We start from the raw sequence: 72,089 nt of genomic DNA on the forward strand, positions 1-72,089 counted from the left end.
AAAGGCAGGGCTCTAACCAGAGCAAAGGGCAGCCTTTGTCCACATTCAATGGTTCCATACATTTTTGGGTATAGAAGAGACAGCAGAGGAGGGTGAATCATCAGGACAAAGGGATTTTGCAGATTTCTGCAGAGCATCTCAAAGACATTTACACAATTTAAATGTAGTAGTGAGGAAACCAAGATTGTAAAAAAGGCTGTAGGTGGAACCAGGACAACAAACTGGATAATTCACAGATAGCCTTCCTCCTGCCAAAAATTCTTAGTTACTTTCTTAAAGTGTTGGGAGCATCTTCGGTTTACTGAAATGATACGTTGTGTGACAGATGCCAAGTCACTTGTTCCCTGTCCTATCCTATCCCCAGATGTATCATGTCCATTATTTTTGTTATCTTGCAAGACATAATTGTTTTTTTTTAAATCTGAAATTCCTTTGCATACAACCTCAGTTTTATTTTTTTAAAAATATTTTTTGATTGATACAGAATTGTGCATCTGTAGGAGGTATAATGTGAAGATCTGATCATGCAGTTGTTGTGTAGTGGTCACATCCGGGTAGTTATATTGGGTGAATAAGCTATTTTGAGATATAGAATGCACCAATGTTAACTGTGTCACCATATTATGCCATGGAACACCAGAACTCACTGTTCCTGTCCAACTATGTCCTGCTGCCCAGTCTCACCTGACTCCTCTCCCTCCCACTTTCCTCCAGTTTCTATTAACCACCATTCTATTAACAATGAGGAGACCAACTTTTTTAATCCCCGTGTATGAGTGAGATCATGCAGCATTTGTCTTTCAGTATCTGGCTTATTTCACTTAGCAAAAAATCCTCCAGATCCATCTATGTTGATAAAAATGACAGAATCTCATTTAAAAAAAAAACAGCTGAATAATATCCCATTGTGTACACATACCATATACCATATTTTCTTTACCCATTCAGTCACTGATGGACATCCAAGCTGCTTCCACATCTTGGTTACTGATATTCCCATCTTAAAAAGCGATTTACTTAGTTATTTGAAAGGCAGAGGGACAGAGAGCTAGATGCACATACACATGCACACGCAGAGCAAGCTTCCGTGTGCTGCTTGCCTCCCCAGATGCCCACAGCAGCCTTGGTTGGGTCTTTCTTTGTGTCCTGTCCCCAGTGGAACATTCCCTGACTGAAATAGATACGCTCAGTGTGGCAGCCACCAGGAACCATGTCATTGTTTATAGTGGGGCTTCTCACGTGAGGGCTTCAGGGAAAGCAGTGTTAGTGTCACTTGAGGAATGTGTTAGAAATACACAATTTCGAGCTTCTACACAGAGCTCAGGAATCACACACTGTGGTGGCAGGGCTCAGCGATCTGTGCTTAGTCCACCCTCCAGACAACCCTGAGGCACCCTAACATTGGAGGACCGCTAGTCTAGGGGTGCTTCATAGGCACAGCCCATCCGTCGCCGGTGTGCCGAGGTCTGGGAGGGTCTGCTGATGCACTCCTGGGAAGGAGGATGGCAGGAAGTGGGTACTGTGGCTGGGAGAGCATCGCTTCCCTCTTGGAGCCTTTGCTTCTTCACCTTTGAGATCAAGCAGCTGCATGGTCAGTAGTTCCAGTTCAGAGACCCCCAGGGTAGTATGAGAGGGAAAGGTTTGTGAGCTATTTTTAATATTTCAAAAATATTCATAAAGATTATCAATTTCCCTTAAATACAAACAGACTGACCAACATATCTTGTTTGCTATTTGGGGACCAAAGACAAGCTGCTAGACTATGAGCTGCTTGTTCCCAGGGCTTGTCACAGGGTCTGACTCAGTAGAAGGCGTTCAAGACCTGAACTAGGTTCTCTAAAACCAGCATGCAAATACAGTGTGGGATCTTGCTGATATTTTCAAGCGAGTAGCCATTTGCTGTAGTCTCCAGGCCACACAGTATGAAAGGATATTCAGGATAGAGAGCAGGTGGCTCAACTCTGACCTTGGCTTGTTAGTGCCCCCATGCACCATTGTCCAATTTACTTATTCATAAATCTGTGTGGGTTCAATTATTTCTGATTTTCTGCTAAAACTGGATGCAGTTCCTTGGTTCCTGTGCGATCCATCTGGGTCCATGACAAGACCCTGCTGTGTGCATGCGTGCAGTATGTTTACTGGCAGAATGAGCTTGGGCAGTGCAGCGGGGCAGTCACAATTCAACAGACGGCTTAGGCCTGGGACACAGGTGGAGGTGTCCTGCAGGCCACAAGGGAGAGCTTGGGATGGCGCCAGGAAGCTCTCTTCCAGTGAATAATCAGTCCAAGCCTTGGCGTCTCCTGCAGTCCTGTATGTGTTCAAGGGGAACAGGTGGAAGCCTTTCCCTACTGTGTCGGCCTCTCAGAGGGAGAGGGAGAAGAGATGTGGCCTGCTGTTCTAGAAGGGAAGTCGATCAGCAGGGCTCTGGCTTCCTTCCAGCTCCAGCCCTTGTCTCTTTGCTGGGGAGATTGTCTAACCCAGGGGCCACCCTTTTAGAATCTGAACTCCAGGGCAGACACGTGAAGGGGCAAGAGAACAGACCAAAGCTTGATTAGTTCACAGAACTCCAATTCTTTATTAATCACAGCTTGCTCACAATGACATACAGGAAAATAGCACTAATGAAGAGTAAATATGCAGGCAGCAACCTTCAGGAGTTGGGAGTTGGGGGAGAAACGACTTCAAAACTGCGATAGGTACTTAAGGTGGGTATCTGGTGATTCTCTTAGTTGGCACAAATGCCCTGCCTAGCCCCCCTTAACTGCGTCAACTTCACAGATGGAGTAATTTCTTTTAAAAGGCAGGATTGCCTCACACTGGGGAAGAAAGACCAGCTTGGGTGAAAGTCCGCAGTGTTTTATGATTTTGTGTGTGTGTGTGTGTTTCAATGCAACAACCAGCTCACAGTTTCCAAGTGGAAAAATATTCAGTAGCATCATGTACTTGTACTATAGGAAAGAGCTTAAAATGAACATCATCAATCATGGCATCCACAAATAAGCCACCTGACACATTAATTAATTCATTCCATCAAAAGAACTTAAACTAGAGAATTAAGCCCACTTTATGAAGAGCGATTTCATGGCTGCTTGAACCAGTTGGACTTGGATTTGTGTTCAGTGCTTTCAAAGGTTCAGCCTTTTGCTTCCACCCAGACTGATCTCAGATCTGTCTTCTCATCCATCCCTCTCTAAAGCCAAAGCACATTTGTGGCACATAATCTGGTAGAAGCAGAAGTAAATGCTATGACTGGTGGTTTTCCTTAGCCTGGTTTTGTAGTTTCTAGGCAGTAAGTAGATTATGAGCGAACAAATGTGGAGGTTCATGTGGAATCCTAATACCTGTGATGTAGGTATGGTCTTAGTCAAGCTCAGAGATTACAAAGCCATCTAGGTCATTAGGCAATGGTGGGTTTCTAGCACCATAGACTGTCTACTGACCTCATTTTTCTGTTGGAATGAAAAGGGCAGGGGATGGAGTGAGACATGGGGAGCTTCAAAAAGAACAGACCTAGCAAATTCATTTGAGTGGAAAGACACAACATCAAAAGCCTGTTACAGGACATGTAAGATTATGAAATAACTTGCATAATGCAATACTTGTATTTTTTAACAAAAATGTAAGTATTTACAAAATAAGATCCAAGGTATTTTTTAAACATCAAGCAAAACATTCTGCAAAGAGACCGCATTGATTTTTTTATTTTTGATTCTGTTTTTTGTTTTTTATAATGAGTTCTTTTTAAACCATGTCATACATTTCCCATACTGATATCGCATGATCCATTATAATATAGGCAGGGGGATTGACTATTGGTGGGGCGTGCCATACCCTCCATAGCTTCAGCCAGACAGTTCCACCTGCAGCTCCTTGTTCCTGCGCACCTCCGCGGCGTGCCTCTCCTAAAAGACACCAAAGGGAGAGGAAAGGTCACAAAGCCCTGTTGTGCACAGAGGAGTGGGTGGCCAGTCTAGTCCTCTGCATACCATGATCTTGGCTGGAAGTATCCCAGTTTGGGGGTCTAGCTGGAGGCATTTTTCTCATTTCACAGGAAAGGAAAACATGGGCTCCAAGAAATGTCACATTAGAGAAGATCTTACAAGACTTACAGAATTTAAAAAAAAAAAATTTAATCCTGTTTGGGTTAAAATTATGGCCAGTAGGTCATATGATTAAGAAAATGTTGAGCATTATGACTACTGCACTGATCTGGAGAACAGCAACAAAAGTTCACATGTTGGCTTCCCTGTCATTTTTGATGGTATCTTTCCTATTGCCTTATATTTTAGGGACTTGGTTGTTGCTGATGGGCGCTTTGGAAGAACTGGATCCAAGAAGATTTTTTGTTTTGCTTCCTAAAGTTTTGACCTGTTTATCAAGCCCCTTCACAACTTGGGTCCAAATGACTTTCCTAGTCTTAGCCTCTACCCTCCTCCTACACATACTTGATACTTCAGGTCTTTTCATAACTTAATCTTCCACCTGCATTGGTCAGGACTCAAAGCTTATTCTTTAAGCCCTGTGGCAGTGGTCCCTTTCTCCACATAGATGTTCATGAGACAGCAGCTGAAGGTCATCTCCTTTCCATCTGGACAGCTGCATACATCTTTCCTTGATGTGGCAGTCATTTTATTCCAAATTGTATTGTGCACATTTCTGTTCTGGTCTCACCTGCTATACTTGCCGCTAAGCTCACTGGGGGTCTGGACCATTTTCTCACTTTTGTTGTGCTTGCAGGCCCAGTACTGCTTGGCACACAGCAAGAGATTGATGGACATTTATTTAGATGGAGAATGGAGGCCCTAGCCTTGGGGTGGGAAGTGAATTTCCCAAGCAGGGAACTGATGGAGGAAAGGTGGATGTAGTAGTTTTTGGCACATACTTCTAGACTATAGACATATTGTCTTATATGTCATAGATGCTAAATAAATGTTTGTTAAACCTAACCTTTAAATTCATATAAATATTATTTGTTTTTTAATTAAAATATTTCTTACATTGCTGCCCCCCTCCAAAGCTACAGAAATATCTTGATGCTCTACAGTTTCCTTTAATTTGAGGGTCAATGTCTTTGACCAGCTATAAAGTGAATCTTAGCATTAAACTCTATTAATCACTAGGAGTCTAAGCTTACAAGGTATTTCATAGAATCATATTTTGCATTTTAAGGCAATTAATATATAGTAGGTCTATATCCAGATGTTACTTGAATTAATTCCTGGAACCCTCACAACACTCCAATGGTGGAAGTTCTGTTATACTCAATTTGCAGATAAAGATACTAAGACACAGAAGGGCTGAGTAACTTTCCCACATTTACATAATCAACTCGTGGTATCTTGGAGTTCAAATCCAGAGAGCCTGGCTCAACAGCCCACTCTCTTAGCCATGGTTGTCCAATCTCAGTGTTAGTGTGAGGAAGACATCTTACAATCTGCAGAAGAATGTGTCTTTTCAAGTGCAGGTTCTGGGAGAAACAGGCGTAGACCACCCTACATTTCTTTCAAAGACACAGAATTGGAGTAAGCAGGAAGCTGACTCCAGAGAAAAAGTCTAAAGGCAATTTTATTTAATTGGTTTAAATGAGCTTTTTGTATATGTTCAAAATCCATGAAGAGGAGAGAAAAAAGGCATGTAAAGAGAAATCAAATCCTGCCTGGGAACTATCACAGGGGAAAATGATCATGGATGCAGCTGATTCTTTATTTTGTTCTGCTTTTATTAGGAAAAAGATGCAGCAAAATCTTTTTTTCTCAGGCAGAAAGAAACTAATTAGTGAGAGCTGAGCTCTGATGAAAATTGAGGAAAAGTCCAGACCATCACACGCTAGGAAAAAAACCAAAGCTTTGAGTTTAGATATTCATATAAACTCTGCTTTATAATGGGAAACATTATAATTAGTATTATTAGGCTGCTTCAATGAACATTTCTTATTAAGATCAAAATGAGTTTTAAAGGAATGGATTTTGCCATAGGAAAGAACAAGTGTAATATGAGTTTTAGTTATAATAAAAAAAGGAAGTTTAAATAAATCTTGTGAGTTTCCAGGAAAAATACTGTTTATTTTCATGTATTTTAGGGAGCCTATTACTTGGACACTTTATATCCAAATTATATATACTCATGAAATGTTAATGTGACTTTATATCAAAATGTGGGACAATGAAGGCAGACATGCAGAAAGCGGTGGTTCTCAACATAATTTGTCTTTCCTATCAGTGAACTGGTTGCACATTATCAAAGCCCTTGAGTACAAAAGTCCCTAAAGCAGTGGTGGCATTCAGAAAGCTCATCAAGAAGATTATTTCCAAAGTCACATTCCTTTCATTATTGAGCCCCTAATATTTGCTGGGAACTCTCAGAGGCCCTGGGCTAGACAGACCTAAGAAAATCTAAACTCTGTATTTTCCACAGTAACTAAAAGGGAAAGGTCACAAATTATGTTTCAGCAGTTTATGTAACTACCACTTTGATACGAATAAAAATGTATAAGAGGTGGTTTCAGGAAAAACTTTGGGCCTCTAAAATAGTGTGATTTAGTAGGAGATTTCACTACTGGAAGATTGAAATATGAATTCCTTTCTTCCTATTTCTCACTGGCCCCTTAACTTCATGCAGCATCACATATAAAGTGGTATTGACCAGTTTACCTGGGATGTCAATTCCACCTATGAAATTCTGTTGTGAGTTGGTTAAAATGAAGATGAGATCAGTTTCATCAGGAATCCTTCTTTTTACTTATGACTATATGCACTTGCAATTCAAAAGAGGGTTCTGGAGTGAGGTAAGAGCTGAAAGCATGTTTTCATTCATCAGGATGACTTAGCCATGCAGTCACGGGTAGCCATGGAGTATAAAGTTCCAGTGCTGTTGCCAAGCTTGCTTACTGTGCAGTGGTCAATGACTTACACATAGTAGCAGCTTTAGCTTAGGGTAGAAGTTTGCAGTCGGAGAGATTTTCATTCAAATCTAGACTCTGTGGTTCTTTTATCCCTGTGATCTTGGCCAAGTGGCTTAACCTCTGTAAGGACCAGCCTCCTTAGACATGAAATTGGGATAGTAATAGTATTTCTTTTAGCTTTTTTTTTTTTTTTTTTTTTTTTTTTTTTAGTTTAAATGTGATAACACATGCAGAAAACCTGACCTATAGGGAGCAATCAATAAGGGTTAGTTTTCATATTTTTTCCTTTCATTATTCATTTATCAAACATTTTCAGTAGTAAATGGCTGCCCAAATGGCATTTGTGAATCAGAATGACAAGAATACTAAAGTTAGATGAGAAGAATGCAAAGTTTTGATAGCGAGGAATTGATAACAGTTCAGCTATAGAGTTGTGTATTACCCCAATCGCCACATAGGTGAAGAATCACAGAATCTAATTACCTTAAGAAAAAATATTGGTATCCTTTTACAGATGTTGTATTATGTGATGTTATTATCACTAAAATAATGGTTATGATATTTTCACGACATTTTCTAGGTTATTAGAAGTGAAAATTGAAAGATTGAATAATTTCTTCTATTTCCTAAGTGCTATTTCCTATTCATGGCTGGATAGGGTGAACTAGTCGTCAAGATCAGCCCAGTTACTTGCTTCTCTCACTCCTGAACACCACTGAAGCTCTTGTGGTGTTTGTGACCATACTGTGAGGTGGACAGCCTTGGCGATGACTAGTGGGTGATGTAGTATAATTACAAATGCAAGGGGGTATGATATGACCAGGTTAACTGGAGAATTCAACAAGATTGGTAGAAATCTTCTCAACAACACATCAGGTTAATGCTCTCTATGCATCTCCTGTCTGGCATCTCCTAAAGGCTAAGTTGCTTGGCGCTGGCAGGTTCTTTTCTACCATTTCTACATACCTCTCATTGGTTGCATTACACGCTTGATTATGGTCAGTGTTATCTCCATACCTGTTTAGCTATTTACATTTGAAAACTTAAATGCATAATTTAATTAAATATTACATTAATGTGGCCGGCGCCGCGGCTCACTAGGCTAATCCTCTGCCTTGCGGCGCCGGCACACCAGGTTCTAGCCCCGGTCGGGGCGCTGGATTCTGTCCCGGTTGCCCCTCTTCCAGGCCAGCTCTCTGCTGTGGCCAGGGAGTGCAGTGGAGGATGGCTCAAGTGCTTGGGCCCTGCACCCCATGGGAGACCAGGATAGGCACCTGGCTCCTGCCATTGGATCAGCGCAGCGCGCCAGCCACGGTGGCCATTGGAGGGTGAACCAACGGCAAAGGAAGACCTTTCTCTCTGTCTCTCTCTCTCACTGTCCACTCTGCCTGTCCAAAAATAAAAAAAAATTAAATATTACATTAATGAAAAATTGTGAGGGTAGAGAGAGAGAGAGCTTTGGCAATATTTGAGAGTGAAAGCCAGAGGGAAGTTGTAAGAATGATATATACAGGTTATTTTGCAAGTGTCTTTAGTCTTCACTCAACTCTTTGAAACTGTGAAGAATACCTAATGTGACAGTATGCATAATACAGGAAAAAAACATAAAGAGCTCCATTCACTGATCCATCTCTCAAAAAGGTTTTGGTCTAACATCAAAAGATGGGCAAATCAATGTACATTAAGATTATATGCTTAATTAATATATGTATTATTGTTAAAATAAATATACATGTCTTTACTGAGTTTTCAAAATTAACTATATTAACTATAGTTAATATATATATAACTATATTAATATATATTAATATATATGATATATAATATATTAACTATAGTTCTTTATTGAGTCTGGTGATGGAGTTGCTACTACTTTGAGTTCCTAGTAGGGTCAAGTGGTAAATTTTTTGCTGGGTGTCTGCAGTATGTTAGAGGAAGAAGAGAAGGAAGAAAATGTATCTTTGATCATTCTTGCATGGCAAGAACAGGTATCCCACCCATATTGCTTCTCTTCTTCTCTCCCTGTCTCCTTCCACCATCTTATATCACTCCATGAATACGAACATTCTTTACCAGTGTGTCGGTCATAATGCACAGACAACAATTTTGAGTCCTGGGTATGATTATTTACAATCTCATTCAAGTTGAGTAATCTCAAGTTGAGAGCAGCCTAATGCAGGTCTTTGTGGCATAGGTGTTCTTTCTCTGTATTAGTCTCTTTCCTATAATTAGGCTGGAGTTTTAAGGTGGGAAACTACGGAAATAGGAAATTAAAATGAGAAATGAGTATAACATTCTTCTTTGGAGGAATAAACGCACCTATGAGACAAAAGTAGATAACATTTAAATATAATTTATGATGACATAACAAACCATATTAAAGAAGTCTTTGATTAAGAACGAGCGCTCCCATCTGCTGGTTCACTCCTAAAATACCCATAATGGCTAGGACTGGGCCAGGATAGAGACAGGAGCTGGGAACTCAATTCAAGTCTCCCATATGAGAGATAGGAGCCCAGTTCTTGAGCCATCATCATTGCCTCTCAGGGACTACAAACAAGAAACTGGAGTCAGCTGGGACTGAAGTCAATCTGAGCACTCTGATGTGGGATGTGGGTGTATTAACCACTATGATAAACACCCACTCAGAGATGGCTTTATTTTTACAGGTATTCTTCAGTGTCTTTGTATTTACTGTCTATACTGATGCGTACTACACATTTTCTTATTCTCTAATTGCTGGTGCTGTGTTATTTATTGTTGGATTTCATATCATCCACATTGAGAAGGAGATGGTTCATAAATACTTTTTGATATTACCTCCTTTTCAAGGTTCCTAAGTATATATGAGGGACTAAGTATTTATTGGTTGATTAACTTATTAATAGGTGTCATTTCAGTAATAATCATCTTTAGTTTCCAGAACAGTTCATGCTAAAATTGGCAGTTTCATGAAATTTCAGTATTAGTATTAATTCTCTTTTAAATTTCAAATCTCACAGGAGTAATTTCATTCAAACAAAAGGCTAGAAATTGATTGTAACAAAAGCTTATTTTTCCAATATTGGGAAAATGAAAAGTAGTTTTAGCATATACAAACACAGATTATACACACACACACACACATACATATATGTTATGTATGTACTCACACACACACACTTAAATCCTAACAGGCTGTAATCCACATGTACTCAAAGCTGGCTGTACCCTGGAATTATGTGCAGAGTTTTCCAACAAACTATGGATGCTGGGTTGCACCACTGTAACTTCTGGAGCCGTATGGCAGGAATTGTAAACCCCCTGCAGGTGTATTATATCCAGGAGAAGTTGCGTGCATGCCTGTCTGTACCTGCGCATAGGGGAGGGCACTAAGTTTGGGTGGAGTGGGAGACAGTGCACACGGGAGTGGGCAGGAGCTGGGTTAAGATGAAATACACACAGAAAAGAGCCAGCACTTCTGGAAATACTATTTAAATATGTCAATTTGGCAAACTATTTTATAACTGAAATCAAGAGGTATATGCTGTGGGTTTGTGTATGCATAACTGTAAAAACATTAATGCTCCTGGGTTGCAAGTATAAATCTTGCACTGGGCACTAAAGTCCTAAAAAATACTGGAAAAGTGCCATTCTTAGAAAGTCCACTGATGTTTTTTTTTTTTTAGAGCCTATGATGTGAAGTTGAAGTCATAATTATCCCCCATCAAATACAATGGCTCTCTGCTGTCCATGGTACTAGCCCTGGTCAAGCAAGAATCCCTTCAATTCTCTAGAAAAGTGGAATGAAGGAAGAGTGACTGGTTCAAGGTCAGGGGTGTAAATACTAGCAAATGGGACTTTGCTCTCCTGCATCTCAGTAGAGTGCCAGCTATGGTACTACCACAGGTAGCCAGCAGAAAGCTGACTTCTGTTGTCTCCTCCAAATCCTTACCTGACTCATTAGTCTGAAACATAAGGCCACAGATGCCAGAGTTCTGAGACAGTGGTTTATTAATAAAGATTTGATCCCAGCATTCAGGTTTTAGCAAAGGCATCCAGTGGCTATTCTGGCAAGGGCTTGTCCACAACCCCCTAGGGCATCAATGTCTTACTTGTGCGTCACACCTTACCCCCGCCTACACACTCTTCCCCTGCAACGCTTTCAAAAATTCCTCAAGGGCACAGATGCCCATGAAAATCTCCATGAAATCACACTTCGTAAAGGTTTTATGCCTGATTTTCTCTGGCTCTAGCCTGATATTTATAGTCACAGAGTGAGAGTGGAAACAAAGAATCTCCAGAAGCTCAGGATACAGCAGTCGGCGCCTCCATGAGATGGGCCAACTTTGACAGAGTCAGGAAGCTTCCTAACAAGTATGCAGAAACCAGGGGCTGGTGTGGGGAAGCTCTGAGTGCCCAGTGACAGGCAGTCCTGCTGCTTTCTGTACCTCCAGTGCCTAACACCTAACAGCATTCAGTCCTGGTGGGGGAGTCAGGGATGGACTTAGGAAAGGATTGAGCGTTTTACTCAAAGTTCCTTTTTCTCAAGCTTCATTCAACATATGGAATTGGACAAGGCTACACAACTCATAGCTACACTGCATTTTCCAAGGGAAGTTTTCTGGAAGGGAGCAGGGAGGAGGAGAGCTAGTGTGGAGCCTAAAAAGAGGAGAAAGTGCTTTTCAGAGGAACTGCAGGGCCATTCATCTTAATTGATGGGAACGAGTGTATGTTCAGATTGGTGAGGGAGAAAGCACTAGGCTGTCAGAAGTTGATGACACAAACATCCCGTAGCAGCTCCTCTTTGCTATGTCCCAAGCAATGTTATCAGATGCTACTTTTCCATGTAGATTGTCCTACTTGGAGAAAATAGGCTTATCAGTGTTCTTAAATATCCTGGCCTTTCCTGACAGATCTACTTTTCTAATTTAATATTTATATTAAATACTATGTATGAATATTAATTGAATAAGTTACTATTTAGTAGGCAGTATTATGCTATTTAAAATGTCTCATATTTCCAATTTAGTATTTTTTTTCCAAAGAAGAGTTCTTAAGGTTTGTACAAAAAAACTTGCACATTTAAAAAAGCATTAGTCAGCCTCCCTAACCCCATTCACCACTGGAAAACTTGACAAAAATCTAGCTTGAACATTGGATTCCCATTCCTCTCCCATGCTGCAGCCCCCTCTGGTCTTGTACCTGCAGCCAGTTGTGACCAAGTCTCTGATAGGCGGCCCTATGTGAGTGCACCCAGAGGAGCCGGATGTGAATGAATCCTTCTACTTCGAACCCTGCTGTGATTACCTTTTCCTGCAGACGTTCAATAATAGCAGCTAGATTAGCCTCACGGTTTTCCTTAATTTGCTCCATTTTCAGGATCAGCTTTTCCTCCGCCATCTTGCTGAAGTTGTTGTTCTCTTCCAGAGCCTTCTGGAGGACTTCTCGCTCGTGTTCCCTCTTCTCTGCCAGTTGTTTCAGCACCTGGGCCTCCTGAGACTGGGGAAGAAAAGCAAATCCATCTTATAGTGACCCAAATGCAAACCCAGCAGAGCAATGATCCACCGAACGGAACGGGAGAGGGTGTGTTCTTTTCAAAGGAATTGCTCTCCCAGCCTTGAGTACTGTTGTCAGTGTGTGTTCACCTCCAGGGCTTAGACTTTTCTGTACGATGGCATTAGCTGGGAAAGATGGTTGGTGGCATTTACAGCTGTGACTGTTTGGACAGACTGTCATAGAAGAAGAAGCACTTACGCCTCATTGAGGAATTTAAAAAAATGCTGCCAAGCACTTATGCAACAGGAAATGCTGTAATTCATCACTGAATGGTGACATTCAATTGAGGCCTGAGAAAAATGAGTGAGGACCAGGGCAGGTTCTGACAAATTCTCAAATTCACTTTCTCCTCTTACGCCACATCTGTCCCTTTGGATTCCATTTGCCAAATTCTCTTTGGAGACCTCAGAGCAGCAAAAGTTTGATGCCCGCTTGGCCACGGACAGCCCTCTTAAACAAGCTGAGGGCACCTGTGGCATCCCTGAAATACAGCTGCTGCTCACTGAGTGGAGCAGCAAGACCAGGGACAGATGCACCTCCCATGGCTCCCCTACACTTTGTGTGCCATACTTTTTCACCAGGTCACGTGGTCGTGTGTGGTGTATGTTAACCATTGCTGGGGAGCTGAAAAAAAGGCAGAAGTCTGATATCTACCTCCAGAGATTTTGATTCTAAGATGGCTTTGATGTGGTCCAGGAAGCTACCTTTTTGATAAACAACTCTGGTGATTCTATCGTGGGTAGTCCACAGTCTGCCTTCTGCAAATGACAGTAGATGGGCTTTGGTGCAGGCCTGTGTCCAAATCTCAGCTGTGCTGGTGACCCTACATGTGTTATTCAACTTATTTCCCTGTCATTTTCTGCTCCAAGCTGTGTAGCTAAGAGAAATATTACCCAGTACTGACCTATCCAGGTTTAAGACTAAACTATTCCAACCTCATTGTTCCTGGGCAGCTCCTCAGAGGTGAGCCTTTAGAGGAATAATTGTGGAAATGAATACTTAATAGTTGATCAAAATAATATTCCCATTCCTTGGCCTATTAAGTATCGGTTGCCCTGAAAGCATTGATAGAAAGACATTTTAGTGGTGGTAGTGGTTATAGGAATTTACTGGATAGATCTTGAAGTGTAAGCCATATGGGGCTGAAAAGAGCAGAAGCTCTCTTTAGATACAATTCTACAGGAATCGTGAAGTCAGGCGGCCTGATGAGTCTCCATTGATGTGCTCAGTCCAAGGTTTATCATGCAGGATCTGGGGTCCATGGAGAACAGCCTTGCTTCTTGCTTTAACCAGGCAAGGATTTCATTGAAATTTTAAGGAACCCATGACATTCTTGCTTTGTCTTAGTTTGCAGGAACATGAGAATGAAAAATAGTGAGAAATTGTAACACAAGCTCACTTCAAAACCAGATGGAGCCCTTCTGGGAGAAATACAAATAAAATATTTTATAGCTGGTTCATCCTTCGGCCTCTAGGTGGGACTGTTGGTAAAGCTTCTGACACAGAGTTTGCTTATTTATTGTTACCCGGACTACTGAAGTGTGTGTGGCGTGTGTGTATGTGTGTGTGTGTGTGTGTGTGTGAGACAGAGAGAGAAATGAGAGAGAGGGAGAGCAAATGAGAGAGAGAGAGCATTTTTTAAGATTTCTCTGAGAAAAGTCTTCATGAAATTAATTTTTTAGTATGGATAAAAATAGTTCTTACAGGTTAGTTGTCGGGATCCAATGACATGACATTTGCATGGTATTTAACACAGTGTCTAACAGTGGGTAAGTTGGTACTGAACAAATGGAAATCACTTCAGTTTAAAGTAAAACTCAAGTCCTTGTGACTAAGAGAGGCTGGCAGTGAACCTACTGGGCCAGCTCATGTGTGCACAGCACTTGCTCCAACTCCTCTGGTTATGGCCAGCTGGTGGATTCAGGAGCCCTCATGGCTGACCAGAGCCCAGGTCGTTCTCTGACTCCTTCATTCCTGCCCCCCACAGGTCTGTGGAGTGAGGCTGTGTTGCAGGAGATCTCTCAGTGAAGCGAGCATGATAAGGAAACAAGAGGAACAACTTTGATCCTTCCTTTCAGAACCTCCAGCTCAGAAAAGCCATCTAAAGAAGAGGACTGGGTTAGCACAACACGAGGGCGTGCTACGCCAGAAAATTGGGGGTTACATTGGAGGCCCAGGTTTCTCTAGTAAGGAACAGAAACCCATGGAGGCAGCTTCAGGAAACACAACTAAGTAAGTCAAAAGAGAGCAACAAAAACTTTCCAAAATTCTTGAATGTAGTGTTTAGACACTTTCCTACCTTCACAGTTATGTAATGATCTTCTGAGCAGTGTGTGCTCACTGGCCATGGCTGCTAAGGCAGCAGAGCTGCTGGCTGTGTCAATAGCTCCCTCCCTGCCCTGCTCCATAGATCAGTGTTTGCATTGTTTCTCCAGAAGAGATCTACTTGGATTTTTCATGGCCATTTTTTCCAAGAGGCCTCTCTGCAGGAACTGTGAAATCCACCCCTACCTGGTGTTAAGAAAACCCATACTTGGTCCTGCTCTGTTGAGTGTATGAGTGTGTGTGTGTGTGTGTGTGTGGGTGGGTGGATGGGTGGATGGGGGGTGCTGAGTAAGGAGGGCTTGGTGCTATGGAGGTGAATTTCAGGGCAGGGGCATGCACCTGCTGCTCTTTCACACTGGATCAGCTCACTGAGAGGTGGCTGTGGATGGCTATCAGAAGGCTACTGCAATTGTGGGGATTATCATTTCAGATGCTCAAATTAGCTTTGGCACTGCTCAGTTGTGTTTAACTTCATGTTGATTTTTGCATTCTTGTTTTCTCTGTGAAAGAGTCAAAGTCAGGAGGAGAAAGCTAGGAAATAGGATTGAGAAGGAAAGGCTCTGCCATTAAAAGGGTGGTTTAGGAACACAGACCTTTTCAAATTTCTTGCCTTAGTGGGACACATTGGGCCTGCATGGGCAAATGCTCCCACAGTTTCCATTTTAGTGAATGGAGACTTCCTACAATAAGTAATGCCTTTTGCATTACTGGAGTACAGCGTTTGGCTTGGATTTCTAATGGCAGCTCTTGATGCCAAATGAGATTCCACAGCACAGGTGTCATATGCGTTTCTTCCTTTTTTAGTAAGATTTATTTTATTTGAAAAACAAAGCAACAGAAGGAAGGAGGGATGGAAGGAAGAGGCAGAGAGAGAGAGAGAGAGAGAGAGAGAGAGAGAGATAGGTAGATAGATAGATAGAGAGAGAGATCTTTGATCCTTTGGTTCAATTCCCAAATGCCTACAATAGTTAGGGCTGGGCCAGGCCAAAGCCAGGAGTCAAGAACACCATCTGGGTCCCCTACATGGGTGGCAGACGTTCAAGCACTTGGGCTGTACTCCTCTGCCCTACCAGATGCATTAGCAGGAAGCTGGATTGGGAGCTGGGTAACTGGGCTACTGGTGCTCTGACATGGGATGCCAGTGTTGCAGATGGTAGCTTAACCCACTGTGCCACAATGCCAGCCCCAGGTGCATGTATTAACACAATTAATGGGGTGACACGGCAACAGAAGGCAATGCAGAGCATTATCAGTCTGCTGCTAAGACCTGCCAGCTGGGTCAGGCCACGCTTCAGTTACACAAAAAAGCATTCCTTATTGAGAAAATACTTATGAGTTTTGGTCCCTATGTATAAGTACCCAATTTTAAAAAAGATTCCTTCATGGGATTCCTAGGTTCCCTGTAACTCCACTGGAACAGGAAACTATAATTATATTTTTTCGCTATTGCTGCTCATAACTTCTCTCTAAGTTTGTTCTATTGGAGAAATTGATTCTCACCTGAATATAGTTTAATCTTCTAGTAATATCCTCAAGGAAGGAAACTGGATACCAGTGATTGTATCAATGACCAAATAAGCAGATCGTCCAGAAAACTGCACTAAAATATGGCGTGAAATGACTGCAATGCTGCAGAGTGAAAACATGTGATTAATCAAAGTGCAAACACTCCTCTTCAAGTGGAGTTTTCAGTGCACCTTCCGAGAGGCTTTCTGACTTTCCCCCCTGTCCGGGCAGATGGGGAGGGAGGAATCTTGACTGTGTGGACTGACAGGGGAGCTGGAGCAGTGGGATTTGCTGAAAGTTGCTTGAAGTAAATTGTTGAAGGAAAAAGTGGCTGGCCTTGGAGGACACTTCTCAATAGTGTGTTCCTAACACAGAAGGTCACAGAAATATGGAAATGGAAAATGAGGACCAGATAATGATCAGGCGATGGAATGCAAATGTCAAGGCAAAATCTAGAACTGAGACATTCCGCATGATGTCCGGGAGACCAGGGAATACACTCCAGCTCGCAATTGTAGAACCCAGGGCACATGATTGGTGAATAATTTTTGCAGCCACGGACCTCCTCAACTGCATTTAATATCGTGGAGATAATTACGCGAGAGGTATGTGAAAGGGAAGATAGTAAGACAGAGAGAGGAATTATTGAACATTTATAGACACTTTAAGATTTTCAAAGGAGGTTAATTGCCATTTCCTATATTACTGCCTCTAGGAGTTTAATTACTGCACAAATAAAATGGAGGTAAATTTGAATTAACTGGGATATAAAACTCAATTGACTTTATGTACACTTTGGAGATTTAAGGCTGCATTTTAGATGACACTAGTCTTCCATTTATTTCTGAGGTAAATACAGTTCTATCACTTTCTTTTTTCCCCCCTCGTTAGAGTGAAATAAGAGTGATCTTCTAAAAGTTCATGGAAAACACATTATTAAAAAGCTACACACAGAACTTAAAAACTAGTTTTGTAGGGCTGACATTGTGGCACAGTGGGTTAAGCTGCCACTTGTAGCACTGGTTAGAGTCCCAGCTGCTCTAATTCCCATCCAGCTCCCTGCTAATGTACGTAGGAAAGTAGTGGAAGATGACCCAAGTGCTTGGGGCTCTGCCATCTATGTGGGAGACCCAGTTGGAGTTCCTGGCTCCTGACTTCTGTCTGGCCCAGCTGGAGCCCTAAGAGGCCATTTGGGGAGTGAATGAGCTGGTGGAATAGCTAGCTCTCCTTCTCTCTCTTTCTCTATTTAGCTTTTCAAATAAATAAATAAAATTAATTTTTTTCTTGCACCAAATAAGCTTATCTTTTAGTACCATCTTCATTCAAGCTTTCTGAAGCCCCTTTGTGCGACCACCATTTATTGGACACCAGTCCCACAGTGTCAAAGTGCCAGTTAGATGCTGTGCCTGTAATTATTGGCTTTACTGCTAACAATGAAAAAACACTACTAACCCGCTAAGTTCGCAGATAGTGTTGTGTTGAAATGTGATTATCGAGTATAATTCTATAAGACAAAAGGTGTCATATTCAATTTGTGTTGAAGAACCCGAAGTGAGGTGAGAAATCTAAAGTGATTAAAATCCCAAAGCTTTTAGAGTGAGGCCTTAGCATTCTAAAGCCTGTGATGAGCTTTCTGTGTTTGGCTCCAAGGGAAATAAACATGGACATGTTGGTCACCGCGAGGGCTACCACGTGAGGAGTCTGTGGCCATGAGCTCTGCTAAGGGTAAGAATGCTTCCTGAACACCATGCTGTGAGGAATCCAGCATTTTATTTCAAAATCCACTGCTACCAGCCCCTTTTCTTGGATTCCATTTTAGTTGCCATCCACAATGTGAGTTGCCAACAAATAGAAAAGGTAAGCCGGTCGGGTTTGGTGACAAATGTTCGGCTTTTAATCCCCTTTATTAAGAGTGAACAGAGATTTCAGAGGTTCTGTGACTTTGGAGTTGATTGTGCCGGTAAGGTCAGTGGGCCGATTAGAGCTCACTGGGCTGGTGTGAGCAGGATGCTGCTTTAATTTAATCTATCTTCAGGTTCAGTTTTATTAATGTCATTGAGATTCTTCAATTTTCATCATTTTTTCATAATGTTAATTTTTAAGCCACTTTTGATGGACTGACCTATTTACATATCTATTATCTACCAAGATTTTTATTCTTTTATGAAACTTTATAAATAATATTTTATTATACTTAAGGTCATTTATGAAATATATCATATGAAGTTCACAAAATGTTCACAAAAAAGTTCACAAAAATGCATATCATGAAAAAACTATTCATGGATTTTAAAACACCTTCTTGCACCAAAATGAGCTTATTTTCTAATTCAATTTTTTCGAGACATTTTTGAAGTACCCTTTAATAATAACATTTCAATATTTGAATTAAACAAAACTTCTTTCCTTTATAAAATTATGAGTTCCTGCAAGGTTAGGACTGGTGCATTTTTACATAATAGCTAAGCCTTCCACACTGCATATTATATATATTCACGTAGGGTAGCCTTCTAATTCTCACAATATCTCCCAGATTTATATCCTGTTCCTGATCTTATTTTAGATGACTAAGTAAGACACAGAGAGATGAGGTGACTTGCCTAAGGGCACACAGCTAGGAAGTGGAGGAACTAGAATTTTATCCTAGGCATTCCATTAACCATATGTTATTAACCACTATGTTTTTAAAGATCTCTTTAAACACCATGCTGTGACCATATGATTGATTACTAAACTGGGACAGTTATTAGGATGAATAATAACCAATAATAATTTTGAACCAGAGAAGTAGGCTGGAGTTGTCCTGGGCCAATTGGGATATATGGATAATCTGGCTCTTCACTTGCCTCTTGCTAATATTTGCTGAATGAATGAACAAATGGGTGGGTGGATGGCTAAAATGTTCTTATTTTTTACCCATTTGGGCCAGTTGCAACATGGGAACTTTGCTTTTAAGAAATGAGCTTCGGCCGGTGCCGCGGCTCACTAGGCTAATCCTCCGCCTTGCGGCGCCGGCACACCGGGTTCTAGTCCCGGTCAGAGCACCGGATTCTGTCCCGGTTGCCCCTCTTCTAGGCCAGCTCTCTGCTGTGGCCAGGGAGTGCAGTGGAGGATGGCCCAAGTTCTTGGGTCCTGCACCCCATGGGAGACCAGGATAAGCCCCTGGCTCCTGCCATCGGATCAGCGCGGTGCGCCGGCCGCAGCGCGCCAACCGCGGCGGCCATTGGAGGGTGAACCAATGGCAAAAAAAAGGAAGACCTTTCTCTCTGTCTCTCTCTCTCACTGTCCACTCTGCCTGTCAAAAAAAAAAAAATGAGCTTCAAGCTGACCATATAAGATTAGTATAATCTCATGGAGGTGATTTCTGACTCCAGAGACAGTAAAAAAAAAAAAAAAAAAAAAAAAAGGAGAAAAATCTGGAAAAGGGCTAATTCTTTTTTATAGCAAGCTTCTACCAGCCAATCAATGGAGCATTGATTCTGGTACAGAGGAACCTGGGGAGGATTGTCCAACCTGGTCACCAGATGGTCAGGTGGCAACAGTGTTAGCAGATGGAGTGAGGAGATGGGGACAGTGCCAAAGCAGTTGACACAAAGTGCATTTGATCCCACGTGGAGATGCCCCAGTGGCAGCCCTTCAGCTGTAAGCCCAGGAAGCCCTTGCAACACAGCCTAGGCCACTGATTCTCAGATGGCACCTGAACTCCCAGGCACAGCCCTTACATTTACTTACTAATGGAGGTGCGGGAACTCATGAGTTCATTTATGTCTAAAAAGCCCGTACAGAAAGCCATATTTCCTATTTATACCCATGTGTTTGTTTATATGTGTTAGAATTATGTCTGGTGATAAAATGATATTATCTTACTCTAATCAGGAATATTGATTGGCAGTGGAAAATGTCTTTGAGTATAACCATGGAAAAATTTATTAATACTTATTTAAATGTAGTATGATTTCAATGCAGAATCTTTAAAAACATTAGATTATGGGAAAGGAAATGAGTCCAGGACAATGGAACTGTTGCTGACCACTGGCCTAGATTGGATGTGTGGATATTTTAAAAAGCTTTAATTGACATTTAATTTCTTACATAATGGAATTTGTACATAAACCTGGCATCCAAGGCCCTCCACAATCTCTCCTTATACAAGGCCCTCCAACTCCACACACACATCTGCTGATCCAAACCTTTAGTGTACCTACTGCCCAATTTTCTCCATTCTTACTTCTGTGTATTTTTAGTACCGAAACCATTTGCTTATTCTAGAATATTTTTTTGCCTTCTTTATTAATCTAACACTACTTGTTTTTCTAGTCACCTTCTTTTTTAAAAAAAAAAAACATTTCTTTGATTAGATGTGGGAATTCGCATCAAAGAGTGACATGCTTTATTTTCCTCACTGACCTCTCATTTCACTTGAAGAGAGAGTTCAAGTCCTTACAATGTGACCTTTCGACCTCAGTTCTACCAGTCTTCCCTTGCTCTCTCTGTTTCAGCCACATTGGCCCCACACTGTCTACAAAACTCACCCAGCAGGCTCCCATGCCAGGGGGCTTTTGCACTTGCTACTTCCATTACTTTGAATTTTCTTCACTCAGAGAAGAGCAGCATGGCTGGTTCTCTTAGTCAAGTGGCCTTTTCTGACTCACCCATCATGTAGCTTCTTTCACCCCTGTACCCCCAAATCTCTTTGCCTTGCTTTCTGTTAATTAAGTTATATTTTCTTCCAATTGAAAATGTACCACCAGGACATAATCTATATAGTGATTTTTACATTGAAAATTTTCACAAGTAGTACTTAAAATGTGACAGAATACTATGCGGGAGTCTTATCAGAATCAGTAATTATTTACTTCAAGGAGTTTTATAAGAACACAGCTAGTTTTGATCATCTCTGTGCTCTTCTTTTTCCTTCAATGATTTCCTTCAAGCTAAATACCTTACCTATAACCAGCAGCAACGTTCTAAACCATGACACTGAATTTTGATTTCACTGACTTGGTAACCTTGTAAATCCACAGCATCTGTGGATGCTGACCTCTGACCTATGTCTGTACCTGTTACCTGTATGACACAAGTGCTCAAGGAGGACTTAAACTGCCTTCAGTGCAACACACCCTCCACTGCTTTAGTTCGCTGGTCATATCTGCCGGTAGGCAAGTTGTGATGAAGTATAACTCTGGATAGTTTAATTTAGCTTCATTGTGAGAAGAAAGCTATAAATACCACCACCACCACCACCAAAAGCTGGCAAGTGGGTTTTTAAAGGAAGCTTCCTGTATATATACATGGGTTGGTAGCTCAGTTTTCTCCTTTTAAAATCTAAATTTAGGGACAGGCATTTAACCTACTGGCTGGGATGTGCTTGACTCATATCATAGAACCTGTCTTCAATACCTGCCTTTGGCTCTGGACTCCAGCTTCCTGGTAATACAGATCCTGGGAGGGAGCAGTGATGGTAAGTACTTGGGTTTCTGTCCTTCAAATGGGAGACCTGGGTTGAGTTCTTGGTTCCAAGCTTTGGCCTGGGCCAGCCCTGGCAGTTGCATGCATTTGGGGAGTAAATTGCAGATGGGAGCTCACTCTCTCTATCTGTTCATCTTTTGGTCACTCAAATAACAAACTAAAATGAAATCTATATAACAACAGTAAATGGTCAGATGCAGTGTATACACACACACACACACACACACTCCTCTGATGCTCAGAGAATATCACCCTTAAGTGAAAATCGAAATTGAGATCAGTGTGTTACACATTGTAGGAAGATATTTTTTCAACCATAAAGGTTATTTTTTTTTTGTACAGAAAATTTAATCTGAAGACATTGCCTTTGAGCCTTGATTGATATGTGTATATGCATGTGTATGTATGTGTGTGTGTGTGTGTTGTGCACCTAAATTTTTCGTAATATGCATTTTCATGAACTTTTTGAGATCCCTTGTATGCATGGATTTCAAATTTTTTACACCAAAACAAGCTTATCTTTTATTCTATTCTTGTGAACACACACACACACACACACACAAAACACATCACATGTTTGTCCTATACTCCCTGTTAAATAATCCAGTATTTAGAAGAAGAATGATCTTCATTCTATTTGTAGGTACTCAACGTGGAAGTGTTAACTCCTATTTGGTATATTGGCTGACTGACTTTTTTATAGATGACATCTTCATACAAGGAAAAATATTTAAAATTCACAATTTCTATTCATATCAGAGATTGCATGGAGCAGATTCCTGGCGACTACATAATTCTAAAACTATATTAAGAAAAATCAAGTGAAAAATGCAATGTGGGGTTGAATTATCTAAAAGCCATTTTGTGTTATCTAGAGTTCCTTGAAGGGATGAATGACCACAACCATATCCTTGGAACAGACACATTCAGACACAAGCTCTGTCTACTACAGTCTCTAAAATTTCTGAGTACCTTTCAATCTGAATGCCCTTGGCTTTTCTTGGGTACCTGGTTGTGTAAAATTAAACATTTGGCAAAAGAAAAGCTGTGTAATGCAAATGGGGGCCAATGGCAAAAAGAGAGAAAATCCTTATGAGGCTTGGCAATGGGTAGAAGAAAACACCCAAAGGTCTCAGAGAAGTCTGGATCTTGGGAGGACTGGGTTCGAGGGCAGGCAGTAGGGCTCTGGGAAGGAAAGTGGCAAGCTCCTGGTCTTTACCAGAGAGGCAAATAGCAGGAAAGATCTCTGAGAGAAGATCTGCTAGTTCCAAGGAAAACTGTGCATTGCACTGGGACCCGGCCACAGACCCTGAGGGGGCAGCCATCTCCCTCCTGCTCTCAGGGCCTGCTCCTCCAGTTACCTAAGGCTGTGCTTTCTTGGCAACGTGTATGTCTGATAGACTAGAGGAATGGGGCCTTTATGACAAGGGGAAGAGGAGTGTGGTTTTGGTTCTTCTGAAATCAGCCTTTATCTTACCATAATTGAGGCACATTTTATCCAGACGCTCCTGGCTCTGCATCTATTGAAGACTTACATATGTTGGGGTGTTTCAGGGTCAGGTGTCACTGACCCTTGGAACCTCTGCTAGAAGTGTGTGAGTGTGTTTGTGTGTGTGTGTGTGAGAGAGAGAGAGAGAGAGAGAGAGAGAGAAAGAGAGAGAGAGAGAGAGAGAGAGAGAACGCAAAAAGGGGAGCGTAGAGCGAACTTCACCATAGTCTAGAAAGAGTTACCTTTCTTCTTTCCTCTGCAGCCTCCAGCTTTTTCTGGATCTCCTCCAGGGACAGATCTTTCTTCTTTGGAGAAGCTAAAGTCCTCGGGGCTTCTGAGATAGGAGAGGGTGGCTTTAGGATCAGCTCAAAAGCCTGGCCAGAGGCACGTTTGTTGATTTGCTTCACTTCCATATCTAAGAAATGAACAGTGGAGAATATTAAGCATACAGGGGTCAAAGCATGGATTTATTCTAATGATTTTAATTCCAGCAACTGAAAGTAGCATTATTACTCTGGGAAGTAGAAATAAAATGCTATATATGATAATTTTCTCTACATCATTTTGGAGTGTTTTCATCCCAAATTAATGAATGACAAACATGTGAGATAATGTATATGTTAATTGGTTTCACTTAGCCATTCCACAGTATACACACACACACACACACACTCACACACACACCAGGTGTATTCAAAAAGTTCATGGAAAATGCATATTATGAAAAAATCTTGCATGGATTTTAAAATTTTTTGTACCAAATAAAACTTACCTTTAAATTCTGTTTTCCATGAACTTTTTTGAAGTACCTTCATATTTTGAACATATTTTACACCATAAATATAAAATATTTCTGTTATTAAAAAAACTGAATAGTTGCTAGCCATTTTTTATCAATGGCATTTATGGCAAAGATAAGCAGATTATCAGACCCTCAAGTTTTAACCTTGCATAATATGGTTTTAATATAAATATAATTTATAATATAAATGAACGATAACTAATATTTGGTATGACATTCATAATTACTTTGTTCACAAGGTAGTGAAATATAATGATTAAAAAAAGATGACTATTCTTTAATGTGAGCCTAAGATAGCTTTGACATCACTCTGCTGGAGCTTGTATGTGATGTGAATGGTTGAAAGCTGAGGTCATTCTCTGTTATGTCTTCCAAGTACAGCTGTCCTTTAGTACCTGTGGGGAATGATTCCAGGATGCCCGGTGGATACCAAAATCCAAGGATGCTCAAATCTTTATGTAAAATGGCACTGTGTTTGCATAGATGCTACACAATCTTCCCATAGACCTTAAATCATCTCTAGCTTAACATGTAATTCCTAATACAATGTAAATGCTGTGTACATTGCTGTCATGCTGAATAATGGCAGGGAGAAATGACCATACATATTCAGGGCACACATAGGTTTTTTCTCCTCAAACATTTTCCATCCAAAGTTGGCTGGATCTGCAGATGTGGATCCACAGACACAGAGGGCTGAGGGCTGACTGATTAGAAATCACTAAGGCTGCCCTGTATCACATCTCCCCACCACAGGCTAAGATCTTCAGGGAGATTGTTTCTAGATCTTGATAAGCACGTTGCCACCTAACCTATAAGTCTCTCTAATTTATTAATGTTCCTTTGAAATCGTGGCAAGCCAGCCAGCCAGGTCTCCAGGCCGGTTCTGGCCAGGGCAGAGCAGAAATCTTAACTTCTTCTGATGTGAGGATTATGTTTCCATTAATGTTTTAGCAATACACTGAGATTGTGGTCAGATAAAAACCCCAGGCTGACAGGAATTGACCTTGGATCCATAAATGCTCATAGAAAATCCAGATAACTAATTTAATAAGTAAGTTGGAAATGATGCATTTCTTTTCCCACAAATATAAAAGTAATTTACACTTTCCTGAAGCCATCCAATATTTAGTTATGCTTTAAATGCAACTATATAAAATCCATGTAAGCCTATAGAAAAGGATTACAAAAGAGAATGGGCAAATAAAAATAGCTTATCTGATGAGGTGGAGAGGGATTTTAAAGGGCTTAGCTGAGAGACTAGTATTAGAACTGCCTGTATTTGCAGGTGAACACTAGGTACTGCTTTCCTGCTGTGTGGCACTGGCAAAGTTAATTAAATTCTCTAAGCTTTCATTCCCTCACATAAAGACAGAGCTAAGAGGAGCATCTTTCTCTTAAGATTGCAGTGAAGATTAAATGACAAGTGGTAGGGAATGGAAAGTACAGCCTATGGCACTCTGGGTTTACACATGTAAACAATAAGAAGAACAATTGCTATTTGTTATCATGTTTTATCATGTTTGTCTGCAACAAATGATTCACTTTCTTATCAACATAGAAATACAAGGCCAAGTTAAGAACCTTAGAAATTTGAGATTCTACACCAGTTGTGGTATTGATTCAATCTGGACAAGATTGAATTATCTGTTCAACTTCTGAAACTCGGTTATATATAACTTTGTACTTTCATCTGCCCCTCTTCTCAATCCCTTGGGCAGCAGACACCATCATTACCTCCTCTGTCCTAAGCACTCTGTGTTCTATATCTTGACCATGTGTATATTGAAAGACACTTTCCCTAAGCCTTGAGTGCCTTATAGGTGAAGATCATGTTACATTCATCTTTGGATCTTCAGTGACAACACTGAGTGCTTTACACTGAGTGATTCAACATCGGGAATCTCCTAAGAAAGATAGCATGGTTCCTAGTTGCAGCCAGATCTAGCAGATGATAATGGTCTGTCCAATATATTTGAATTTATGCAAAGCAGGAACTGGCATTGGGCTTGTGTTCTAATAAAAGTTTTGGTTAGACACCAAAATCTTTTTACATGGGTGGGGAGTATTTCCTTCTGAGACAGTTGATCAGCAGTCAGGATGCTTACATCATCATAGAACAACTTTCTACAGGTTTAAAAAGCACAGAGGGGGTTAACTACCAAAGGCCCATTCACCTGATCTTTCGTGTCTTTCTTTACATATATGGAAAAGAAAAATAACTGACAACCTAGGCAAAAAATGTGCTTTAGCTATATCTAACATACATAGAACTGAATCAAACATTTTGATTGGATTGACTGAATTAGATGAGAATGAATTGTTGATAATGATAGATATCTTGATGTTTTAACTTAGTGTGAAAACTTTAAAACCTCATAACAGCCCTGCTTGGAGAAGCTAGTGTTCAGTGAGGCTCTAGGGATCTAGGTATCTGCTTGCCCAAGGCCAGGAGGTTAGTGGCAGAGCCAGAGAGAAAGACTAGGATACATTCAACTTAAAGGATTGTGGTTTCAAAAAGTGAGCTGCCAGGCCAACACTCTGGGTATTTCTCTTCACATCCTATTTACCGGGGCCTCAGTCAAAAATCAATTTGATTTATTTAGTCAGCTATCTTTACTATTAGTTTGTTGACAGACATACACAAAATATGGGGACTTTATAAAGACTATAATAAAGAAAATGTGACGTTATTGATTTCATGTCTTAAGTTTTCTAAGTATATTAGTATTTTCTTGCAAATTAATAGCTATTCTACTTTTAGCTTAGCGTATTACATTATTTGCAAAGGAGAGCTCTAGAGGTATCCTGGAGGTAGATAACCTGGACATGGCTGCTAGGAGCACCCCAGTTGTGTTTCTTAATAGATGTCAATGTGCTGTTATTAGCACCAAGTTCAAGCTGATTTTAGCAATATAAGACCTGATAGCTACACACAGCAAGTCAATACTGAGATCTACAAATATTGATTTGGTTATATCAGGAGCTGTGACGGACAATGCAAGCTCTAAATGATCCAGGAAGCAGGGGCATTTGTTCCGCAGGCAACTTACCATCGTAAGTGTAGATGTTGATGTTGCGGGGTTCCGGGTAGAAGCAAGAGCAGATCAGTGAGAGCATGGACAGCTCCTTCATTTTTTCCTTGTAGGCTGAAAGGAAAGCCTCAAGATTAGGATCTTTCATTTTCTGAATTTTCACTTAAATCCTCTTTGCATTTGAATAATACAGTCTCCTGCAGAATGAATATTGCCAAGGACGCTGTGTTACCTTCTTTGGCAAAACAAATGATTGAAAGATGGAAGCAGAACTTCGCACACTTCTTATTGCAGAGGATGTGTGGTGCACATTATGGCAGGGTAGGTAACAAGGCAGACAGAGGGGGTTACAGAAGAGAAGATGCAAGAAGGAATTAAGATCTGGCAGGCCAGGGAGTGAGACAGGGAAGAGATGGAGAGAGGAGAATGGACCAGAGCAACAGAGACAAGCTCATCCTGATAAAAGTGCATTGAGTCTGTTATCTAAGGCTGAGAGGATTCCTTTGTTGGTTCAGCCTGAATCATCACACATTCATTCGGGATAGTCAGAGAACCCATTGGCACAGTATTTAGTGGATACATCCTCTGAGGACCTATGTTGCTGCTTCTCCTCATGCCAAGTGCGTGTCCTTATCTGTTCCTCTTTCTATACACTCCAAAGTCTGGATCCAAGGTCTGACAAGGACCCCCCCCCCCCAGTGGAGCTCAGTTTGGGTGCTAATCTTCAGGAGTTCAGAGGGTGACTTCTCTGTTCTTTTTACTCCCCTTCTCCATTTCATTTTCTCCTTTATTTTATAGTAGGCCTCCTACCCAGGAGGACAAGCGTCTCCCTACCACCAGATGGGGATCAGGATGTGGGATTCTCTCACCTTTGTTGATTATATAATTAGAGAAGGTAATAAATTAAGTAAAATGGATGGAAAATGATGGATGTATTGTTCACTAACTTATGAGAAGTTATATTCAGACTGCTATGACCTAACTTATTGAACCTCACGGGTAACATTCCCCTCTTAGCAGGGTGTTCTGACTTCTGTAAGGGAGGGAATATTGGGAAATAGGGAAATATTGGGAAATAGGGAATTCCCAGAAGATGAGTTTGGATATTATGGACAGTTTGTTGACCAGCAGGAAATAGATCCATCACCTGGATGCTTTAGAGCCATAAGAAGTTTGAGGAGTTTCTAAGAAATTGTTTAGTCCACTGTCCATCCACTCCACCATCAACTTTACAAGCAAGTGAACTGAGCCTCAAGGGCCAAGGTCACATGTGGCCAGTGACAAAGATGTGGCCTCTGGATAAAATGCAGTAAAAAGCTATCTCACGTCTGCCATGAGGCCTTCCTCCAATTCTACTCTTAGGATGAACTTCAGTTTGTGTACAAGACTAGGCATGTCGGCATATAGTTGAACCAGATGCAAAGGTAAATATTGTCACATGAATTTTCCGGCATAACACATTCAGAGGCTCTGCCAACAGATCTCTCTCTCTCTCTCCATGTAGCTTAAAGTCTTGGTACATCTATTCTGAGACACTGTATTGCATACTTCTGGGATTTTAGAAGGCCTAACCCTGTTTCTTTTTCTTACTTGCTTATTTGGTTAATGGCATAATGTTACTTATGAAAACCCAAGCAGATTTTTACATAGATATTCAGTGAAAATTATAATTTCTGCCAGAAGATAAAATAATTTAATCCATTAAAGTCCATGATCTACTTGAAAAAAATAATAGCAAGGCTTTGTAGGCTGATCCCTTTTTTTGGGGGAGGGGAAGAAAATGCAATACATTATCCAAAACACTTTGCACACTTAAGCACATATTAGAAGCACATGGAGCACATCAAAGGTCACTTTTATTAGGATGGACACTCTAAACATAAACACAAAATGAAATATCTTTTATCTCATTAAGAAGCAAAAGAACATGATTTTTTTTTTACTGAAGAATATAATCTTCAACATCTGTCCTTAGTTTCTTGGAAATGAAAGCCAGTAGTTGTCAGCAAGTCCATTGCCCTAATTATGCTTTACAAATTAAGGAAGAGATGAGAGTGCTAATATTGTCAGGGACCAACAGATTTAGGGCCCCACGTGTAATGAACAGGCATTACTGTTATTGACTAAATATTTGTGTCCCTATCTAAACTCAAGTACTAAAATCTAACCCCCATGTGATGGCATTTGGGGGTGGGATCACAAAGGAGAAGCCCTCATGAATGAGATGCTGCAGATCCAGCGCAGTCTGTCTATCACATGAAGGTGCAACAAGCAGTAGGCAGTGTGCAACTCCAAAGAAGGCCTTCACCTGCACCCTGCCTTGCTGGTACCCTGATCTCGGACTTCCAGCCTCCATAACTGTGAGAAATACGTAACAGTTGTTTACAAGTCACCCAGTCTGTGGGGCTTAGTTACAGCAGCCCAAACTGTCTCATACAGTGACTGATGAGAGCCTTTGTTCTTTCCTCTCTCAGTGGTATGGGGAAAAAGTCTTGAGATTGAGTTCTTTAATAACATCCTTACCTTGGCTATTATTCGCATCGAGGGCTATGACTCTATGTGGCATGATACTACCCAACAGCAACCACTGTATAGAATCTCATTGATACAGGTGCTCTAACTCCTTGGGAGCTCCTTAAAACCAGCTGCACCCTTGGCCCATGTAATCCTGAGCGTTTTCCTGCAGCAAAGACACCCTTTCCTGTGAAGAAGTGTTTCCTCCTCACTTGTTGACATGGAAGTGGGGTGCTAAAGAGACCATGTGGAAGTCTTTTATGGTTAGGACAGTGAGTTTCCCAAGGATTAATAATGCCACTTGGCCCGTTTCTGAAAGCTTCCTTCCATCCTGGTCTTCATGAATAGCATTCTCTGTGCTCCAGGGGGCAGCCTTTTCATAGATATACTACAATCAAATTTTCAAAAGTTGTGTCCTGGGGATAAGTCTTCCTGAGGTTCAATTTTGTTTCAAGATTTTGGGTTAGATGTTATGAATTTTTGTTGGCATAAAAGGTTTATGATCCAAAACATCATGTTTACATGAAAACACATATGACTGTATTTTCTGCTGGAATTATGATTTTAAATATGTAGACTTTAAAGAAATTTAGGATTGAGATCAGTTTTGAATATACCCTTAGGAATATTCTATTTATTTGTGTCATTATCCGCTGCCTCTCAGGGTACCCATTAGCAAGAAGCCAGGTAGGAAGAAAAGTAGCTGAGATTCGAACCCAGGCACTCTGATATGAGATGTGGGAGTCTGAAGCTAGGACTCAACCACTGTACTCATTAGGAACATTTCTATGAGAGTTTGAGAAGTACTTGAGGGGGCAATAGATGGGTTAGCTTAATTCTTGGTTTGTCTGCTCCATTCTAGTTTATGTTTGTTAATAACTGTTAATGTCACTGGCAAAAGTATCTCCATGTGATCATTATGATCATCCTAACAATAGGGAGCCATTGAACACATGGAAAGGGAGAATTACATCATAAAAACTTATTCTAAGAAAGATTTTCCTGGGGGCTGGCATTGTAATGTACTGGGTTAAGCCACTGCCTGCAATGCCAGCATCCTATGTGGGTGCCAGTTCAAGTGCCAGCTGCTCAACTTCTGATCCAGCACACTGCTAATGCACCTGGGAAAGCAGTGGAAGATGATTTAGCTGGCTGGGCCCCTGCATCTGCATGGGAAACCTGGAAAAATTCCTGGCTCCTGGCTTTGGTTTGGCCCTCTCACAACCGTTGTGGCCATTTGGGGAGTGAACCATCAGATGGAAGATCTCACTCTGTGTCTCTCCCTCTCTCTTTGTAACTCTGCTTTCCAAATAAATAAATAAATCTTTAAAAAAAGAACAGTGCTCAATGTAAACCTTACAAAGAAAGAAAGATTTTTCTTTGCTACTTAATGCAGAAAAGACTTGTGCCAGGAGGCACAACTGAGACATATATGAACAAAATAAGTAGCACAAACTATGTGGTATGGACTAAGAAAATGGTGAGGCAAAGGAAAAACAGGGAAGATGTAAAGATTTTATGAAAGAAGATTTGATGGGAAACCATAACTGAATCGAAGGACAAGGTGACACAAGAGAGAAGAGGGAACAAAGCTGGAGATCTTTGCTTGGTGGTCAAGGGATGTTTCCAGAGAAAGCATTGCTAAAGCTGAGGCAGGTAGAATGGTTCAGATTTGTGGAAAATTGGGTTGAGGCACTGAGATACAGGTAATTTGGATAAATTGAAAATTACCAATAGAAGAGTCTCAAGCAAATGCAAGGGCTCTGAGGAACACGCAGATAAGATTTCAGTATTAAGGCTGGGTGGTGGGTGTAGTGGTCAAGCCATAGCTGGATGCCTGTTTTCTTATCAGTGGGCAGGGGCATGGGTCTGAGTCTTGGTTGCAGCTCCTTACTAATGTATACCCAGAGATTAGCAGATGATGGCTTAAATTGAATGCCTGGCACCCATGTGGGTGGGTAATTAATTATTTTATTTTTAAAAAGATTTACTTATTTATTTGAAAGAGTTACACAAGTAGAGGAAGAGAGAGAAAAATAGAGAGGGAGAAATAGAGACATCTTCTATCAGCTAGTTCACTCTTCAAGAAACTTCATCAGGGTCTCTCACATGGGTGCAGGAACCCAAGCACTTGGGCCATCCTCTGCTACTTTCTCAGGCACATTAGAAGAGAACTGGATTAGAAGTGGAACAGCCAGGTCTCGAACTGGTGCCCATAGAAATGCTGGTGTAACAGGCAGCAGCTTTACCCACTATGCTACAACGGCGGCTCCAATTACTTGCATTTTGTCTATTTTCTCTTCCTGTGTATGTGTGTAAACTTGGGGAGCTTTCCTTTTCCTTAGAAAAGCAAATAGTGGTCACAGAACACAATAGGAACTACAGATTTAATAATCAGATTAGATTGTGGGCCACATCAAAGCAGCAGAAAGACATATACTATTTCCTCCATTCTTCTCAAAGGTATATAATAAACTCAGAGCTCTTTTCTTAAACTTTAAGCTTTCAAATGCCCCCTAATTTCCTGTGTATCTTGTTTTAAGAAGAAAACCATATGTATTATTCAGGACAATATATCTCATTATTTTTGAAAGGCTCAAAACATATAGAAACCAGGCATTTAAGAACATTCCAACTTTCTACTTCATTTGGCTGATATGGGAACCACTATTAATATGAAGCCTCATAATTCTCATTTTGTAATTTCACTTGGAATCAGTAGTATGGTCACAATTTCTCCTGTTTATTCATCGTGAGAAAATTTTATTTCACTCCTTAGTGTTGGCTGAAGTTGAGGATAAAAAAGCAGTACTATAGGTATTAGCATTAGATTTCCTGTTAGCATGTGAAAGATTGTAAAGAATGTTCTGGGAAACAACATGCTGCTTTAGAGAAAGCGTCATAATCCCTGAGAGGGACGCTGGTCTGTGCCCTGACACAGGCGCTCCTGACGACTGGAAGGACCCAGCTCCTCTGAGCTCTATGTGGCTGACCCTGGCTGTGTGTTTCTGCTGTCCCACTGCCGAATGTCCAGCCTATGCCAGAGCATTTCTTTCTTCTTTTCCTTCCACATGTTTTCTCTGTCATCACATTAGTTTATCAGGGAGGAATTTCTAGCAAGTCCTAAATACTCGTTTGTATTCAACCTAAATTTCTTCTTTTGAGAGGTCTTTTGGGGGGAGAGAATAGAACATAAAATCAGAAGCTAAAGGATTCAGGAGAGGGGTCTCTTACACTTGGTTTCACAACAGTTAGGTTTGCAGGTTTTTGATAAATACAAAGGACAAAAGTACTTTATATAAAACTTACTAATATTTTTTCCTTAGGGAAAAGAATCTGTCAGTTCCAGCCACAGGTGTCATTAGCACCTGGCACACTGGGGTGATAGCTGACCCCACTTCCTGGCAGCCTCATAGCTGGTGCAACAGAGAACAGGAGAAACATGCACAGTTCTCTGCTAATTGGTTCTAAGAATACCTGAGACTACTACCCACAACTACTGCTCTCCTAATTCTATCCTGTCTTCTCTCTTCCTTCAGTGATCTAAGTCTTCACGTAGGTAGGAATCAGCTACCCTGGAGATCTTTTCTGACCCCCTCTCTCTTTTTCATTTTTGTAAATCAAATACCTGATGCTCATTTTAACTTAACTTTGACTATATCAGGTGAATATGTGTGTAACTGCATGTGTGTGTGGGTGCATGTATGTGCATGTTTGGTGGTTTGCTTGCTTTGAGGTTCTATAACGTAAGCACAGATTATTAATTTTTTTTACTTAGATATGCCACACCATTTAGAAATCATTTTGGGAACTTCACCACATGATTTTCTTCTTTACAAATGAAGTAGATGAAAATGATTTTATTTAAAATATTTCTTACATACCATATTGGTTGAAATTTGGAGTGTAAAAAATTTGGTTGATGAATATACAATTGAAAGATGTAACATTTGAAAAAAAAGTAAATAATTCAGATTTTAAAGGGCTATTTTAACATATCCTTACTGATATGAGGTAATGTTCTAGATATTTCTACTAGATGATGTAATGCTAATTGGTTTGATATAAAATTAGATTCAGTCTTCATTCATTCTACTCATCTCTCCCTATAAGAATTATGATCTTCTAAGCCAGGGAAGTTTTGAAAGATTAATATTTTGATCAAACAAAGCATCCCAGTTTTTTTTCTGTAGAAATAGCTACCAAATCAAATACAGGGACATTTAAGAAGGTCAAAGCCACACAAACCCATTACTGGGTTTTACAGAAACATATGAAGCACTTAAATTTCAATTCAATGGATTCTTGGCACCAGCAAATATGACAGGAAAAGAAATTGGATGACATGAATCAGTCCTTATGATCAAAACGGTAATAGAAGCAGTAAATTCTACCACCCTGGGGCCTTACCTTTCTCCTGACTTCAGTTAGAGCTCCCACTGTGTTTAATGAAAGTCTCACTACATCACGCAGTGTCTTGTCCTTTTATTATTGCCCCTGATGAAAGAAATTCTTAGATTCTTTGATACACACCAAACTACACCGTGGTTTAAAGGAGTGATGGGAGTGTGTTATGCCGTTTATGTGTCAAGATTAATCACAAACCCAGGTTGTAAGTACTGAGGGATTTTTACTCCTCTTAAGTCTCTGAATACTACTAGGTACTCAGATTAAGCCTGCAACAATAGTCTGATTGCTTAGGATTTAAATGAGACAAAGCCAGGGTGAACAAAATGGAGAGTCTGTGCATCTGGTTAAGGAGAATTTGCATGTAAAATTGACTTTATTCTTTCCTTTCTAGGGTCTTCTGAGCAAGGATGCACCTGCGATGGGATGCACTTGAGGCTGCCATGACATTGTCTGAGTTGTTTCTCCAAAATGACTGAATGTGTCTTCTAAGTGACTGAAATTTCTCCCCCATTACTTTTCAATTTTTGGTCAAAGAGTAGAAAAATACTTTGCATTCATTCTCTTTTAAATTTTTTTTCCATTGGAGAAAAGACACAAAAATGTATAAAGTGAACAGAGGCAGCCATGTCCCTTGTATCCAATAATTCAGCAAAGCTCACACTTCCAGCACAGAGTGAATGTTGCCCTGGTGGGACTGAAGTCCAGATCACAATCATTTGGAGCATCAATGACAAGGATGTTGGTTTCTTTATTCACTCTGGTGTGACATTTAGTTTTTCTTCAGAAAATAAGCCTTGGCTTCTACACATGAATTTTGGAATGTAATCTGATGATGTCTCAGGTCTTTGTATGTGAGACAACATCTATGATGGGTGACCTATTATGTTCTTGGTGAAGCAGGAATTTCCAGAAATGGAAAGTGCAAGACTTCTATCACAGGGCCATATATATACATATGCCATATAGATATATAAAAGATTCAGATGAGTTTGGCTCAATTCATGGGTCAATTGACTTTTCCTCTTGAATTACCTAGGGGTTTGCATACTGAGGATACAGACATACTGAAATACTTATCACAACAGAACGGAGTTGATTGTCTTCAAATAATGGAATAAGCTAACTTATTTAGAACATGGGGAAGAAACAGTCAGTTTAAGCATTGACCCTGCAACAATTTGTGCCACAAGCCCTATCAGTTATATCCTGATTTAATTCTTCCATCGATCTGAAAATTTGCTATAAGTCTAAAGCATATTTCTTGGCGTGTTTGCATAAAAAACTCTGTTTCCTGGGACTGATATAAAGTTTCAATGCACTTGAAGAACTTCATATTATTGCTTTAGCTCTGAGTGTGTTTTATAATTCATCCTTTGTTGCAGTATTAACCATGAATAAAAGAAATATTTTAACATGGTGTTGTTGCCAAATGATATTCACCAAGTTCCTACTTACTTCAGAATTCTGATCTAGTAGTGCACAAATTGTAACTTATGACAGTCTCCTGGAATACTTTCTGAGGAAAGGAATGATGTATAAATAATTAATAGATAATAACTGCTTCAAGCAGAAGTCACAGAAGCTGCATGTAATGTAGGAGCCAGTGTTTTGCTTCCTGCCACAAACCCAAGGAGACTTCTGTGGTCTCCTTCAATGACACCTTTGTATAATGTGCACTCATTAGCATTTACTCAATAGTGTCCCAAAAAGTAGAGTTTCAAATCACTAGCCATTATGAAAATAAAATTCATCCAAAAACTGTGTATTAAATGCTTATGTAACTGATACAGTGAAAAAACTGAAGTCAGTAAGGTTTTCCCCCTAAATGAAAAGAAGTCCCATGACTTTGCTATTCATATTTAAGTAAAATGTCTTGTGGTCACTTTGTGTCAAAGAGAATAGACTGGATATATGTGTGTGTATAGACAGATATATGTTCAATGTGAAATATAATTATTGTCAACTTTTATAACTACCTGATATTTAAAAAGTGATTGTATTTTTGTGTGACTCTGGCAGCATGAGAGAGTAATGTGTTTGTGAGGTGGGTGTGAAAATGTTTACTCCTGTTTCCACAGTGTAATTGTCTTCAGCATCCATTTTAGAGCTAGCCAAACAATGTCAAGGGAATCTTCCAGGTTGACCTAGATACAACACTGAAAATTGCACTTTTGTTTTCGAATTCAAATGTTACTTCCTGAAGCCTTGCCAAATTAAGTCATTTTGGGGGAATAGGCTCCATCAGATTATATACCAGAACTTTGATTAATATAATTTTCTGCAATGAGTCTGCAAGTAAGAAATAGGCCTGAAGCCTTTCTTTGCTTCTTCTCAGCTTTGTGTCATCTAATTTTCATTACGAAACAGGATCAAAATAGAGAAGACAACTTAGCTGAGCACACATTTTTTTAAACACTCTTGTCTCTTCTGGATATTTTAAAATAAAAGTTCCCCTAAGGAGTGGTCATTTTCACCTGGAAAGACATTCTGAAAGGAAGACATATAAATGTCCAGAAAGTAAACAAAAAACATTTCATGTCATGAATCATAAGGGGAATGCAAGTAAAAACCACAGTGAGATATCACTTCACAGTATCTATTATAAAAAGCAACAGCTGGCAGGTGTTGGTGAGGATGCAAAGAAAAGTGATCTCTTGTATAGTGTTAGTGGAAATATAGATTAATATAGCCATCATGAAAAACAGTATAGTGGTTCCTCAAAATATTCTATACTTACTTCTGGGCATTCAATCAAAGGAAAGGAAATCAGTATGTCAAGAGATAGCTATACTCCTTTGTTCATTGTAACATTATTCATAATAGCTAAGATATGTTATCAACATAAATGTCTATAAACGAAAGTACACAGATGAATGATCAATCCTAACATGAGGAAAAATTGTCATTGCGTCATTTAAGTGAAGCTGAATGACATGATGTTAAGTGAAATAAGCCAGGTACAGAAAGTCAAATACTGTATGATCTCACTAAAAACTTGAATTCATAGAAGCAAAGAGTAGAAGTGTGGCTGCCAAGGGCTAGAGGTGATGAATGGGGAGATGTTTATCAAGGAGTACAACATCTCAGGATAGTATGTCTGGCAATATAATGTATAGGATGGACTATACTTACTATATTACATATTTTAATGTATAGTTAATAGTAATATATATTTGAAAATTGCTTTGCAAGTATATCATATTTCTAATCACAGAAAAATATGTAAAGTGATGGGTATGCTAATCAATTTGATTTAAATGCTTCACAATATACCAAAACAGCAAGTTATACATCACACATACAACACACACACATGAAGTTTAATTTGTCACTTTACTTCAATAAAACTCAGAAAAATCATTTAAAATTTAAGAAACAAATGGTTATTTTGGTGGCACAAAATGTTGCATGCTTATGCTATAATAGTTTTGTTAAGTTTTTCTTCCCATATCCAGATACAGCTTTGCTCTTAGTTGTAATAAAGCAAAGGACTACAGAGAAGACAAAGCCATCGAAACTTGTGGTTTATTTACCTGAAACAAGCACTCACATAGCACAGAAAAATTGGAAAGATTTTAAAAACAGCTCTATTCTTTGTCAGGCAGATCTCAAAACCCTTAGCCACGAAGATAAAAAGAATTCCAGCAAAGTCAGGAGCATTTATTCGTAACTTAAGGGAATATATTGTGAGCATTTTTTGCTTTGGTTATTATATTTGTGTTTTTCCCTTCTTATGAGACCTGGTTCACTTGGATTAGTGAGCATTACCTGTCAAAAGTTAGTTGCAGCTCAGTTCAGATTATTAAAAGTGACAAAGCTGAATTATGTCTCTTGCAATTAGATTATGTCATAGCATCCTAGAGCTGAAGGAACACTAGAACTCATCTAAAGATATTCTCATTTTATAGGTGAAGAGATCAGACCCAGGGACTTGTATTTCTTGAAAGGCATCCGCCTCCAGACACACACAGCATTTGGGGGTGATAATGGTCCGGTGATGGCAGTGTTGGAGATACAATGGGAAGCAGAAGTGGGAGAGAGATGTCATGAATGGAGTGGTGGGGTTTTAGAAAACCAGGAGTGGGGACTTAGTGTAATGGTTAAGATGCCTACATCCAATATTCAAGTGCTTATACGTGATTCCTGGCTCCAACTCCTGAGTACAATTTCCTACTAACGCAGACCCTGGAATAAAAGGTGATGTCTCGAGTGTCTGCATTCTTGGCCTCCCATGTGGAAGGCTTGGATTGAGTTCCTGGCTTCCAGCTTTGGCCTGGTTCAGCTGCAGCATTTGGGGGAGTTAGCCAACAGATGGGAGGCTCCTGTCTGCTTAAATAAAAATAGTACACAAAAATTTGAAAAATATTTTTATTTGTTATTTGACTTTTCTATTTTTTAAATCTGCCTGTACCTCTTTGGTGTTGGTTAATAGAAGGCAATTTCTTTTGTTTGCGGTAGATTCCTGTAGCTTAGAATTCTTCCTTTCCAGAGCACTTGTGAGTCTTTCTAAGGGGGTCGCATTTGTCAGTCCCTCTTGGGGAGGAAAGTCCTCTACGTGAACACCAGTGCCTCAAGCATGGACATGTTCTTAGGATGCATCAGGAAGCCTGGTACCTGCTCTTGTTTCTGAGTGGGACAGTAGATGTACACTCTTTATTAATTTCAGAATTTCTTCAGTTACAAAATTTTCATGAAAAATAGCATATCCCTTTTACTTTACAAATTATGGAATGTGTTGAGAAGCTTTCAAGTAAACTGTGCTCTTGGATAACAGAACGTGTCTGGATTATCCCATATTATTAATAGGAAATAAGCATCAGACTATATATTTGGATTTAGTGACCTTAAACACATTTTCAGAACTTCCAATTTCTTATTTTGAGAACTTGAACAAACAATTTAACATTTATAGGCCCCTTTTCTGGCCTGTAACTGGTTTCCCTGGGCTCTGCATTTTCTCTTTGGCAAATTTTATGTTTTTATGGAATATCTTTCTCACTATATATAGGTTCAGCCTTTTGTGCTCTCTGAAAGTAAGGGCTTTCTTTACCTACCTTTTTTTTGCCAAGCAAATTATCTTATGGCTCTTCATTTTAAAGAACAGCAAAACTTACTCTCATACTTCTGCTTTGTAAATTATTTGTTGCTTATTAATCTAAGTTTTAGAAATAGATTTATTTTTATTTATTTGAAAGGCAGAGGAGACGGGGAGAGGAAGAGGCAGGACCCTCCCAGGGTCCACACTGGCATCAGTAGCTGGAACTGGGAGATGAACCCAGTCACCCCGGTGTGGGACGTGGGCATGTTAACTGGCATCTTAACTGCTAGGTCACATGTCCACCCTTAACTAGGAGCTTTTTAAATACCATATGGCACGCCCATTGAATTAATGATACTCATACTTAAGCTACAAGAAAGATTATATATTGTTGCAATTAGCTAAATCAGACTGCATAAACCTACCCATTTTAATTTTCTGGCAGCAGCAAATGGAACCATGGAGCTTAGCTATAAACATTCCAATAAAGAAATAAAGGCAAAAATGGAACCAAGGGCTTGCTCTGCATAGATAATCTGAATTGGAACTTTGCAGAAGTTGCTTGGTATTATGAAAAAGCTTACATACATGATATATAAAGTCACAACATTGACTCTCCTTTATACTTTTTTCTGCATTTATTCAACCTCAATATTATTAATAAAAAGTAGACTTGTGGTTTGAAATATTGAAAAATGGCTCACATTGTCAAAAATTTTGTCAAACCATAAAGGCGTAAGGCAGAGGATCTATGGCCTAGAATGTGATGACAATTAGAAACATCTCTAGCAGTGTGACTCATGCAGTTTCATAGGCTGGATTTGTGTGTATCTGAAAACAGAATCAAACCGAATGGTTTTCACTGAAAGAGTGGCAAGGTGTCTTCTCCTTTTCAAGGACACAGTCTCTTGCTGGCTTGTTTTCACTCAAGTTGCTGAGACTGGTCTTTCTGAATACTCTGAAGTGGACTCCTTGTCTCACTTAGCCCTTATCACAGAGCTTTAGCTTTGCTGAGTTTGAAAATGGCACTAGTTGGGGATGCTTGGTTCACAGGCAAAATTTAACAAGCCCTCCCACTTCTGTCTTTCATAAGGCAATTGTACAGTAGCAGATAATCAACTCTCTCCGTGAAAGGAGAAAAGGGGGCAGGCAAATGCTTCCTCTGCATCAATTTCTACGTTCTGTTGCTTTGGGTAGTGAACTGGTGGATGGAAGAGCTCTCTCTTTTTCTCTCCTCTTTCTGTAACTGCCTTTCAAATAAATAAACAAATAAAAATCTTCAAAAAGAAAGAAACTTGGTTCCTGAATGCTTATTATCCTGTGCAAGTTACATAAGTTCTCTAAGCTTGTGCTTTCTTTCTTGCCAAGAAGGGATAATGTCTCACAGTTGCCACAAAAATTAACTTGGGGTGCTGGTGCTGCAGTGTAGTAGGCTAAGCCTCTGCCTGTGGCGCTGACATCCAACAAGGGCACCGATTTGTGTCCAGGCTTTTCCTCTTCCAATCTAGCTCTTTGCTTATGGCCTGGAAAAGCAGAAGATGGCCCAAGTTCTCATGTGGGAGACCCAGAAGAAGCTCCTGGCTCCTGGCTTTGGAGTGGCTCAGCTCTGGCAGTTGTGGCCATTTGGGAAGTGAACCAGTGTATGGAAGACCTTTGTCTCTGTCTCTCTTTGTAACTCTACTTCTCAAATAAATAATATTTTTATTTAAAAAGTTAACTGGGAAAAAGTGGATAGAGACATGCAACTTACAATTGGCTAATGAATAATAAATGAAAAATAAATGACAGTGAAGAGAAAATAAAGTTGAAACAAAATATTTGGCTAATGGCCAACTTTATTCTTAGGCAATAAACTTGCAAGAGATCACAGGAAAAGCTGCTAATACTTGTGTCATGGGGAGTATGACCTTGCTCAGAGCAATGCAGAGGTGTTCTCTTGGGCTTCTTAGCTAATTGTCCTCATCCCATATATTCATAGTTCACTTCTGGAGTGTGTGAAATGTGGCAGAATGTGTAATCCTTGGGCTGGAATATCTTCATGGATATTTGTCAGGAGCAACAGATTTGCTTTTTTTCTTTTCTTCCATTATTATCTCAGATCAGTTGGAATGCAGGTTGTCATAGTTCATAAATAATACAGATTGTAGCTGTGTATACTACTGGTTTTTAAAAGTTTCACGTTATGAAAGTTTCAATCAATACAACCCAATTCTTTCAAAGCTGCTCAATATAATATTTCTTCAATGTTGGTCCTGAACTTAAGAAAAGTTTCATTCTAAATACTGAATTTCACCTTATTTTGTCTTGCAAATACATTTCTTCCCCTTAAACAAAATCTTGGCTTGAAAGAAGAGATACATTTTCTCCTCTATACCTTTTTGGTTTGGCCAAGCATTTCAGAACTTCATTAGATTGTACTGTATTATATTGTAATGTCCAATATATTATGACCTTGTGTGGATTTAAATGGTAATGATGTTTCCATATAAAGCTTCTCCTTTGTCGTTATTCCATGTACATAAGAAAGTAGGAGTGCATCTTACCGGTATTTTGTGACTTATAAAGTAAAAAATATTGAATTTTTATATGAAGGTTAATATCAATAATATCCCATTTGAAGAAAGGACTATATGTATAAATGCGTTTTTTAAATATATCTGCAGTGATGGTATACATATAAACCCAAGTTCATGGGTCATATATTCAGATAAATTGCTGTTTTGGGGCAAACCAAAATGCTTAAGATGCTGTTTTATATCAATAGTCAATTATCCCCCTCTTAACCATTTGTAAGGCCTGATACAGATAAACACTAACAGTTTTTTGAGATACCTTTCTTGCTCTGGTAATCATATACTGAAAGTATCTTATAGGTGTAAAAAACATCAATACTAGATTATCGACTGGTATGGTTCCTAAAATATTATAGATTTTTAAGGATACTACTTTCAGGCATGATGATGAGAATAATATTAAATTGTAAGTATATCATTTTCTGCACCACAATCAACTATTTTGCTCTAACATTTTTGTTGTGCTCATCTACTAATGGGTGGAGAGGAGAAGAGGAAGGTTAAATTGGTTATCCTTGAAAAAAAAAGACCTGGCTGAAAGTAGGGTGTTGAAAATGGAAATAGAAGAACAAAGGGGTGTCAGATGGAGGAGGCTGGAGAGATAGGGATGAGACATTGTATAACAGTCAAGTGATAAAGGATTTTGCCAAAATTGCTGGGCTGGCAATATCACGGAAGAGAAAAGAGGCTGTGTATGTGTGTGTGCACACGTGTGCTTGTGTGCATGTGTGTGTGTGTGATATAGTTCCTCTTTTCTGCTCTTCAAGAGACCTCAGTGTAGACTTTCACATTTAATGCTTAATGAAGTCAGTTTTTATTTCTGGTGAATGTGATATCTTTTTATGTTGGTGAACTCTCCTGGGTAGGCAAAAAGGCTGAATTTCATGGACATTATATATTCATAGTCAGTCATCCTTTGTATCCCTGGGGCTGGTTCTTGGACTCCCTCTGGATGTCAAGATCTGTGGATGCTCAAGTCCCTTACATAAGATGGCATCATATTTGCCTATGACTATGCAATCCTCCTGTGCATGTTAAAGCATCTCTAGATTGCTTATTAACACCCACTACAACATACATGCTACATAAATGGTTGTTTTGCTATATAGAGAATAATGATAATGAAAAAAGTATATATGTTACTACAGATGCAATTGCAGTTTGGAATATTTTCCACTTACAGTTGGTTGAATCCATGGATGTGGAACCCATTGATAGTGGAGGCAAACTGTATATCTCTGAAGTGGAATGAGACAGGAAATATGAAAGGGAAATATATACAAGAGCAATTTTGTTTATTGTGCTTTGACCCAGATAAAATTCTTGAGTATTAAATTCTAGAATTACTGAGAATGGATTTATCTTGGTCATAAATTACATTGGCAACTGTGTTGAAAATATGTCAGTTCTCCCACTAACACAATAATTATTGAGTAGTGATTTTTTTCCCCTCAATTTCAATTTCTAGTAGATTTTTGCTATTACATGCAGGGAGAATCAAGATATTTAGTTTAAATTTTTATTATTTTTATTTAGTCTTTTCATCATTCATTTTGGGGTTGGGGAAGGTGATACTACTTACTATTATCAAATGCTTAATATTCAATTGCTTAATCCTGCTAACAGCCATGTAATTTAGATATTATTTTGCCCATTGCATAAACAAGAGAATTGTAGTTTAGAAGAGGTAAATAATTTGCTCAGGGGTTCTCTGATGGTGAGTAGTGCAGCAGGGTTCACCATGGCATCCATCTAATGCTAGCACTCTCTCATCTGTAACAGGAATGGGTCTTCACTTAAGTACCTTGGTGGGGGACTTAGATGCTCCTTTTTAACTTTCACAGGATTTTGCATTCTTTTTAGTTGCAAACTGCTTTTCCCCCTCCTTTTAACTACACAGAGCTTTGCCATTCTGTTTTAACTTGAGGGCAGCTTCAAACCAAGCTTTCAAGCCTCTGATTAAGCAGAGCATGCACAGGCTCAAGGAGACCATTCTCTGAGGATAGAGGGTATCACGCGGTGCTAGTGAAGGGAAGAAGGGAACCAGAAGCATAACTGGGGTGCCAGTGCTTTGTTCAGACATTCTAAGCTGGTGGCTGCCATCTTGGGCCACCACTCATCACCCTTCCCTTGAAGAAGGCTGGATTGTGAAAAGTTGAGTAGTGATTGATTTTAATAAAATTTTGGGTAAGTTAATTGTTGCCTTTGAGTCAACTTTTATTTAGGAAGAATTTTCTTCCTTAGGAAGAAGATATTTAAGAAAGAAATTTAACTTTTAGCATAGAGCTAGTCAGGTAGCTTCCAGTCACAAGCCATCAAATTGTCAGATGCTGTCATTTGAGGAATTCAATTAGCATTACATCCCATTTTCATTATTTGGGGCATACTTTTTAGAAAGCAAATTGCCTGGCTTCTAACTGTGCTGTTGTTCCTTCTTTATTCATCCTAAGCATCTATGTATTGGTATTTTCACTAACAAAATATCCATAGTAATATCTAATGACAATTAAAACACTCACCCTCTTGCATTTCTATAGTATTTGGCAGATACAAACCAGTCTCATTCATTTCCTTGCTTCTGGCAATGTTCCTCTGATAAGGACTGGACAGTTAGTATTGCTGTTCTGCACCTGCTGAATTACAGGCACAGAGAGGAAAATCCACCTGTGCAAGGTCAGTGAATGACAGTAAGAACTAACACAGAGGGCTTTTGGATTCTGCACCAGAGCACTTTCTTTTGGGCTGCATCAAAAGGAGTGGAGCTGCTGGGGGCCTAGGTTCTCTGTTTTCTTGAGTTTACACTGCAGTTAGAGAGGATGAGTCTCCTACGCTCTTCACAGGGCCCTGGGCCACTGTTCTGGCTCCTCCACAGGTCACTGCTAGTTTAGTCCAAGTGTGGTCTGGACCTGATGCAACAGCACCCCCTGAGAACTTGTTAGTACCGCAAATTCACACCCCCTCCTTTGGACCCAGAGTCAGAACCTCTGTGGGTGGGTGGGGTCCTAGTTCTCCCAGTGCTGCTGATGCTTGGGAAAGTTTGACAAGCACTTTTAATGAATTCTCTGGCTGGATTGGCTGATACAGAGATCAGTCATACATTTAAATTTTGTAGCATTTTGTTTGATCTTAGTACATCCTAGTGGATATTATTATATACTGTCTTTTAATATTGCAATCTAATAAAATTCTTAAAATGTGGAAGGATTCTCTATATAGTTATAAATTATCACTGTGTATTGATATTTTCTTTTTTTGTATGCTCAGAAATGTGTTTTCTTCAAAGACTACATTTCATAAATTATATTCTCATAACACACACACATATATATATATAATATTATCTAATACATAATATATTAATTGCCTACCTATGTTCTCAGAATAGTTAGCTCAGACTCAGAACAAAGATGATGCTCAATCTATTTTGCTTTGGCCAGTGACTTTCACTGTTAATGATAGGGGACTGGAGATGAATATGCTTAGTGTTGGGCAGGCGTTTGGGATGCCTGTATCCCATGCAGAAACACCTGTGCTCAAGTGCTAGCTCTACTCCTGATTCAGGCTTTTGGCTATGAGCACTCTGGGAGGCAGCAAGTAATGACTGAAGTAAGTGTGTCCCTGTTATCCATGATAGACCTGGATTGAGTTCTCAGCTTCTGGTTTTGGCCTTGCCTAGCCCTGGCTATGGTGGGCATTTGAAGATGGAACCAGTGTATAGGAGATCACTTCCTGTCTCTTTGGCTTTCAAACAGATAAAATAAAATTTAAAAGCCAGGTGTATGACTTTCCTCACTGCACATGCTTGTTTAAGGGATGCTGAGTGAGTGCCTCATTTTGTATCTGACTCTACATGTGTATCTGTCTATATCTACTTTTATTGAATCTGCTTTTTGGTTCCAACTCTGAAGCTTACACACATGAACTCGACAGAGTAAATTCCTTGAACTTAAATGTATTCATTTTTAAGTAGAGTCATTTGTACACTTATAATCTCATAAGAATTACACAGAGATTAAAAGGGATGGAGTAGGTCAATATTTTCTAAAAACTGCAAGGTCTTCTATGGATAGATTACGCTATTTAATTTCTCATTTAATTATTTAACTTATTTTGAAAAAATTTCAATCTTCTGTACCCTTCTGCTATTAACTACATAAAAAATTTCAGGTAGAATGAAAAGATGATAATTTTTAAAGTGGCAGAAGTGCTGGCTGGATGATGTGTCTGCCATCAAGATGAGGAGTGACTGGCCGTTTTTCCTGTATTTCAACAGCTGTGGGTGCTAACTGGTATCTCTCAGATAAAGCTGTAAGACCTAAATAACAACAGTGATGTTTGTATTGTAAATCACAAAGAACTCTGCAGTAGGAAAGGTAATCTGGCTCTGAAGCAAGGTTTCCAGGGAGGTGGCAGTACCTGTACCCTCCCCATGCCTCATTCAGCTGCCTGAGATCTTAGAGTCCTGGATGCTGGCAAGGCTTTCTGGATGGCATTGTCTGGCTTCAGTTTTCTAAGAGTCAATACAATATAGGTAGGAGCTTTCTCATGTGAGTTAGGTTTCTACTTACTAGGAAGTCTGAACTGGAAGATTATTAATAGGTTTACTGTGAGCAGCTTTGTTAAATAGGAAGTTAAACTCTATGGCTATAGTTCATAGGAAAAACGATTTTCCAAAAGAGAGAGAGATAAGAATGCAAAAAAAAAAATTAATCTACACTTTAAAAGCTCTCCTATAAAAGTATTTGGGAGGCTAGGTTTAGATAAATTTCATTCTTTTTATTCTGATTATAAAATTATACAACTAAATGATGATCCCTTATTATATTAAGAACTTATACTAATGGATATTGTACAAACACCAACATCCGAAACACAATTATTCCAGAACAATAATTGATAAATGGGCACTCTTACAGGCATTGCTTTACAACTGGGGTTAAAGAAAAAAAAATTCAGTTTCAGACAATATCCTTGCTTTATAAAAATAAATTATTTTAATGTGCTACTTGATCATTGTAATTAGCTATTTTTGTCACAAAATGAAAATTCGCAACTTACAATTTTTTAGGCTATTAAAGTTTCACTTTGGAGGTCAGTGATGCTGCAAGTAAGAAGAATCTTGAAATATTTTTTCTATGGTTTTATGCTCTAACATGTGGCTTCTCTTAAGTACAACTCCTAGAGAAGCTGTATTTCCAGATGACTGGCAAAATGACTGCTGAAATGCATTAATTAACCTTTACATTCACATAAAAGTGTTTTGTGAGAACAAATGTACACAAAATGTTATCTTTAATCATGACTCATAAAAATGGGTTATTACAAACACAGGTTTTATTACTGCAAACGTCCCCTTGACAAATGACATGGTCTGATTCCTTTATTAAAGACAATTAAGAATGTTCTACAAGGGTCTCAGAGCCCTTCTGTAGATCTCTCCTGCCTGTCCGCTTCTGAGGTGACAGGATGAAAAGAATCTTGAAATAATAGCTCCTAGTTACCTTAATTGTGGGTACCTGGGCTGGAGAGTTTTTAGTTCTAAATTTACTTCACAAAACAAAATGTTAAAATTAAATATCTGGGGTCTAGGTTAGGAGTTAAAGGATCCAGTCTGAAAGGTGCCAACCACGATGAGACCGATGAGATGAAGCCAACATCTTTTAGAAGCTGTGATCATCGTGGTGTACCATCGGCAGCCACTGCTGCTCTTAGTGGAGCCTGCACAGGCCTGTGTTCTATACATTACACCCTCCCCCCCATGGTGTCACTCACAGCTTCCTTCCCAGGCAAACCTAAGTCGTGGAAATTATTTTAAGAAGCCCTAGTCGTCAATCTGCAGGTACTTCTTCCTCAAGGTGAGTCTGTGTTCAGCAAGAACAAGGCAATTTCAGGTCTGTTCAACAGAATGACAGTACCACAGCCCTGTGACCCGCCAGTGGGGAGCACCTCTGAGGCAGAGCAGATATAAAACTAGCCAGTATTGGTCAGACAGCATGTGGAGCCCCAGACCCCCTGGGCTGTTTGATTGTGACCTTGGGCTACTTACTTCACCTTTCACGTCTCAGTTTCTTCTCCTGTAATAGAATCTACTTCTTCCAAGCATCAGAAGGCTTGGTGAATATGTATAAAGCGCTAACAATGTTGTCATACAGGCTACCTATACCACAGAAAGGTTCATCCATCAGTGAAACTCATTTCACACAGAGATCCTAAAATTTATGCCAGAAAAGTGATTCTTGAAAGAAAGAAACATTGCAAGAAAAATGATTAAAGCACCAGTTAGGAAGACTTTCTGGATTAAGGTCTTCAAGTTCAGAGTTTTGTCTTCTTCAAATGAGAGTTATATGTATACCATGACAGATTTCTGTGATTAAATGTTCAAAACACACAATATGGTCTTAGCATGTCTTCCTTTCTTTTTAATGTACTAGAAATTGCAAAAGTTGAGTTTCCTAGCTTCCCTGAGACCCTGAAATGAACAGTTAAAAAGAATAACAACGAAGATTGAAGGGATAGCCTTTAGGCTTAGTTCAACTTCACCTTGAGTGACAGTGTTTTCCAGAAACTCTGTTTTATTTGGGATTATGTTTTTCATGCCTATTTGGGAAATGCTACATTTCTAAATTGAGACATTTCAAGTGTAGTATTTTTGCAGGATCACATTTCCAGAAATGTGGGAATGTTTGCACAGCCAGCAACTCACTTGGCCTGGCAAACCTGACATATGATATCTTTGATATTCCTTGAGGGCTCATTTTTCTCTCCAGTTTGGCTTTCTTAGAAAGTTAGTTTTAAATAATGGAGTCCCATCATTGGTTTAAGTAAGCAAAAACAAAACAAAACAAAACAAACAGCAACAAAAAAGCACAATCTGTTTTCCAATATCCAGCCATACTCAATATATTTTTAACAATTTCTCTAATTGATATCTAGGAAGAAATACTGTTAGAATAATTTGGTAAGCAATAGGAATGAGATATTTCAAGAGATAATTCTAGTGCAGTTCAATCCTCTGTTTTAATCTCTTCAGGATGTGGAGCATTTGTGGTGAATGAGCTGTATGGGAAATGAGGTTACAACCTTTGGCACATTATCCCACATCTAAAAGGTTCTGGGCTGAGTTTTTGTTCTGCACATAGTGTGTAAATAACAGTAAGCTAGCATGATTGATCATCCTTCTCTGTACCACAGCCACATCCATTTCTTCTTATGCAGACAAACAGACAACACATTTTCCATATTTCTCATGTAGAACTGCTGAGTCCTGTAATATGAATATATTTTTAAAAATCTAATTAAGAGAGAGTGATGATGCAGAACACATAATCCCCAGAGGAATAAAATCCCTAAGCATACAAGGTTGGAAGTGAAATCTTTTGTAAAGATTGCCATGGGTAAAAAATATGAAAACAGACCTACTACCAGAGTTTATTACCAGGGGAACATGTATGTTATATGTTTTAAAAAGATACATTTTTGTGGCCAGAATCAGTATCATCTAGGTGCTTGTTAATAGAGTCTGGTCTTCACTTAGGCCTACTGGATCATAATTTGCATTTTAATGAAATTATTAATTTCACATGCACAGTTAAGTTAGAGGAACATGGTAATCTGACACTTAAATATTCTACAGATGGATTATAGTTACATAAAATATAAGAGAAAAAGAACTCTGCATCAATGCACACATGAAAAAAATCCATCTTTGATAATCTTAAAAATTAGTTGATGCTTATCTGTTTCTACTTATTATTAAATAAAATTTTACTAAAATTTTTTTCTACTTACTACTAATAAAATTTTTATTAAACTAAGAAAATTGTTACAAGGAGATACTTAATAATTTCTGAAAGCTGAGAAAAATTAGATTGGAATCACATTGGATTGGTTTTAGAAGGTCTGCTTTAAATGGAAAAGAGATATGGAAGGTGGGAAATATGGTAACACCCAGGTTTGGGTACCTCTCCTTAGTGTAAGATTTTATCCACCCATTTTAACACTAGCCTGTAGGTTGCTTGGAGGCCAAGACTCTGACACTCAGTTGTATTCACAACATCAGGCACAGTTTAGATCCATAAATAAATAATGTTTTTGCTTAATATATGCTTGTATTTAAATGTTAAAACATTCTATTTCTAAATAATTTGCCATTACTACTGCTGTCTGTCTAACACTTAACCACTACAAATCCCCAGAAATAATCTAAATGATATTATAATAACAATGTAATGAAACAAGTAAAATCATAAGGGAATAATTAACCAGAGCCTACACCTACTTGCAGAATAGGATCACTCATTTCATCTTGTTTCCTTGAAGAGATGCAAAAACCTTTGCATTCACTTGAGCAAAGCATGATATTAATTTGTTGAATAAACAACTGAATGTTCCAGATAAATAAGAAATTTTATTAAATAGCTAAATATTTAATAATCAACCATCTATTACTTTAGAAAATTCGATTGCCCTCTAGTGGGGTGAAAAGCTAATGCAGAATCCAAGGTTTTTCAACTGAGAGACCCAGGAAAGAGAAGCAGCCTAAGTTCTGGAAATGTCTGCGTCACCAGCCAATCCAGTATCTTCTGGTCTCGTAAATCCCCTGAATTTTTTCATATAAAGCCATAGATCTTGTGATACCAGAATAATGTGCTTTCCCACAATGAAAAGTAAATTGGTGTGAGCTGGGGTTAGCACTCAGCAGCATGGGGTTGGCCATACCGGGGTCCAGGTTTGTGCTATTAACCCCCATGTGTTCAGAGGCCAGCTCCACCCAGCTTTGTGAAGGCAGTGAGCTACCTGGCTGCGCTAGCAATCAGTCTTGTAGGCAACAAACAACAATGGTGACTGGCAAATCAGGAATTTTCCTAAAGGCAGAATGGATTTATCAAAGACAAAATCTTCAATACAAGATGTAGTTGATTCATTTTCCATTTCATTTGTACAGAATTAACTTAAAAATTTTGCTTGATAGCTACTATTAGATATTCACAGAATTAAGTAAACATTTTAATGCTAAGTTATAGAGAGGAAAATTATTTGATTGGATGAATCAGCTTTATGGAACTCCGAGAAGACATTTTGTGAATCTAAAAGAAATGCGGTCTTTTGCCGCATCTTATCACGGAGAATGAGTTATTTGAAGGAAGTCATATTGTGCCAAATGTCGTACTTGTTCCACATCTATTCTTTAGTAATTGAAAAATTGACAACCCCAAATAATTAAAACAGGTTTTAGTGCAACAAATATTAAAAATACCCTGAAATATTAACGGCTAAGGGCAGAAGCATTTGCTTTAACAATAAAACTACTCCTTTCCCCGTTAGAACAAAATAATTTACTACAAACCTGCAAATCACACTGCAAAATCATTGTGAATTTTGACTAAACAAGTTTTAGATTTTAATATCACAAATCACCCAATTCTCACTATTTTAAAATATTGTTTTTTTCCAGAGAATTTTAACATGCACAGATAAATGCCGGCAGGTCTGTTGGTTTATTACATGATACTAGTCACCTGCAGTATGCTACCTGGGTCACATACACGGTGCTTACTGCAGGCTCAACTTATTCAGGTGGGATGAACTAACTAGATGCGATTAGCAGCAAAACTGCTGTTATTTAGCCTTCATTTTCATGCTGAAACCCTCAGCTTTCCCTTTCCACTTACATATTCATTTAGAAGACACTCACTTCATTTGAGAAGATAATGGGAATATTCTGAGCACCTAGGACAATCATGCTGAATAAAATGATTGTTTAATGAATCAGGAAAAAAGAATCCGCCTTGGTGATTAATTGGTTATGCTTTGCAATTGGAATGACTTCCAAATCTATTATGCTAATATTGCAGAGGTAGTGTTTCTTTTCATGATTTGCAAATGCAGCTTAATTACGGCAAAAAGAATCCCTGCATTTGTCATATTGGGGTGGGATTTTCTGTGTAGAACAGAGGCCATTATCAAGTATCAGCAGCTGGAAAACCGGTTTGGGGGAAAAACAGTTAAAATTTTGTGCATAAAAACCAATACTTATAAGTTTATAGAAATAACTTAATGCCGAAGATCATACCATTTCAATTACACACACACACATTTCCACCCACTGCAGTACAATTTTCTGTGGAGAATTTTCCAGCAAATTCCAGCAATTACTGGCAACAGAAACCCTGCCCTTCACAATCCACCTGCACGTATATCCTAGCCACATGCACACGCATAATCCAGACAGGCAGCCAAAATGTATTTGCTTTATAACTTAATTGAACAATCAGAGTCGAAATTTTCTTTTCTGTAAGGAGGGAGCTAAGGAGACTGGGAAGAAGAAGAGTGAATGTAAGAAGGGTTAATCCTTAACCAAAATCAATGTCTGCTGAACAAATAAGAATAAAGCCACTGAGTCATGAAATAATCATAAAGATGATTTGAAATAATAGCACTGATGATGATGAGCTTGCAACCGCCCTCTTCCAACAGAAACCTCTCAGTGGGGGTTCAGCCAGTGAAGGGGGCTAGCCCCTACCCCTCATCCTCAGACTCTTTCTGGAATGGCAGGCGAACTGCGAATTGTGGGAAACAGGAGTAGCTCAGGACACTGCGCAGAAACCCGTCTCCCCAGCTGCACCTCGGGGGCGGGCGCCGGGCTCCCGGGAGGGGCACGCAGGGCGCGGCGCCGGGCTCTGCAGGGCTGGCTGCGCTCCACGCCACGCGGTCACCACGTGCGCCCCCACCCGGCCGCCGGCTGGAGGCTCCGAGCCGCAGCTGGGAGAGGTGGGGCCGAGCCGCGCCCGCTGGAGAAGGGGGTCCTTCTTGGAGAGACCTCCGAGGGGTCTGCGCTCTGGGAAATCGTGGGGGGGAACCGAGGGTGGCCCGTGGGTTGGAGGAAGATGGTCCCGAGCTCTGTGGGCTGTGGGTAGGCGAGAAGAGAATGCCTTCCCCACACCCCAGGAAGGGTCACCTCTGCGGTGTCGCGGTCGGGCGGGGTGGGGCCGCGCCTTTGTGTGGCCGGGCGGGGCTGCAGCCAGCTTTTCTGCAGAGCCACCCTCATTGGCAGGGAGGGGCTCGGCGCGGGGACAGAGAGCAACGCCCCAGTCTGCGCACAGCCAGGGGTGCCAGGGCTGTTGTGGGCTGCGGGGATGGAAACGGGTTCCAGGACCGCAGCCCGTACGAGGGCCCCTCCCATCCCCTGCCCCGCCTGTCTGGGAACCCGAGGTCCACCCAGCTCCGCGGAGAGGGTGGGGCAGAGCGGAGTCGCCCAGATAGGGCCTTTTCTGCAGTTCTTCGCTTCTCTGCGCCCCGCACCGGGGTCCCGAGGGAGGGGTGCGGCCTGCCTGTCCACCCTCGGGCTATCGAGCACCGCAACTGTGGGGGCACTTAAGACGCCAAGACCCATTGCGGATAAAGGCCTTGACTGGAAATTTTATTCAGTCCCTGTTTTTCTCTGATATAGGTTAAGCCTAAGAAATCGCCAACATTTGGCCATCCCTGTCTGACCCACAAAATGGAAATTTCACGTGGCTCCACTTAAGACCTTGACCTCTTTTGCTTTCTATTATGTTTGGATACCTTTAGCTGTATTATTCTATATTCACATCTAGGGTCCAACTGTCTTCTCCCCTTCCCCCCAAAAAACCATCAAAGGAGTTGCAAGCAACCTTTATATGCGTCTCAGCCTAAGCGCCCTACGTAACGTGTTCTGGAAAGGAAAAACATGTTAACTTCCCCCCAACCCCCCCATCACAGAACAATGAGGCCAGGATGGGGAGGCCAGGTCAGCGCTCAGGTCTCCCCTGGAAGCCGAGGCCACGAGTCGAGTCGGGAGCGCAGAGCGCGAGGCGTGGCGCTGCTGTCCCCGCAGGGCTGGGCTCCTGGGTGTCGCGCTGCGCTCCCCACCCGGCCCCCTTTCGGCTGAAGGAGCTGCGCTGGGCGCGGGGGTTGGGGGGCGGCGCAATTCCGCACAGGGTGGGGCTGTCCGCATTGTGCGCCCCGCGCCGCAGGTGCCTCCCCTAGGGACCGCTGGTCGGTACACAAAGAAACCCCACCCCAGCGCCTTCCAAGCCGCTGTCCTTCCACTCCTCCCCACCGTGCGCTTCCCCGCCCCCGCAGCTGCCCACCCGCGCCCTCCACGCCCTGCCCGACTTCCTCTCCGATTCCCCTCCGGTTCCCTAAAACAAAGGAGCGGAGGTCTTCCGCCCCCCCGTCTCCCCCCTCCCCCCGTCGCCTTACCTCCCTGAGCCGCGCCCCGGGACTAGCGGTTTCTCCGACGAGACAATACATAAAATGCGCCCCGCGCCCCCTCCCCCGTCTCCACCCATCTTTCAAACAGCCTAGATGGGACCGCTTTGACTTTGCATTTTTCTTTCTCCTTTCTCCCAGCCTTCCCAGTATTTTTTCTTTAGAGAAGAAATAAAGGACGTTACCAAGCACTTTCCGAAATGTCCCTGAATCCCATTTAAGGCAAACACTTAAGGTGGCCCCCTCCCCTCCCAACTGAGCTCTAATTTTAGATATGGAAACCCTAAATAATTCCCCAGCCATCGGAAGGCAACTTACCTGTTCTTTTAAAAGAAATTCTTCGCTTTAGATCGCAAGAACCCCCACCCCTAGCTTCTTCTACCCTTCCACCTCGCCCAGAGCTGCCCGTGTCCTTCTTGGCTCTCGTGTTACCATTAACGCCTTTTTTCTTTATAAAATTAAGGTCTCCAAATGCCTTCGAAGCCCCAAGAGAGAAGGCGAGCGGTGGGCTCCGGGTCGAGCCCAGGGGGAAAGAAGCGCGATGCCTTACCCATTGCTGTTTTAGCCATTGTAGGATGTGCTGATGCTGAGCGGTGGCGACGGCGAAGGGTCCAGCTACAGCAGCGGAGAGAGCGAGAGAGAAGACTGAATAAGGCACTGAGTCTGCAGAGTGGGACCGTGCTAGAGAAAGAGCAAGAGGCAGGAGCCCATGAATAATTATCACTCAGAAGCTCAAGCAGATTGGCTCCCAAGGTCCCCTGACATGACTCCCGCAGAGTCAGAATCTCCAAGCATTAAATATTGATCGGCCAATGGTGCTGGAGTACAAAGTACCAGAATGCAGTTTGAAATGGAAATCAGTCCCTCCCTGGAAGCTCCCCCCATTTTGGGGGCCTGATAGTACAGTCCAAGTAGAGTGGAGCCTTAGCCCAGAAACCTCCTAGGAGCTGAGAACTGGGCTGTGCCTACCTGGCAACCAGGAAGCTTGACTTTGTTCACACATGGGTTATTGCCCCAGTAACATAAAAAAGGGAGAGGGGTTCAGAGGCCTGAGAAGTCCTTAAAATATGCTGGCTGCTGGGGAAATCTGGTTAGGCACTGTGTTTTTACCATTGCATGTTTTCTCTTTCACCTTGGCCTGTCCTAGATAGGCTTTGATCTTGAGGGCCACCCTGTATCGGGCTGGGGTGGCAGTTCAAGGGCATACATGTTTTTGTCCCTTATTTACTTGCACAGCTGGACCCGGATGTCTCTGAAGTCTTGTGGGTCTCTCTGGAGAAGGAGGCCTGGTGTTTTCTCCACTGGCACAGAGAAAGGGGCTTCCTAGCTGCTCGGGATTGGGACAGTAATTAGGCTGCAGCTGGGGCCCTGGCAGAGGAAGATCAGAGTTTAGACTGCTGTGCCTGCGTTCTGTCCATCTGGTCACAGGGCAGATCCAGGTTGGCTGGTTGATTTGGGCCACAGGTGCATGTCATGCTGCCCTGGAGGTTTAGGCTTACACAGACTGAAACTTTAATGATCTTACTGGGGCACCAAAGAGAACCCTTGACATTGAAAGCTTATTTTGAAATGAAAAGTGTGGTCTGGGGCATGATTTTTCTGAAATCTGGAGAGACTCCATTGATCCAGGTCAAAGAAAGAGAGTTCATGTTTCAGACTGAGCAATGGGGTATGTGAAAATATTTCAGATATTGAGTTACAAAAAGTGACTTTCATTTCAAACAAGGAATTCACTAATTCTTTTCTTCTCACTTAGTGTATGCCAGGCATTAATTCATTCTTTCTCATATGCATCTTTTATCATATGCATCTTTTATCATATGCATCATGTGAGAAAGATGTCATGGAACTTCTTTTAAATCATCATCAATTTAACACTTCTGTGATTTCATTGAACCTGTCTGAACCCATGTTGAAGTTGATTTTGATATTAGAAAAATAAGCAGATAATTGGTAATTCCAATGTATCTGAATGTTGCAAACTTGAATATGCATAAAATCCTGGCAAATTTCAAAGTTCATAGTAATAATTAGGATTTTTATAAGTAATGCAATAATTTCTCAGCAGCTTTCTATCACACCCCTTTCAAAATCTCTTTCAGCTTGGTGCATAATACCCAGTTTCAAATCCCTAAAACAATCTGAGAAGAGCATAGAACTGTCCTTGGTGCTGAAATAATTTTCTGCATATATTAACTTGGAAAATATTTTAATCCCGCAGACATCTTGCTGAAGGATAGGAAGCTACCAAAACTGGAGTAATTTTGATCTGCTGAGTCATGAAGAAAATAAATAAAGTGGAGATCAATAAAATTATTTCTTGAACAGGAAGATTAAGGAATTATTGTTCCTGTCATTGCCCAGGTCTATGACTATGACACAGCAATATAGAAGTTGGCAGGGTCTGGAAATAAATAACCATTTTCTCTCCATCTCTGTAGTCATTTCCAACTTTAAGTGTGAGAGTTAATGCCCTCTCAGTGGAGTAGTTATCAGTCATGAGATGAGGGATCTTTAGCTTGTCTGTGTGACTCATATCTTTAAAGTTTAAAAAAATTTAAGGGTAGGGGCTGACTAGTGTATATCTTTATATTATTCTTAGCATCTGGCTTCATTATTCACATGGTATATAGCTAGTAAATGCTTATGAGATGATGATGATGATGATGATGATGATGATGATGATGATATTATTGGAAATGTTTCAAGGTGATGGAACCCAGTGAGGCCATATCCATGCTTCTAAACACCCTTCTTTTTTAGGTCATCATGGGAGTTAGTAGTAGGTTGCTTACTATTATTTACTTTTTATGTTTTATCCCATTTCCTAAAGGATATGGATGGATAGAGCTCACATCAGTAGAAGGCCCTTGTTAATTTTTGTTAACAGTAGTAAGCCGAGGTTGTGGAAATGGGAATCATGCTAACAGAGATTTTAATTACTGTGGATTACAGCCTACTGTGTTTCATCCCTGTGAGGAGGCCCGAGATCTTGATTTCTTTCCAAAATGGAGATGAACAGTTGCTTTGGAGGATTAGCTGATGTCATCTAATATAGTCAGATGATTTTCTGCTATTAATAATCAAGTGTCTGGGAAAGAATTCTAAAATAATTATTAAAACTCAGTAATACATGAAAAACATTGGTAGACTTGAATCAATTGTTTTGATTTGACTTCAGTTGATTACAAAAGAATTTGGAAAAATAAAAGCTACAGAATTATTTTAAGTGGTTAAAATTTTAGGATGTAATGTAGTTGTAGCTAAAGATCTCTAGAGATGCATCAGAAATAATCACACATAAAAAAGTAGTTGATGAGCATTTTGATTATGTTGTCATATTTAAATCTTGTAGATAAGTGAAAAATAAAAGGGATCAGATGTTCTTTCTTTTTAAAGATTTTTTTTTTTTAAATTTGAAAGACAGAGTTACAGAAAGAAGGAGAGCCAGAGAAAAAGAAAGGTCTTCCATCAGCTGGTTCACTCACTAAATGACCACAACGGCCAGAACTGAGCTGACCCGAAGCCAGGAGCCAGGAGCTTCTTCTGGGTCACCCACATAAGTGCAAGGGCCCAAAGACTTGGGTCATCTTCTGCTGCTTTCTCAGGCCATAGTAAAGAGCTAGATCATAAGAAGAGCAGCTGGCACTTGAACTGGCACCCATATGGGATGCCGGCCCTGGAGGCCAGGACTTTAACCCAGTGCGCCACAGTGCTGATCCTCTGGATATTCTTTAATAGAACTGTCCAATATGGTTTATTCAAAATGAAGTTATTCCAAGGAAGGAGAAACAGTTTTCCATATTAATACTGGGATCTATGTTGTTCAGGAATATGTCACTGTGTTACTTATTTCTGAAATGTAGAATAAAAATGTTTTATTGTTTTCCTCTTAAATTAGTTATTTAAAGAAGAATGCTTAATTCTTATCTCCATTTTTGCACTTTTATGTTTTATTTTTGCCCACTGGGACTTGTATATATTAGTAATTAGTTTAATCCATCCCTGAAGCCAAATAAGTCATTAAAATTTGTAAATCCTGTTGATAGGAATTTTAATTGAAACTTTCTAAAAACTAACGTGCTCTCGTCCTGAGAAGAGCTTGGTGTACATTTAGAAATCTGAGTCTTTGCATTAAATGGATAATGTTGAAAAACTACTGGCTTTCCTGGCAGCAATGACTGTAATCTTTCCCTTCTCTCCATGAGTTGATTTACAGCTTGAGTACAGGGAGAACATTAGCTGGACACTACTGAAGCTGGCAAGTTGGTTCCCCTTGGGGTTCCACTGAGGAAGTCAGCTTACAACCCTTCAGTGAAAATGCAGTGGAGATGACCCTGGAGTGTCTGGAAAAGAAAATTGGGAGATGTGTGACTCACTCTATTTACCCCCAGAAGTCTTTTATTTTATTTTTGTAAATAAAAGCTCTATTATGAGTATTACAATACATATAGAGTTAACAGTTGCTTAAGAACATTGTTTTCTTGAATCACAGCTGAACAGGGGATGAGGAGGATTTGGTGAATGTAAAAGCAAAAGATATATATATATATATATATATATATATATATATATATATATATATAACAGTCTTCAAGGGAGATTTTCCCATTAGTCATTTGTTAACTGATTTCCCCCATCATATCCTCCTCTATTATCAATTAATAGATGGAGGTGTATTTTTAAAAGCCTATTTCAGTGGCCTGTGCTGTGGTGTAGTGGGTAAAGCCGCCACCTGCAGTGCCAGTATCCCATATGGACACCGGTTCAAGTCCCGGCTGCTCCACTTTCAATCCCGCTCTCTGCTATGACCTGGGAAAGCAGTGGAAGATGGTTCAAGTACTTGGGCCCCTGCACCCACGTGGGAGACCTGGAGGAATCTCCTGGCTCCTGGCTTCGGATTGGTGCAGCTCTAGCTGTTGCAGCCAGCTGGGGGAGTGAACCAGTGGATGGAAGACCTCTCTCTGCCTCTCCTCTCTCTGTGTGTAACTCTGACTTTCAAATAAATAAATAAATCTTTTAAAAAAGCCTATTTCATCAGAAATTCAGTTTGGCAGTAACATTAGCTTTGAATTCAACTACAGATAAAGTCTCATTCTATTTTTTCTTATCTCTCCCTATCTTGAATGACTCTTGTGTTTTGATTGCTTCCTAAGTGATAGGCTAAAAAACTATACCTAACTTTTTAGGAGCCCGGTTCAGCAAAATGTAGCAATGAGCAGTTAAGCAACAAATTCTGCCTATTGTGGCAGAAAAGAATTGCCCATAAAGGATTCCAAAAAGTTGAGCATACACAAATTTTTTTACTAAATAAATATTTACAAGAAATACAAAAATATTTTACTTAAGTTTTTGTCACAAACTGTTTCAAATGGGCTCAGAGAGAGCAAATAATAAACTTATTTCATTCAAGTTTAAAATTAATTTAAAAACTATTAGAGTTAATTGTTTCTATTCTTTTTTTCCTGAGGTTAACAGCATTAATAGTGTTATAAGCTAACTTGTGTCTCTAGTCTTAAGATGCAGTGAGGACACACTATCAGTATTGTGATATTACTGCCCAACATGCAAAAACAAGTTGTGACTAAACATAAAAAAGTCCATGTTGAGCAGGAGTTCATGAAACCAGTAACCTAAAATACTGATGCTTTAAAAACAAAGAAGGCTGAGAAACTGTTCCAGAATAAAGAAAACGGAAGAGATGTGCTAACTAGTTTCAGTGGGTGATCATGAATTAGACTCTGGATCAAGAAAAAAAAAAAAACAAATTACTTACAGGCTGTGTTTTGGATAACTCGTGAAACTGAAGTATAAGCTCTAATATTATATGCATATTGGATTTTTTGAACTCGATGATTGTGATCTTGGCTGTGTAAGAGAAGGTTCCTAACTTCAGAGGCAGTACATGTGAGAGTAATTAGGAATCAAGGGGGCTGATGTCTGTGACCAAATTTCCAAAGCTCTGCAGTACTAATAATGATAATCGTATGATTTTATAAATATATGGAGAAGAAGAAGAGAGAAAGGAAAAGATAAAGGAAATTTACAAGACATTAAAAGTCAGTGAGAGTAGGTGAAGAGTGTATAGAATTGATTGAACGGTTCATGCAGATTTGCTGTCAGTTGGATTTTTCCAGAATAAAAATATTTTAAAAAGATGTAAACTATTAATACATTATTGGCTTCATCTGTTTACAGTGCCAACTGGGAGAAAGTATGGTTAACTGAGGTTACTAAAAACAAAAAGCAATTCAAATCAATTGGCAATTTACAAAAAGAGTTAAAGATTTTAAAAGCTATTATTAAAATTGCTATATTGGTCTATTATGTTATGTTATATATGTGTACATATTGTATGTCCACATGGGAAAATTTTATTAAGAATTTTATTTTAATTTAATTTAATTATAGATAAGATTGTCCATAAATTTAAGCTGCTAAAACTAATCAAAGATACATTTTAATTCGTGTGACCTGAATCTCTGTATCATATGTTTTATACTTGTTGGTAGAAAGAAACTAAAAACATTTTATATGGTTGTGTTTAAGTTTACTGGTTAAACAAACTACACCATGTTAGATATTTAAGAGGTGTTTCCAAATACATGATTCTTAAAATTTATAGAAGGCATTGGACCTTCTGGTAAATGTTTTCTTAAGTTGTTATCTAATGGTTGAAACTGTTTACTAAGTATTCATGTGATATTGCTATTGTCAGCAAGCGATCTAGGACTTGCTCCCTCATTTCTCTATTCTAAGCCCAACTTGTTCTTTCATTTCTCTATTCTCTTCAAGGTAGATAACTAATTCTATTATGAAGGAATCTGTAGGACACATAATTTAATCTTTAGACCCTATAAAAGAGATGGCTAACATTTTTCTGTAATAGCATAGCCAAAATAAGAGCTTAAATTATAATCTCATAGCTAGATTTACTTCGCCATCAGCGAAGTAAACAGTAAGTAGAAAAAACCTCCCTTTCAGACCAAAGGGAAAGAAAGTTTTAAAGTGAGAATATAATTTTCCTCATGGGCATTGTCTACCTTAGAAAAACTACTACAGAACATGCCTGTGACTATAGACTTGTAGTTCAGGCCACCGAAGATTAAAGACGGGACATGGGCACTCCCTTGATTTGCATCCTCTGGTCTGCTTTAATACAAACCAGGAGGAAAAGAAAGCTCGGCATCAGAAGCAATGGGTGGCAGGCCTATTAATGGCTGATCTGTAGAGTGATCTGCCCTCAAGGAGACCCAACAGGCCAGTCTACTGCAGTGGCTTTCAATGTGGTAAGCCTGGGCTTCAGCAGAAGTCAGCTTGTGAAGAGCCCTGGCAGCTCTGCCAAGAGTTGGATCACTGGAAATGGACCTGCCCTGGAGTCGAAGGAAGCCCAGGTCAGAGCCACAGATCTTATTGGCTCTAAGCTAAAAAGCCCTTCACTCAGCCCAACTTCCAAAGTGACCACTGCAGCTGAGGGGTTGGTCAAGTAGGGTCAGCAACATTGCAGGCAGAACTGTAAATTTCTTGTTAGAGATGCCCCCTGCCTTTACCTGGCCAGCTCTCCTCCCAGGCCAGCCAAGTAATGAAAGTCAACAGAGTGCCTTCCCCTAGGAGGTTCACACCTCCCTTAGAATGTTCCCCATGTGAAGAGATATATAGGTCTGGGCCTCTTAACTTACAAGGCTTAAAGCCCACCAGATTATTATCAAGCCCCTTCTGTCAGGTTCTATTTGCCTCTCAATCAGAAAACTTAATTGTAGCTTAGACAGCACCTTTCTTAGCTCCTCTAATAATGACTGTCCTTTGTTCTAGACCCTGTCTAGTGCACTTGGGCCTCATTCCTTTGTAATCATAACCTCTACTCTACCACCAATGGCTCTACTCCCAACCTGTGTGTACTGATGGTCCTCTTCCCCACTTAATGCTGTATAATTGTTCAGACCTGGTTAATGCCACTCTTAGGATCATTGGTTACTATCCTCACTCTGTCTTTTATGACCTTGTCTAAATATAATCAGAGTCGGCAAATTTGGAAGGCTTCCATATCCTTGGCAACTCATGATGACAGCCTAGGGTGGTTACTGGCACCATAAACTAGCGTGTCAATTTGTTGGGTCAACAACAGGAGTCACTGTGCACTTACTCCTCATGTGGGATCTCTGTCCTTAATGTGTTGTTCATTGTGATTTAATGCTATAACTAGTACTCAAACAGTATGTTTCACTTTGTGTTTCTATGTGGGTGCAAACTGTTGAAATCTTTACTTAATATATACTAAATTGATCTTCTGTATATAAAGAGAATTGAAAATGAATCTTGATGTGAGTGGAAGGGGAGAGGGAGCAGGAGAGGGGAGGGTTGCGGGTGGGAGGAAATTTATGGGGGGGGGAAGCCATTGTAATCCATAAACTGTACATTGGAAATTTATATTCATTAAATAAAAGTTAAAAAAAAAAGATGTAAACTATTCCTTTTACCTCTTCAGAGTTTTGGGACTGAGAGTCAATGAAAGTTCTACTTTAAAGAAGAAACTTATATAGCCTCTTGAGCATTTTTTTTTTTTTTTGTAAAGAGGATAGTAAAGTAACAATCCCTTCTCCCCAAAGTTAGAGTGTTAGATTTTCAGCAAGGGGAAGCATCAGTCTAACCAGAAAATGTAAAACTTACTACTACTGTAGTCTGCATAAATCTTTGTGATTTAGGCAACTAAGTGAAATCTGTTTATAAATACTAAAATTATCCTTAAAGTGGGGTTGTGAGTCCTGCCCTACTTTTCTAATTTTTTTCTGGGTTATTGTAATTACAGAAAAGGCAAAATTTGGTCACCTTCTAAGTCTATGAGGAAAAGTTTCCTTACCAATATTTTCAGACATATTTGCCTCTGTCATTGAGTACCTCACGTATCAGATGCATTAAAGTGCTGGACATCTACTTGAGTATCTTGTGAATATCTAAATCCATTGCTATGCATGAGATAGTGCTGAGATATCTTTCTCTCCTGTTGACACATATTGTTGTATTTGAATTAGTCCTTGTGCGTTTGTGTAGGATGACCAAGGCAAAAGATCTAACATATAGCATGAGGACTATAATTAATAATGATGCATTATATTCAGGTGTTTTGTTAACTGAGATTATAGCTGTTCTTGCTACTGGAAACAGGGAAGTGGGTAACTCTATAAGATGATGGTATATATATATATATATATATATATACACACACACACACACACATATATATATATACATATACATTCCATTGTGGAAACCATCACATATATAAAATATATATATATGTGTGTGTGTGTGTGTGTGTATGTATGTATCTTACATCATGTTGTATACCTTAAGAATATAAAATAAAATTTATTTTAAAGAAGAATTTTATTCTGAATTTTGTACCTACTCTCAGGAAAGATAGTATTAAAGATGTGCTTCAGAAGAAGGTGATTACTATGTCAATATATTAGCATCAGTCATAGGTACTAAAGCTAGGAGATTATTTCTTGGCTTCAAAAAGCCAAAGTATGGGGACCCGTGCTGTGGCATAGCTGGTAAAGCCGCTGTCTGCCATGCTGGCATCCCATATGGACGCTGGTTTGAGTCCTGGCTGCTCCACTTCCAAAACAGCTCTCTGCTATGGCCTGGGAAAGCAGTGGATGATGGCCTAAGTCCTTGGGCCCCTGCACCATTGTGGGAGACCTGGGAGAAACTTGTGTCTCCTGGCAATGGAATGGTGCACCTCCAGCCATGGTGGCCATCTGGAGAGTAGGCCAGCAGATGGAAGACTTCTCTCTTTCTCTTTCTGTCTCTCTGCGTCACTGTAACTCTGCCTTTCAAATAAATAAATAAATCTTAAAACAGCCAAAATATTTAAAACATACATGCTAGCAAATACAAACTGATATTAGAAACTATAACCTTTTCAGAAACAGTTTTCATTAAAAGTGGTTTGTTACCCATTGATCTGTAGCTAGACACTTAGACTGTTTACATTAGGTGTAAAAAGTCAAAAAACTATATGCAAAAATGTTTTGTGTATATTTGTTTTTCTAACTTGATACACAACTAGGGACTTTCCCCTACTTTGCTTTCAGATTTTAAGGATCCTCCTTGAATTCCAGTCCCTTGCATCTTCTTCCTTTTCTCCTTCCATAACTTCATCTTTCATGGTTAGTTCGAAAAATTCTTTTTTTCCCAAATAGATGAAAGCTATTTTTTATATATAAAAGATAGCATATGATATATGACATATATCATATATGATAACATATGTTTAGCAGTCTTCCTCATTCCTTTTTATGACTAAATAATAACTTACTACAATTTATTTAACCTGTATATTGATAGGCATTTGAGTTGTTTCTAGTTTTTAGTATTAAAAAATTCTGTAATGAATACTTTTGTACATAAAGCATTTCATAATTTTGCTAATTTTTTATGGATTCCTAGAAGTTAGATTGTTGAGTCAAAGGGAAAGTGTGTGAGATTCTTCTAGACAGTGCCAGATCCCTCTTCATGTCTCTTATGCCCTTCTGCATTTCTACATCCTGTATGGTTTCTCTATCATAATCACACAATGTATTGTCAAGTGTTTGGTTGTTGGCAGTCTTATCAGTGAGCTGTGGTATCTTAATTAAATTTTAACTTATAAGTTAGATTGATCATCTTCTCACATAGCTGATGTCTTTTCCTTTGTTCTACTTGTTCACAGTTTTCGGTCCATGGTTGTTTCTTTTATTTGTTTCAATTTTTAGAATATATTTGTACTATAAAAATATTATTATTTTGACTATGCTAGAAATATTTTTTATTTAAAAATTTTTAAAAAAATATTTATTTATTTGAAAGTCAGAGTAACAGAGAGAGAGAAGGAGAAGCAGAGACAGAGAGAGAGAGAGAGAGAGAGAGAGAGAGAGGTCTTCCATCTGCTGGTTCACTCCCCAGATGGCTGCAACAGCCAGAGCAGCACCTATCCGAAGCCAGTAGCCAGGAGCTTCTTCCAGGTCTCCCATGTGAGTGTAGGGGCTCAAGGACTTGGGTCATCTTTTACTGCTTTCCCAGGCCATAACAGAGAACTGGATGGGAAGTGGAGCAGCCAGGTCTCAAACCGGTGTCCATATGGGATGCTGGCATTGCAGGCTGCAGCTTTACCCGCTATGCCACAGCACTGGTCCATGCTTTTTATTTTTGTTTATGATATTTTATCCTTTACAAGTCTTTAACTTTAGTGTAGCTAAATTTTATTTCTTCTATTGCTTCTGCATTTCAAATTATGCATGTTTTTTAGCTCCTAGGTTAATCCTTATTTCTTTTTCTGATGTATTGTTTTGTATTATTCTGATGTATTGTTCTGAATGTATTTTTTTTTTAAACTCTGAAATGTTTGTTGGAAGTGTGAAATAAAGATCCAGCTTTAGGGGCCAGCATTATGGTGGGTTAATCTGGTGCTTACAATACTGGCATTCCATATGGGGAATCCAGCTCCATGTGGATGTGCTTGGGAAGGCAGTAGAAGGTGGCCTGGGTAGTTGGGCACCTGTCACTCACATGGGAGACCTGGAAGGAGCTCTGGGCTCCTGGCTTCAGGCTGTACCAGCCCTGGCCATTTTGACCATTTGAGCAGTGAACCAGCTATCTCTCCCTCTTTGTCACTCTGCCTGGCAAATCAATCAATCTGTAAATCAAATCACTCAATATATAAAAGAAAAAGAGCCAGATTTATATTTTTCCTTTGTTCCAATACCATTTTATTTTTTAAAGTTCACTTATTAATTTTTATTGAGAGGGAGGGGAAAGGAGAGGAGGAGGAGGAGGGAGAAAGAATGATCTTTCATATACTGGTTTATTGCCTAAATGCTGGCAACAGCCAGGGTTGGGCTAGGCCAAAGCTAGGATCCTGGAACTCAATCTAGGTGTCCCACATGGGTGGCAGAAACACAGTACTTGAACCAGTATCTGTTGCCTTTAAGAGGCATATAAGTGGGAAGCTGGATAGAAAGTGGAGGTGGGACTTAAACCCAGGCACTCTAATATGGAATGTGGGAATTCCAAGCTGCAGCTTAACTGACTGCACCACAACATGTACCACCCTCCCCCACCCAACACCATTTTAAGTCACCCATATTTTCTCCGCTGAATTGCAGCTAAAGTCACAGTGCCGCTTTTGTCATATAATATAATATTCTTTTAAGGTTCAAAAATTCATGCAAACACATTGGTATCGGAGCCAAATATTGCTTTAAATATTTGCCAGACATGCATTTCTTTCATTTTATATAATGTGAACTCAAATTCTCCCTTGAATTTAGCTACATATATTTCATGCTAGATCTTCTTTAAATTTAAATACAGGTAATCTTGGAGTTATGATGGTCTGACTTAAGATTTTTGGGCTTCATGAAGGTACACATATAATCAATCTGCTTTTCACTTTTAGTCTGATATTCAGTAAATTATATGAGATACTCAATATTCTGTTACTAAAAATGGGTTTTGTATTAGTTGATTTTGTCTAACATACTGTAAGTGTGCTGAGCACATTTAAGGTAGATTAGGTTAAGTTATGATGTTTGATAGGCTAGATGTATTAAATACATGTTTGACTTACAATATTTTCAACTTATGGTGGGTTTTTCAGGGGTGGGCAGTTGGCCTAGTGGTTGAGTTGCCTGTGTTCCATGTCAGAGTGCCTGGGTTCCATACCCAACTCTTCTGCTAATGCAGAGCCTGGGAGGTAATTGTGATGGGTTGATTAATTGAGTTCCTGGTTCCAATGTGAAAGACCTGGAATGAATTCCTGGTTCATGGCATTGACTTCAGCTGGGGGCTCTGGGGCTTTTAGGAGTGATAAGGGGTTGGAATTCTCTCTCTCTCTCTTTCTCACACACACACACAAACACACACACAAAAGAAAATGATCACTCCAATGCAATCGAAGGAACATCTATAGCTTAAAAACAAAAGCAAAATTAAGCAAAAGAAAAATTTTCAAGACACAATCACATGCATTAGCACAAAAGTGTACAAGGCATAGGCTGTAATTTGGAGCTTGTGGTTTAATGAGAAAAGCAGGTATACAAAGAGATTATTTAAATATTTTTTCATTTTTTTCTTTTATTTAATAAATATAAATTTCCAAAGTATAGCTTATAGATTACAACAGCTTTTCCCCCCCATAACTTCCCTCCCACCCGCAACCCTCCCCTCTCCCACTCCCTCTCCTATTCCATTCCCATCAAGATTCATTTTCAATTATCTTTATATACAGAAGAGCAATTTAGCATATATTAAGTAAAGATTTCAACAGTTTGCACACACACAGAAACACAAAGTGTAAAATACTGTTTGAGTACTAGTTATAGCATTAACTCACATTATACAACACATTAAGGACAGAGATCCTACATGAGGAGTAAGTGTGCAGTGACTCCTATTGTTGACTTAACAAATTCACACTCTTGTTTATAGCATCAGTAATCACCCTAGGCTCTTGTCATGAGTTGCTAAGGCTAGGGAAGCATTTTTAGTTCGCTAACTCTGATCTTATTTAGACAAGTTCATAGTCAAAGTGGAAGTTCTCTCCTCCCTTCAGAGAAAGGTACCTCCTTCTTTGATGGCCCGTTTTTTCCACTGGGATCTCACTCACAGAGATCTTTCATTTAGGTCTTTTTTTTCTCCAGAGTATCTTGGCTTTCCATGCCTAAAATACTCTCATGGGCTTTTCAGCCAGATCCCAATGCCTTAAGGGCTGATTCTGAGGCCAGAGTGCTGTTTAGGACATCTGCCATTCTATGAGTCTGCTGTGTATCCTGCTTCCCATGTTGGATCGTTCTCTCCCTTTTTATTCTATCAGTTGGTTTTTGCAGACATTAGTCTTGTTTATGTGATCCCTTTGACTCTTAGTCCTATCATTATGATCAATTGTGAACAGAAATTGATCACTTGGACTAGTGAGATGGCATTGGTACATTCCACCTTGATGGGATTGGATTGGAATCCCCTGGTACGTTTCTAACTACCATTTGGGGCAAGTCAGCTTGAGCATGTCCCAAATTGTACATCTCCTCCCTCTCTTATTTCCACTCTTATATTTAACAGAGATCACTTTTCAGTTAAATTTAAATACCTAAGAATAATTGTGTGTTAATTACAGAATTCAACCAATAGTATTAAGTAGAACAAAAAAATACTAAAAGGGATATTTTAAATACAAAGGTTACTCTTGATCTATGCACAGCATCTGCAAAGATATATATATATATGTATATTTATATATGAATTCTTCAAAACAAGATGTAGAGAAACTATGAAGAAAAGTAAAACAATTTTGCTTATTTTATATCTATTCCTTGATCTTTTTAAAAAATGTTTTTATTTATTTATTTATTTGAAAGCCAGAGAGAAAGTTACACAGAGAGTGGAGAGGCAGAGATAGAGAGGTCCTCCATCTGCTGGTTCACTCCCCAGTTGGCCGCCATGGCTGTAGCTGAGTTGATCCAAAGCCAGGACCTAGGAGCCTCTTCCAGGTCTCCCACGTGAGTTCAGGGGCCCAAGTACTTGGCTCATGCTCCACTGCTTTCTCAGGCACATTAGTAGGGAGCTGGGTGGGAAGTGGAGCAGCTTGAAATTGAACCTGCACTCATATGGTATCTCAGCATTGCAGGTGGTGTCTTAACACACTAGGTCACAACACCAGCCCCTCCTTGGTTATTTTTTATTTTTTAAAGGTTTATTATTTACTTGAAAGTCAGAGTTAAGCAGAGAGAGAAGGAGAAGCAGAGAGAGAGAGAGACAGAGAGAGAGAGAGGGAAAGAGAGAGAGAGAGGAACCCATCCGCTGGTTCACTCCTCAGATGGCTGCAACAGCCGAAGCTGTGCCTATCTGAAGCCAGTAGCCAGGAGCTTCCTCCGGGTCTCCCGTGTGGGTATAGGGGCCCAAGGCCCTGGGCCATCTTTTACTGCTTTCCCATGCCATAGCAGAGAGCTAGATCGGAAGTGGAGCAGCCAGGACTCGACCAGCACCCATATGGGATGCTGGCATTGTAGGCAGCAGCTTTACCTGCTATGTCACAGTGCTGGCCCCCTCCTTGGTTTTTATTAATCTTGTTTGTCCTAGCTTTTATTTTCAAGGTAGACCTGAAAGCCTATCAAATCAAGCATAGGAGATTAAGAACAATATACAGGGGCTGGCTGACACTGGCGTATCAAGTAAACCTGCTGTCTGCAGTTCTGGTATCCTATATGGATGCCGGTTCAAGTCCCAGCTGTTCCACTTCCTATCCAGCTCTCTGCTATGGTCTGGGAAAGCAGTGGAAGATGACCCAAGTCCTTGGGCCCCTGCACCCACCTGGGAGACCTGGAAGAAGTTCCTGTCTTCAGATAGGTACAGCTCTGGCTGTTGTAGCCATCTGGGCAGTGACCCAGAAGATGGAAGACCTCTCTCTCTGCCTCTGCCTCTCTGTAACTCTGCCTTTTAGATAAATAAATAAATCTAAAAAATAACAATATATAGGGGTTTGGCACTGTGGCATAGCACATAAAGCCACCGCCTGTGTTCTGGCATCCCATTTGGGTGCCACTTTGAGTCCTGGATGCTCCACTTCCGATCCAGCTCTCTGCTGTGGCCTGGGATGGCAGTGGAGGATGGCCCAAGTGCTTGGGCCCCTGCACCCCTGTGGGAGATCTGGGGGAAGTTCCTTGCTCCTGGTTCCTAGCTTTGGATCGGCCCAGCTCCGGCTGTTGTGGCCATTTGTCGAGTGAACCAGTGGATGGAAGAACTCTCTCTCTCTGCTTCTGCCTCGCTATAACTCTACATTTCAAATAAATAAATAAAATTCTTTTTATAAAAAGAGAACAATATACAAATAATGATACACAATATATAAATAATATACAAATTATTTGGGTGGAAGACAGAGTACAAACCTAGTAGATTACTTGGGTTCTGGTGGAGAATGAACTCTGTGTTCCACCTTTAAGACAAGGTACTTCATGAAATCACGAAGACTTTGAATTCTTTCTATATTTAGTGTCTAAACATCTAATCACTTAGGCAGAGGTGTTCTCCCTTTGGTAAATTGTCATCAGGGTTGAGAATACCAGATTAGATGGTGCACTTTTTAACCATGTAGTCAGGGGGATTTGCTTTCTGCCTGATGTTTTACATTTAACTGATTCCCCTCCCCCCCTTATTAGGGTTCAGAAGGATTTTTATTACTGGGAAAAGAATAGTTTTAATTTTCCACTAAGACAGTTAATTAAACATCATTTTTTAATGCCTTCCTGCTTGGTGTTTGAGTGATTGGAAGCGTTTCTCCTCATCTGTCAGATGCTGAGGAAACTAACTGGAAAATGGATTCCTGGGACAAAGACATATGAACCCATTTCTTCATCACAGGATCTTTCCAGGAAGAGCTTCAGGTAAATGTATTTCTCCTTCAGAATGAATCTCAATCCCAGACTAACAGTGTATGTTGAAGGGCTACCCTGGGGAGAGAGGTGATAGAAACAATGCTAAAGACATGTCTTAGGTAACAGCCTTATGTGAGAAATAGCACACTGTTTCTCAATCAATGTCATTCCAAGTCTTACAAGGAAATTATTTGTGGGGAGTGGTTATCTGACAATTCATACATCATACTGACCCACATCTTCCTCCCGGATTTGGTCAGGTGGGTTTAGAAATTTAATTTTAAAAAGGTATCATTTTCAGTTGCTATTTGGGAACTTCAGTGGAGTGTTCCATTGACCTCTCAGGCCTGTGCTGTATTTGCATTCATGGAATTACTATATTCAATTCCTTAAGGTCTGGTAAAAGTAAATATTTGAACATGTATTATGGAATATGAAGAACCAGAGGTGGAAAAAAATAAAATTGGCCACTTCACTACAAAGAAGTCTTGTCTATTTCCACCTTGCGGTGTACCCTTATCGGAAGGGAACACAGAGGCCTATTGTCTCTCAAGGGCTTCCAAGTCAATTAATTCAGATATATATGGCTTAATGTATTTGATTTGACTTAATCATCATGTCAACTTTACAAGATAGGTGCTCTTGTTCCCATCTTAATTGATATGGAACCTTAGAATTAGGAAAGTTTTCACAGTTGTGCAAAGTAACCAACTACCAAGATTTGGACCCAGATCTATCTGGTTCCTAAATACATGTTCTTTGTAACTAGGCTTTGACTGTATGGACATTTAAAAAGTGTTTGGATTTTAAACTTTACTTTGGACTTAAAAGATTTATTTTAAATTTGATGATGTGGAATATTGGAGAATAAGGAGATCATCTTCAGCGACTTCAGGTCTGAACACCAGTTCCTATGGGTGCAGTGTATGGATATTAAGGATGTATATTCAGCTATGTGTCGATGAATGAATTAATGTACTATAAAGTTTTAGATTGATTGAGAAATTAGCATTTATATATGCACAGATATAGATATCTAGGAATTCTTCAGCTGATTGATGGGATTGTCACATGCTCTAAGCTCATTGTCAGGAACTCAGTATACAACTTCTTATAGGATCAATGAGACCTGTCATGCTCACGTTCCAAGACCAATCCATAAAAATTCATAATTTTGTTTGTGTATGGTCATATACTATTGTGAGTTAAACAGGACTTGTCTATTCTAAACTCACGCAGATGTTTCACCTCTGATGTCTTGTTGCTAATAGTTGATGAATTAAAGATGGAGACTTGATTTAAGCATGATGATTAGGAGGTCTTTTTAAATTTTTGTTTTAAAGATTTTATTTATTTATTTGAGAGGTAGAGTTAGAGAGGGAGAGACAGAGAGGAAGGTCTTCCATCTGCTGGTTTACTCCCCAATTGGCCGCAAGGACTAGAGCCAGGAGCCAGGAGCCGGGAGCTTCTTCAAGGTTTCCCACGTGAGTGCAGGGGCCCAAGCGCTTGGGCCATCCTCCACTGCTTTTCCCAGGCCATAAACAGAGAATTGGATTGGAAAAGAAACAACTGAGACAGGAACTGGCGCCCACATGGGATGGCAAAAGCCAGTGCATCAGCCTGCTGTGGGAGGTCTTTAGGTCACTGAGGCACAATCTCAGAGGGTGTTTCTTGCAAGATGATTGGCCATTTGAGTTCGAGTCCTGGCTACCTGCTCACACACTCTCTCTGCTTTCTGATTGTTCCTCTGTACCTGCTGTGATGATCTTCCTCCAGACCTCAGACTATGGGGCTGCCTGATCTGGGACTGTAACCTGCACACTGTAAGCTGAAATAAACCTTT

At 39.9% G+C, this 72,089-nt stretch overlaps 1 protein-coding gene across 1 annotated transcript; it reads right to left on the minus strand.

Moving 5' to 3' along the window:
* Nucleotides 1-3,842: 3,842 nt before the first annotated feature.
* STMN2 (stathmin 2) lies at nucleotides 3,843-27,192 on the minus strand. Its single transcript, XM_062189530.1, has 4 exons — nucleotides 27,084-27,192; nucleotides 23,471-23,643; nucleotides 12,191-12,382; nucleotides 3,843-3,902 (listed from the first exon to the last, which is right to left on the minus strand). The coding sequence occupies exons 1-4, from the start codon at nucleotides 27,163-27,165 to the stop codon at nucleotides 3,843-3,845; spliced, it is 507 nt and encodes a 168-aa protein (XP_062045514.1). The 5' UTR covers nucleotides 27,166-27,192.
* Nucleotides 27,193-72,089: the final 44,897 nt, after the last annotated feature.

Source organism: Lepus europaeus, chromosome 4 (assembly GCF_033115175.1).
Source record: "Lepus europaeus isolate LE1 chromosome 4, mLepTim1.pri, whole genome shotgun sequence".
NCBI lineage: Eukaryota > Metazoa > Chordata > Mammalia > Lagomorpha > Leporidae > Lepus > Lepus europaeus.

Bases quoted from the DNA above. Each gene is read 5' to 3' on its own strand.
- STMN2 (XM_062189530.1), bottom strand. From the start codon at position 27,165: ATGAAGGAGCTGTCCATGCTCTCACTGATCTGCTCTTGCTTCTACCCG. The intron at 23,644-27,083 runs GTAAGTTGCCTG...TTCATTTCTTAG, and splicing joins CAACATCTACACTTACGATG to ATATGGAAGTGAAGCAAATC. The intron at 12,383-23,470 runs GTAACTCTTTCT...TTTCTTCCCCAG, and splicing joins CTGCAGAGGAAAGAAGAAAG to TCTCAGGAGGCCCAGGTGCT.